Genomic DNA, 59,032 nt, shown 5'->3' with positions numbered 1-59,032 from the left:
ACCCCGGTGTCTCTTAACTCCCAGGATTTCCTCCTCCTCTGTTCCTCCTCTGTTCCTCCTGCACACCCCAGCCTTGGTGCTGAGCACCCTGGGGGAGTTCCCCCAGTCATGAGTCTTAGGAGTGACAGTGGAGACTCAGACATACTGTCCCCCTCCCAGGGCTCCGGAGCTCCCAGCCTGCACCAGCCAGCCAATATTCTCTTTATCACGCTCCTTTCTAGCATCGCTTTGCTTTCCAGATGCTCACAGCCCACTGGACACCATCCCATTTATAATCTACAGCTCACGCATGGATGTCTTTCTTTTCTTGGCTTTGGATTTTTAAAGTGTTTGATTCCTTGAGTTTCACATCATGCACCCCAGTCAGTCCTGTTCATCTTCCTGTCCCCTCGTAGCCACCCTTCAGCCTTGCAGTCTCCCCCCACTAAATAAAACACACGCAGTATGTCCCACAGTATACCTCTGTGCACACATCCACTTTCCAGTGTTCAGTGCAATGAGTCGTCGGTCTGGTTCAAGGCCTCTGGCTTCTATGACATCATCAATATTAGATCCTTGTCCCAGTTGTTCTGTTGTTGCCCTGGGTCATGGAGATCCTACAGCTCTGGATCAGCAGGACTGGCCCCATCATACATCTGCATGTATGTGTATCAGACATTTGCAGATGATACAGATACACACACACACACCACATGCACGCACGCACACACACACGCGCACGCACACGCACACACACACGCACGCACCCACACACGCACACACACACGCACACGCACGCACGCACACACCCATGCACACACATATGCACACACACATGCACCCACACACACACACACACACGCACGCACATATGCACACACACATGCACCCACACATGCATGCTCATGAACACATGCACACACACAATTTCCTCCTTCCTTTACTCCTCTACTTCATCAAACTGGTCCTGGACCTTGAGCCTCTGTTACCCAGCAGTCACTTCTCCCAGGCTGCTTCTCTGGTCTCTTCTTTGAGGTTTTCCATTGTGTGTGGGTCACATGTGGGTCTTGGAGCTACCTTCTGGTCTCTTTGTCTTTCTGCTGCCCGTCTTGTCACCAGACAATCCTGTCTCCTGAGAAGGGCTAGGAGATGCTTCTTCCGCAGTTAACTGTTCTTTGCTCTTTTTCTCTCAGATCTTGGAGTCAGAGGCTCCTGCGGGGACAGACATGGGGAGGAGAGCACAGGAGAGGAGAGCCTTGGCAGTGTTAGTAGAGGCCCCAGGTTGGGTGAGTATATCAATCAGCAGGTGCTACAGTGAGTGAGGAGTTGATGTTTAGGAAGCTCCAGGCCTCACAGGCCAGATCCTCAGCTGGAGGCCTGGAGATGGCCAATCCTGGAACCGACTCTGTCTCACCTAGGAGTGAACCACTGAGCCCCATGCAATAAAGACTCAAATTACCAAACATGGGGTTTGCAAAAATGTCCATCAGGAGTGCTTTGGGGAGCAGGAGGTTGAAGCCATGGTTTTGAAAAGCAGGAGTCAGTCTTGCATCACCTCTTTTTATGCATCAATGTGGCCTGATTAGAGACATGCTCATCTGCAGTGCAGTGCCTTTGTGCATTCGGAAGCTCTTCTTCCATGGCTGATACTGCTGCCTGCAGGGAAGCATGGCTGTCAGATGCAGTGGTCAAGAGGCTCTTGTTTTACTCTTGTGGTGGCCTTGCCCTGGGGTCCCTGAGGCCTTCCAGATTCATCTGAGTCATCATTGATACCTCTGGTTCTTTAAAAAATGTTTTATGGGTTCGGTCCCCAGCTCCGAAAAAAAAAAAAGAACCAAAAAAAAATGTTTTAAATTTATTCTTTGATAATTATGTATGCAATATATTTATATGTTATAAAAATATAAGCAATTTATCTTGACCATAAGTTTATCCTATGCCCCTGCCCCACTACTGGCCCTTGTGCCTGAGGTTGCTACTTGACTGGGTGTGGAGGCAGCAGGCAGCCTCCTACATGAGCCGACATCAGCTGATGGTCCTGGTACTCCTGTCACCAAACAGAAGCTGAGTACAGCTGGAGGTGTTCCAGTGTGGACATACTTTTCATATTCACGCCAACGTATCCCCAGGGACCCCACTGCAGGGAATCCTGATGTATGGCTGCTTTTCTCTCCTCTGTTATGTTCTGTTCCCATGAACCTTGCTCGGCCTTTGCATCATGAACAAACCCACGGCTGTTCTTCACACCATGCCATCTTTGTAGAAAAAGGGGGGCTCTCTGGGAAGAGAGTTCTGGGTCCAATAGCTCAGAGAACTGGTGGCATCTTTGGTTAAAGAAAAATATCTTCCCTTTTAGGTAGTCATGCCTGTATGGCTGGGTGGTGTTTGCTGATTGAAGACAAGTTCTTCCATATAATGGGCTAAAGGAACCTTAAGACCACTTCCTTGTAGTTGCACATTTTGGACACCAAGGGGCACTGTAGGAGTTGTTGATGCCGGAAACCTCGTGGGGATTTAAGTCTCTGCAGCGCACTAGTTACCTCATGCTGCTGGGTTGACTGGTGATCAGGAGGTCTAGTAACTTTGGGATGTCGGGATTTTCCTGTTTTACTTGTTGACCTAGTAGGTCTGGGGTTTATCTAGTCCCTGTGGCAGCTTTCTGAAGAGAGTCTCGGGCTGTAAACATCTAGGAGGAGGAAGTTGTAGCCCATGCTCTCTGTACACACTATCAGCATTTACAAATAGACAGGAAGTTTTGCCAGCTCCCATACATGAGGAGCTGGGCCCCTGTCAATAAGAGACATTCACTCAGGACTTCACCTGTCCCTCCCCCACTGTAAACACTAATACCAATCTTGTGGGCGTAACTATTGTGAGCAGATCAAGTGTGTTCATAAAATAAAACTGAGAAGCAAAAATGCATGAATACATATCGCTGTGGCTGGGACTTGCATGCATCCAGCTTTTTAGCTGTAGTCCTCTAAATATCTTAATGAAGTCTTTTTTAAAAAATGAATTTTTATTATATTGTATATAGCTGGGCATGTACATGTGGAAGTCAGAAGACAACTTTGTGGAAGCCAGTTTTCTCTTTTTACTTTTACGTGGGTTCTTGGGATCAAATTCGGGTCAACAGACTTGTGTGGTGTTAAAAATCAGAGTGATGGAGCTGGAGAGAGGGCTCAGCGGCTAAGGGCATTTGCCATTCTTCTAGAGGACCTGATTCAGTTCCCAGCACCCACATTATGGCTCCAGCTCCAGGGGATCTAAGAACTCCCCTCTGACCTCTGGCGGCACCAGCATGTATGTACACATGCACATACACACACTTGTACACATGCGTGTACACAGCTACACATACCTGTACATAAATAATAACTTGTAAAAGTCGGAGTAGCAGTGTTAGGAAAGAAGCTGATGTGAAATTGCTCTTCAGGAGTGATCTTAGTTAGATGAGAGAGCCTCGTGACCATGGAGAGGGGCTGTAACTGGACCTTGAGGTAAGAGATCAATTTGGAGCTCTAGCAGACATCCTATCAGAGAGAGCATGGTAGAGCATTCAAGGAAAAGAGAGGAGGTGTGGTGGTTCCATTGAAAATGGTCCCCGTAGGCTCACATATTTGAGCACTTGTCTGCTCCCCCACATGGTGGCACTATCTGGGAAGGTTACACTCTGGGTAGGAGGAGGAGCCTCGCTGGAAGGAACCAGGCAGTCACTAGGAGCAGGCTCTGTGTTTAGAGCCTTGTTCCACTTTGAGTTTGCTTTTCTCTGCCCCGAGCTTGCACTCAAAGATGCCCTCTCTCCATTTCCCACTGCTAGCCGTCGTGGCTCCTCTGCCGCTATGATGTGCCTTCTGGAACTCAATACCAAAATAAACTCTTTCATCCACAAGTTGCTTTCTGGTCATGGTACTTGATCATAGCAACGAAAAGTAATGAATGCAAAAAGTTCCCCTTTAAAACTCGGAGAGGAGCTTCACTGAGAAAGAGAAAGTGGGGCTGGAGAGATGGCTCAGCGGTTAAGAGCACTGAGCTCTTCTAGAGGTCCTGAGTTCAAATCCCAGCAACCTCATGGTGGGCGGCTCACAATCATCTGTAATGGACATCTGATGCCCTCTTCTGGCATGTGCAGACAGGGCACTCACATATATTAAATAAATAAATAAATAAATAAATCTTTTAAAAAAGAAGAAGAAAGAAAGGAAGGAAGGAAGGAAGGAAGACAGACAACAAGAGATCATATGCAACATGATGGGGCCTAGAGAGGAGAGACAGAGAGATAGACAAGAGTAAAAACGTCTTAATGGGGAGGGCATCAATGGGCGAAGACCATTCTTTCCTTTCATTGCTGTGATAAAACACCGAACCAGAGCAGCTTTAGGAAGAAAGAACTTATTTATACCAGAGGGGTAGAGCCAATCTTTGCTCTGACAGGCAGTCTGAAATTAGGGTGGTGGGAGACAACTGGGGAGGGGGGCTACAACACAGGAGGTAGGGCTGGGATATAAAACCTCAGAGCTGCTGGGCAGTGGTGGTGCATGACTTTAGTCCCAGCACTCTGGAGGCAGAGGCACGTGAGTCTCTTGTGAAGTCGAGGACAGCTTGGTCTATAGAGTGAGTTCCAGGACAGCCAGGGCTACACAGAGAGACCCTGTCTCAAAAAATCAAAACAAACAAATAAACAAAAACAAAAGTCTTTAAAAATCCCAAACAAAACAAAACAAACAACCAAAACCCAAGCTACAAAGCTTACTCGTAGTGACGACTTTCACTTTCCCAAACTGGGACCAAGAGCTTAAGCGCATCACCTTTGGGAGACATTTCTCATTCAAACTATAGCAGACAGGTTTTACTACGACTGGCCTGTCCTTAGAGTTAATTTCATCAAGTGGTTTTGGAGTATTATGCCGCACACAGAGGGAAGCAGCAGACTGGGTGCTAATAAGGCTAGAGTAACTCAAGGTAATTTGGGCTTTGGAGTTGGACCAACCTTTCTGTTTACATAAAAAGAACCATTCTCCACACTCACGGATGCTATAGGCTTTACCAGGTGTGTTGTCTTCATCAAAAACAGCGATGGCGTTGCATGCCTGACGACCCAGCACCAGGGCGGCAGAGGCAGGGAGATATGGAGTTTGAGGCCAGCCTGTGCCTGCATAGTAAGACTTTGCCTCAAAACACACAGGAGGAAACCACCCTTGTGGGCCTCCCTACCTTTGTGTATCATTGGCTGTTTGGGGCTACAAGGAAAAGCGGAGTAGAAAAGTCGAACAGAGGGTTTGGAAGCCCTGCGAGCACATACAGTGAATGGCCGCACCCTTGTCGGTAGGCAGATCAACTTTACTTAGGGTGATTTAAGGCTTATAAAGTTTTGGGGGACTGAGGGTAGGAATATCCAGGATGGCAAAGGTCATTGGTGGCTTAGGGTAACTGGAATGCCTCATTAGTGTGGGGAAGCATTTAGGAATCTCAGGTAATGGCTGAACAGGTTTTGTCAGGAGAAGGGTGATTGATTCTATAAACTAATTGAGGCTACGTGTTCCAGGACAGCCAGGACTAAAGGTAAGAAAACCACAAAACAAACAAACAAAACATCAACTAAAAATGAACAAACAAACTAAGAACATGGAGTGCTGGACCATGGCTGAGTGGCACAGCTTCTTCAAATGTGAGCAGCTCTGCGTTCTTCCCCGCCGCTGACAAACTGTAACGAGACAAAGGCCTCAGCATAGGCACTTCAACAAAGAGGTGGAATCCTGGAAAACTTCATCTTCCACAAATGCAGATGTGTGAAAAAGAACGTGGCCTCACTTACTGGGACGTTTCAACACTTTTACATGTACGGGCAGCTCACACACACGCAGAGTTAGGTGAGCCCAAGGATTTTGGAAATGCTGGCACAGGTTCTGGAATCCAAAGGCCAGGGAGTCTGGAGTGTCCAAGGCGGTAGCAGGAAGCTTGGTCTGCACTTGCAGAGACAAATAAGCTCTCTGTTTGTTCTCTGTAGCTGGGCAGACAGGATAGTGCTGAACGGGCCCTGGTGGGAGAGGCTATTCAAAAAAGTACATTTATCTGTACTGCCACACTATGGGCTCCAAGAAGTTAATAATTTCCCATTAATCCCACGATGGTGGAAGGGAAAGTCTTCATGCCAGCCCAAGAAGGAACTTGCTTCCCATGAAGAGATTTCACACAGTCTGACCCTTGTCTGACCTCCAGGCAGGACAGACCACAGCCAAGAAATTATGTGAGCGCTGGGCGGGACCAACCTCCCACATTGGTACCCAAAGACCAGCTTGAGTGTCACCCGATCTTATTATTTGCTCTTTCCAATGGGACTGTGTTGAATAGCTCTTCTTTCTACGCACTTCAATATCACTTGTCTCTTTAATTGGTGTGCTGGGGACAGATGGCTCAGCCTACCTTGCTGGGATTGCCAGATCCCAGGCTCTGACCCTAAGATCCTGTAACAGTACCACACTGAGGCATTATCTTCCCTGACTCGTCCACTCAAACTCCCACACTGATCTCTGGAAACACCTTCTGGGCAAGCCCTGAAAATGCTTCACCACATTCTTAGGCTTTCCTTCCACCCAACGAGATAACAATAATACACAGATCACAGAACTGCTAATTCCCCGCACAGGCTGGCTGGCTGCCCGTCTTAAGCATTCAGGATTTCAACATTTGGGATTTTAATCTTTTGAGGTTGTGATTTTTCATAGTTAGAAATTTTAATCTTTTGGAATTTCAACAGGTAGGATTACGGCACTTAGGAGTCTGTCTTTTAGGGTTACAAACTGTTAGGTAGATACTAAAATTCGCTATCACTGGGAGAAACATGAAGGAAGCAGGTGTCAGGCCAGAAGGGGCAACTTCAGATAGGAAGAGCTAGAAGGGTAACTTCAATGAATGGCTGTGTGCGACTTGCCAGTGTGGGAGTCAGTAAAGGGCAGAGTCATCACCATTCAGGACAGGGCCTCCTGATTCTGGACCAATGAAACTAGGAATTAGGGAGATGGGGAGAGCCAAAAACATTGGTTATTTTTTTTTATTTTAATTAATTTTACTCTGCCCTAATTTCTTTTTTTTTTTTTTTTTTTTTTTTTGGTTCTTTTTTTTCGGAGCTGGGGATCGAACCCAGGGCCTTGCGCTTCCTAGGTAAGCGCTCTACCACTGAGCTAAATCCCCAGCCCCACTCTGCCCTAATTTCTTAAAATTCAATTACTTTTAGAGATGCTAACACATGTGTGTTTTAGCTTTACAGAAGGTTTGAGCAACGTGAGACACGTACTTATAGAAAGATTGCTAAAGAACTAGTTATGGTAAAAATAAACGCTTGGTGTGTTATAGGACAGGAAGAACTATAAATAACAACAATCCATGTGCTCTTCAGAAAGCTGGAAGGAAAGAGTCTGGATTTTTTTTAACTATAAAGAAAGAATTAAGTGTGATATATATTTAACATGATTTAAACATTACATGGCATATAAAATCAACAAAAATAATGTGATACCTACTCATATGTGTAATTTTTTTCTTTTTCTTTTTCTTTCTTTTCTTTTCTTTTTTTTTTTTTTTGGAGCTGGGGACCGAACCCAGGGCCTTGCACTTGCTAGGCAAGCACTCTACCACTGAGCTAAATCCCCAACCCCAATATGTGTCATTTTTATGTAACAGTTAAATATAAATTTAAAGGGGCTGGAGATGTAGTTCAGTTGGTAGAGCGTTTTCCCAACATGCCCTGGGTTCGATTCCCACTACCACATAAACCAAGTGTTGTGGCCCAGGATGGTAATCCAGCACTCAGGAGGTGAAGGCAGAAGGGTCGGCAGTTCAAGGTCATCCAGGTTCATAGGGAGCCTGAGGCCAGCTTAGAATAACTAAGACCCTGTTCCAAAATACATTAATAAATTTAAAAATAGCTCAAAAGTTTAAAAACTTTTCTCCTCTTGGGTTATTTTGTGTCTAGAGAAAAACGAAAAGAGAGTGGTTACTCTAATTAAAGAAAATAATTAGGCTAGACAGTTAATTGCATTAACTGCAGTAATTACAGAGAGACCCAGTTATGTGCACAGAATAGGGAATGGTTTTCTGCTTGTTTAGAAAACTTATCGCTCACTGATAAATTTAAAAACTTGCTTTATTTAGCATGGCCAACAAATCAATTGCGTTTTAAATGTATGTAGATGACGGCTTTAAAGCATGTTTTCCTGCTGAGCCGTGGGCGTTCTTTGTTTATTTTAGATATCCACCCCTCATTGGGCATGGGATTCACAGATGGTTTCCCTACTCTGCTGGCTGCTTGCTGTACCTTGTAGAAGCTTTGTAGCTCGCTGGCTCCCTCTTATCTTCTACCTTTACCTTTGCTGTCTGCGTCTGGCGTCATCCCCCAGAGGACTTGCTTAGATCATTGCCCCAAAGTGTTTTCTTCTAAGGGTTTTATAAAACCAGGTCTCAAATTTCAACCTCGAGTCCAGTGCGACTTGGCTTGAGTGGATGGCAGGAGGCTCCAGTTTAGTTTTGTGACTGTAAAGCGGGGAATGATGAAGGGCAGTTCTTCCACAAATGGTGCTTACAGCTAATTATGTGTCTCCATGTGGCTATGTGTGGGTGTCTGCACTTGAGTGGAGGTATCTAAGAGGCCAGAGGTGTTGGATCCCTCTGGGGCCAGACTTTAAAGGCAGCCACGTTGAAAAGAAAGAAGAAAATGGCTGTGAGCCACTTGATGTGGGGGCTGGGAATTGAACTCAGGTCCTCGGGAAGAGTAGTATGTGCTTTTAACTGGTTCAGAATTTTAACTAATTTAACAATGATGTGCACTTGTGTGTGGTTATGAGGATGTGAGTGCAGGAAGCTCAGAGATGGCATTGGATCTTTTGGGGCTGCGATTGTAAGCACTTGTGAGCCATCTGACATAGGTGCCGGGAACCAAACTTGAGTTATCGGCAAGAGTGGTATGTGCTCTTGACTGCTGAATAATTCTCCAGCCCTTACTTACTTGTTTTTATTGGCACTAGGGATTGAACTCTAGTCTTTGCACACGCTAGGAGGGTGTTCTCCCACTGAAGCACACAACAAGGTTTTCTATGAGTGAGGTTATGAGCTTTGTAAATCACGGTAAATTTCCTTTCCTTTGCACTGTAGGTGCCTTTATGCCTTTGGCTGGTCTGGCTGCTGGACCATGGCTTCCAGGGCTTTGTTGAACAGGAAGAATGAGAACTAATGATTGTTGAGTGAGGGGCTGGAGGGAGGGCTCAGTGGTGGACAGCACTGGCTGCTCTTGCAGGGGATCCAGCCTCAATTTCTGGCACCCACGTGGCAGCTCAGAACTGTCTGGAACTCCAGTTCCGTGGCATCCAGTGCCCTTTCTTGACTTTTTGGGCATCAAGCACATGGCGCACAGATATGCATGCTCTCTGAGGAAAAAATATTCCCCATTTTTTTACAGCCATTGTGATGTAGGCTTTTTATTATGTTGACATCTGAGTATAAGAATACTCAAAAACTCCTGTATTGATGTTTTGAGTAATGTATTTATGTATTACATTTTATGTATTATGTATTATGTTTGAGTATGTATTTTATGTTTTGAGTAATGAGAGTGGTTGAATTCTATAAGACGCTATCTAAATGATACCTGATTTCTCTATCTAAATGATACCTGATTTTTGTCTTTCGGTCTGATAACATGACAAGGCCAATTGATTGATTGGCATTTGTTGAGTCATCTTTGCAAAGAACTAGAATAGACATCTCTCCAAAGAAGACATTTAAAAGATACGTTAAAAGACTCTCAACATCAAGCCCGCAATTAACTATCACTTCACACCTAACCAGAGAAGCTACCTGCCCCGTCCCTGAATATCAATTACAGAAACTGGAATGCTCTTATGCAGTTGGCAGGAATTAAAAATGGTGAAAACTCTATGAAAAACAATATGGAGGTAGTTAAAAAAGGAGAAAGTACCACATGATTCCAATGTTCCCGTGTCTCGTGATATAAGCTGCTCCCCACTGAAATCAATATGTCAGAGCAATATCGCCATTATTCTGTTGATTGCTGCACCAAATCACAGCCAAGGCATGCGAACGACTTAAATGCTCACCAGTGGGTAGTGGAAAATGTGGTCTATTACTTAGCCTTAGTGAAGAAAGAAATTCTGCAACATGCAACAACATGGATAAACCGGGGAAGTGAAATGAACTATTTGTAGGGAAACATATGTTGCAAAATTGCACTTAAAGGAGATGTCTAACAAAAGGAAACTTGTACCAACAGAGTAGTACAGGGAGGGAGTCTGCCTGGGGCTACTGGAGCAGAAAGTGCCAACTGCCATTGAATGGGTACATTGCCTCAGTGACTCAAGGGAAATATGTTCTATGTGTCCGCGATAGGACATTGGGCTTACAGTTAACAGAACTACACTGTGTGCTTTAAAACTTATCCAAAGCTTTAAGTAGGGCGTGGCGGTACACTGTGTAATCCTAGCACTTGAGAGGCAGAAGCAGAAAGAGGGAGACTGTGAGGCCAGCCTGGGCTACCTACAGAGACCCTATCCCAAATACAAAGAAAGTAAGGTTTAGTATATCACTTATTTTTTTTTTTTAGTTTATGTGTAAAAATCAACTATAATCTGTCACAAAAACAGTATCTTTTTTTTTTGCTACATAATGCACTTTAATGGTAAATTCTTGACAGCACAATGTCTATCTGGCAAATCTTCTATTTGAGCATCCATCCAGGCACCTCTGGAAAAGGTGCACCCACTGCATTGTCCACTTGTCAGAGGAGCCCTAAGAAAACAAAAACTTACTCATCTGGCTTAGAATGGTTAAAGGTAATATGTTACCAGAGTAACCTCAGAAATAAAATGGACTGGTTTCAAAGGTGATATCACTTGTATCATTTGGCAGAATCATTGGATTGTTGGTTGCAAAAACAGTATCTTAGCCAGGGTGTCTGTTCCTGCACAAACATCATGACCAAGAAGCAAGTTGGGGAGAAAAGGGTTTATTCAGCTTACACTTCCACATTGCTGTTCATCACCAAAGAAAGTCAGGACTGGAACTCAAGCAGGTCAGGAAGCAGGAGCTGATGCAGAGACCATGGAGGGATGTTTCTTACTGCTTTGCTCTCGTGGCTTGCTCAGCTTGTTTTCTTATAGAACCCAGACTACCAGCCCAGGGTAGTACCACCCACAATGGATTGACCCTCCCACTCTTGAGATCACTAATTGAGAAAATGCCTTACAGCTGGATCTCATGGAGGCATTTCCTCAAGGGTGGCTTCTTTCTTTGTGATAACTCCAGCTTGTGACAAGTTGATACACAAACCAGCCAGTACACATAGCAGGCTAAGGGAGTGGATTTAGCATGCTAAGTAACTTAGTTATTGTGCACCAGGGTTCTTAGAGCTCTTTTCTCATGAAATCATTCTGTTGACTCTCCGTGCTTTTCCTTTACTCTTAAATGTTTTTGTTGGAAAGTTGCTTGGAGAGTCCTGATCTGATTTTATTTTCTCATGTTTTGAAATGTGATAATGGAGGCTGGAGAGAAGGCTCAGTGGTTAAGAGCACTGACTGTTCTTCTAGAGGCCCTGAGTTCAAATCCTAGCAACCACATGGTGGCTCACAATCACCTGTAATGGGATCCGATGCCCTCTTCTGGTGTGTCTGAAGACAGCTACAGTGTACTCATAGAAATAAATACATCTTTTAAAAAAAATGTGATGACGGAGGCTGGAGTTTAACAGCATGTACTGCTCTGGCAGAAGACCTGAATTTGGATCCCAGCACCCACACTGGGTGGTTCACAACCTCCTGTAACTCCAGCTACAGAAGACACAGTGCTTCTGGCCTCCGTGGCCATCTACAGTTGTGATCACATACACACAATTTTAAAAATCTTCATATATGTTAGTATAGACCTAAATTCACCCTTAAAATATAGACCACTCTGGAATGAAATCACTTCTGGTGTCCAAAAAATTTATGTGTGTGTGTGGGGGGGGGCAGTTTCTGTCTACTTTGAATGCATTGGAAATGTAGAGTTTTTTGACTTTGGTAAGAATTATAAAACCGCAGTAACAGATTAAAGCAAAAGTTTTTTTTTTTTTTTTGGTTCTTTTTTTTTTTTTTCGGAGCTGGGAACCAAACCCAGGGCCTTGCGCTTCCTAGGCAAGCGCTCTACCACTGAGCTAAATCCCCAACCCCTAAAGCAAAACTTTTAAGCCACCTGTGGCCTGTTCACACCTCGCACCTCTCAGGAGGATGAGGAGATATCGCCAGGAGGTTGACGTCAGCTTGAACTTAATAGTGAATTCCAGCATGTGTGAGATTCTCTTTCTACAAAACAAACCCTAAGACTAAAACAAAACAAAATTCACAGCCACAGCAACAATACAAACAATCCCTCCAAGAAAACCCCCAAACAACAGTAGACTTTTAGCTTTAATACAATTGAAGGAAATATTGTTGAGCATGGGACCTAGGCCCGCAGAGAAGTGCTTTAGGCCCGCAGAGAAGTGCTTTAGGCAAGCAGTGTGCTCAATGAAGCAACAGTAACATAGACAGTGATCACCTGGAAAAGACAGGCTGCGGTGGAATCTGGAGAGATCGCTTCTAATTCTACAAATGAGTGACTCGAAAGAGCAGAAAACCCAGAAAGCTTTGGGTGCTCATCACGGGGTCAGGATGGGTGTTCGTGTTTTCAGGTAAACTTCAAAGGTAGCTGAGCTCATGGGACATAAGTCAGCAGCAATAACAAACCAAAGAGGGCTGTGACTTCACAGATATGACCAAAGAGGTTTTGAAAAATATGCCCTCCTGCCAGCGGTGTGCTGCTAATCAGTGTAATGTGGGATGTGGAAGAAAGCCAGGATCTTAAAGCCCCTGCCAACCTCTAAGTGGATATTTATGTGACTGACTGCCTCCCACAGTGGATTGGGAATGTGCTCTGATGACTTCCTTTCTCCCTCCCTGCAGGGCAAATGGAAGTGTTTCCTTTCTTGTAGTGCTTTAACTGTGGCCATATATACACATATACATACATACATACATACATACATACATACATACATACATGTATATATTCATATATTCTCAGGGGAAAAATAGAAAGAGATAGTAAAATTGTCAAACTAAATGAACAAAGCACTCTTAGCCCACATAGCTTAACATATCGCTAGTAGTTTTAATGAATGGTAGATCAATCCCTTCTAGGCCTAGGAATGACCTCCTGATGAGTTAATAAGATGCTGGCCCACGTGTTTGAAAGTTTCACCCCCAGGCTTAGATGCTATGTGAGTACAGTGAACTACAATGAGGAGTGTGAGGGCTTCATTCAGCACCTGCAATGTTATCAGAGGTACCAGCCGCAGTGTCAAGCTGTCGTCTACGACATGAGACTACTTTTAAAAGGCCTGAGAAGAGTTTTCCTTGAGTCAACAGAAGGATTTTATGAAACTCTAAAGTATTTATCCATAGGTTAGTATCGATCATCTCAAAGAGAACATATTCCCTCCAAAGCACTGAGCACTCGTTCTATTGGAAATGGTTTTGTTTGTTTTTGTTTCTTTCAAGACAGCCCTGGCTGTCCTGGAACTCATTCTGTAGACCAGGCTGTCCTCGAACTCATACTGGGATTAAAGATGTGTACCTCCACCACTTGGTGGCTATTTTCTATGTATGTATGTATGTATGCATGCATGTATGTATGTATGTATGTATGCAGGTATGTATGCAGGTATGTATGCATACATGTATGTATGTATGTACGTATGTATTGCATGTGTGCAAGTGCCCATAGAATCCAGAAGGGGCGTAGGTCAGGAAGTAGTGAACTACCTGATCTCGGTGATGAAAACAAAAACCACGATTACAGCTCTGTGTTAGCTTAGGTCATAGACGTTTATTACATGGGAAATCCAAGACAAGTAAATTTGTTCTTACACCATTCTCTTAAAGGCAGGTTAAACAAACAGAGTACACAGTAGGATAGCAGGCTTAAGTGACTTCAAGGTGTATTATTAACTCTTGTTGTGAGGTCCAGCAAAAGTCCCAGTCTCTTAGAACGTAAGAGATATTTTTGTCATAATGTGTTGTCACAGTCCATTCTTAACATTAATAAGAATTTTAAGTATAGTCACCTGCCACTTTAGGACATTTTAATTAATGGACCCTGTAGACTCAGGAAGAATGATAAATGGAGCTTAAAATCCTTATCATTTGATAATCTTGTAGGAGTCTTAAAGTAATAACAAAATGCAGTGGATGTGTGATGTCTGTTGTACAAAATGAGGGCTCACTTCCCTAACCGCCCTACTCCCGCAGACTACAGTCTTTGAATACATACAACAATCAATGTTATGTGAAACACTGTGCCCTTCGGTGAACAGCAGCCATAGACAACTCAGACGTCTCTTTCTTGATTGCATTTGCTATAAGCTAATCCTGAGTTGTCACATACTGGCCCTGTGTGCCCTCGGACATTTCAGATGAAGTCTTAGGTCTGTGTAAGTACACCAGGACGGTCACACAATAGAGAAAGCTACCTCTGTTAAGAGACATGTATTTGTTTTAGTCCTTGGATAATACAGACATCCTGACCATGTATGAACATTCAAATTTTCCATTTTCCCACTTTTTTTTTTTTTTTGAGTCAGGTTTATCTGTGATAGAAATAATCTCTTTAAATTCAGATGAGGAACCTCTGAACAGAGACTGCTTTCTGCCAGGTGGAAAAACATCACCTGGGGACCACTGTCATCAGCAGAGCCCTGCGGAAGTCTGTCTTGTTTGACAGCAGGGATGAAGTACTTAATCAACACTCCTGGTTGGGGACTCCTCTTGTGGCCTGACTGAATTTCCGAGAGCAAACCGGGCAAGAGGGCAGAGCAGCCTAGCACAGACAAGGAGTCAGCTAGAGCTCTGCATCTGCGCACTCAGCAGGAAGAGTGGGCGGAACGGTAAGCGGAATCGCATATTACGTTTGTCCGGTCTGTTGGGGGCGGAGCTCAGTAATTTGACGTCTGTCACGGGAAAAGCTGTAGGGCGTGGTGTGTGTTGCGGGGCAGAGTCTGGAGGGGCAGGATCACGCCCGGGCACCAGCCCCGCCCAGCTACCCGAGGGCTCTAGGATAAAGTCAAAGCTACTCACACCGGAGGCTAGTGGACTCAGTCTCAGGCACCAGCATCATGCCTATGACACTGGGTTACTGGGACATCCGTGGGGTAAGCGACCACCTGATGAGTGGGAAGGATTGCAGGGCGAAGATAAGGCGAGGGGGGTAGGGGTGGGGCGCTAGAGGAATCCCTTGCTTGTCTAGCTGAGGATCTTGCACACATTTCCTTCAGTGCACCCGTGTGTACGCCCTTGGAGGAAGTGACGTCACATAGAAATCCCCCGGCCCCATTCCTGATTTATCCCTGCAGCTGGCTCATGCTATTCGATTACTCCTGGAATACACAGACTCAAGCTATGAGGAGAAGAGATACACCATGGGCGACGGTAATGCCATTCGTCGACTTCTCCTGTTCATTGGTGCTAAGCAATTGGTGCCTTCATTACATTACACGCCCACCCTCCCCAACACACACACACACACACACACACACACACACACACACACACACACACACTACAGAGCTCCCCCCGGGTGGACTTAGAATCTGCCTTTCTGTAAGCCCCTGAGCGTTGGGCTTGACCTTTGAATATAGAACTCTGGAAGTGGAGGGCTGGGTCCCCTTCCTGTTGAAATTAGGTCACATTCCCCATGAAGACTTGCCTCAACCTTTTCTAAGGTTAAGAGCTGTAGGGCTCTCAGTCCTAAGCACTCTTTATCCCTGAAGGGTCACTGTTCGAAGTTGCAGACACCTGCTTAGAGGGTTGGGTCCCTGGAATTGGTGTGTTAGACACTGGGCTGATTTCTTTATGTAATCTTACCAATCACAGCTCCTGACTATGACAGAAGCCAGTGGCTGAGTGAGAAGTTCAAACTGGGCCTGGACTTCCCCAATGTAGGTGCGGGGAAGGGGAGGTTTGGGGAAGGTCTGGTGCTCTTCCATGGCTGAGGGGGCTTGGAATCAACACTTCCTTCTGTTCACCTGCTCTCATTCCTGGTGGCTGCTGGTGTTTCTTAGATGGGAAAGGCTGTGTCCCAGCTTTTCCATTCAGTGTGCAGTGTGTTCATGAAGGCCTTCACATGCTAGCCATGATGACATGCTAGCCACGATGAATGCCAGGATACAAGTCTGTCCTAATCCAGAGATGGTTGGGACCTACTATCCCATCTGGCCATCCTTTCTTGTCCAAACAGCTGCCCTACTTAATCGATGGGTCACACAAGATCACCCAGAGCAATGCCATCCTGCGCTATATTGCCCGAAAGCACAACCTGTGTGAGTGGGGCTGGCTGCAGGGTGGTGCACGGGGGACAGCCTCCTTGGCTCAGCTGGTATGACGTGTCTGTGCTGTGTGTCCTTCAGGTGGGGAGACAGAAGAAGAGAAGATTCGTGTGGACATTTTGGAGAACCAGGCTATGGATGTCTCCAATCAGCTGGCTAGAGTCTGTTACAGCCCAGACTTTGTGAGTCTCGTCCATCTCCCACCCTATGCTGGACCAGGTAGTGTTTGGATCAGGAGTCAGCTCTCTCAGATTCCCAATCTGCACAGATCTTATATACCTTATGAATTTCTTAGCCACTTACCCTCCAGGATGTTTCGTCTGTTGTCCCCATGACACTGAACTATCAAATGAATACTCACATTTAGATGCCACCTATTTTAGGGTGCAGTCCAGACATCCCGGAGTAAACGTTAAGTTCCTACATAGTGAGCTCATGTTTTTCTTTTTTTTTTTTTTCCGGAGCTGGGGATCGAACCCAGGGCTTTGCGCCTGCTAGGCAAGCGCTCTACCGCTGAGCTAAATCCCCAATCCTGAAGTCATGTTTTTCAAGTGTTTTCCACCTGTGCTCTCTACCTCTACCAGCTAGTTCATATCTTTGCTGTTCACAAAACACACACATACCCCATGCATTACAAAAAGAAGTCCAGGGACTGTCACAGAACCCTTTCCAGCCTGTCAAAGTGCTTCTCTCCACACCCACAGGACTCAGCATGTTATTCCATACGTAGCACAGGGTCAGCCTGAAGGACGTTCTCTCCTCTTCTGCTTCAATTTCTCCTCAGTTTATGAGAAGTCTAGTATTTTTCACTCTTCTGAGAGACATTGTGTGGACCTCTTATCGCCTCCGAGTATTTTAGTTCTCAATTCTTTGATGCTACCTGGCATCAGTACCTGCCAGGTGCTTAGGGCACTCCTAGGTGTGGGCATCAGGAATGATGCTGCCCGCTGTGGGCAGTGTCTTACTCCTCCCCGGCTTGCCACTGCATTTGAAGGGTAGGGTGGGCTACTGAGGAGTCCAGTAAGTGCTCATAGGTTAGATCAGAGCCTGGATGTTGACTGAGTCTCCATCTCAGTGGAGATGGCTGCCCACCCCTGGTATTTAGGGCCATGCATGGAGTCCTTCTCCCAGGGAACTTCCACAGTGACAGCTCTCTCTGCCTCAGGAGAACCTGAAGGCGGAATATTTGGAGCAGCTCCCTGGGATGATGGAGCTCTTCTCACAGTTCCTGGGGAAGCAGACGTGGTTCGTTGGTGAAAAGGTAAAAGAGAAGAAGTTGGGAGTTGTCATTCTTTCAGGGGACAGAATTCCATGCCCTCTCATTCCTGGCCTTTTGCAGATTACTTTTGTAGATTTCCTTGCTTATGATATCCTGGACCTGCACCTTATATTCGAACCCAAGTGCCTGGATGCCTTCCCAAACCTGAAGGACTTTGTGGCCCGCTTCGAGGTGATGTCCTGACCCTGCTTCCCCTCAGCTGTCAACTTCTCCTTGATGTTTTCGTGGGTTTGGAGATGAAGTGTTGATAAGTATCAGGAACGGAGCACTTGCTCTCTGCCAGAACCAGTGCTGAGCGTCTTACCTCTGTCAGTCAGGCTTATAATGATCAGTATCCCTCTGTGGCGGGCAGAGACGATGACCAGTCTCATTGCTCAGCTAAGGAAATGTGAACGTGTAGTTACACTTGCCCTCAGGGTTCCGGCACTAGCAGAGCTGTGCCCGAGGTCCCCATTGACTTCCTCCTCCTCAGAGCAGCAGGTAGGGACTGCAATCCAGGTTAGCAGAGCAAACTAGAGAAAGCTGGCATGAAGTACCAGGATGTAGAGAATATTTGTACCTGGCCTGTTGACTGCTTTGCTGAGACTTGTGTTGGGGCTGAATTTCATCCTGAAATGTGTGACATGGGCTTTCCTCCCTCCCTCCTGTCCTTTTTTATTTTGAGTGTCCAAGTGTTCTGTGGGATGGCATTATAAACTTATTTTTACTTGTTTTCCTGATCTTTATATGAGGCAATGCAATGCCCAGTAGGAAAGGACAAGGTGGTCCTTATACCCACCTCCCACCTCGGAGCCAAGTGTGTCGGATAACACTAGGCATACCAGACTGGGAGGTGTGTGGGGTCCCACTTGGGTGCTGGGAAGCCCAGATTTACCAGAGAATTGTCATCTGATTACCTATGCCAGTTACTTTATTAGAAATTTGGGGATTGGAGATCTTAGTCTGATGGACTTTTCAGTCTGGAATTATCTTTTCTCTCCATTCCTTATCAAGTGATGCACATTCTCAGCTAGTTCTCATTCGGTCCAAGCTGAGTGGCTTTCAGAGGGAAGAGACTATGGAGAGCTGAAGGCTGCAGCTTTAGGTTAAACGGGAGCTTGGTTCCCTTGGATACAGGCAACTCTGGACCTCAGTGATCTCTTTAGAGCTATTCTAGGGGCTCACTCTCCTGCTAGAAGGCCAACAGCACATGTAACTGTCATTGCACCTGGTCCATGTCTGTATCAAGGCTGGAGACAGGACTGGTTGGAGCTCAGTATCATGTACAGAAGCTTTCTCCTTAGGGAGCCAGCAGAGTGAGCCTGGCTTTTCTTTTCTTTTTTTTTTTTTCTTTTTTTTTTCCGGAGCTGGGAACTGAACCCAGGGCCTTGCACTTGCTAGGCAAGCACTCTACCACTGAGCTAAATCCCCAACCCCTGGCTTTTCTTTTCTGCTCTATCTGTATCTATAAACTTTGACCCTGGTTTTGCTGAATCACTGCCTCTTTGTCCTGCTAGATCGATTCCTCCTCAGTGTGTAAACCCAGGGAACATGGAGTTTCTGTATGCAAGAGGAGCATGTAGACAGAAGGGTGACAGGGTCCCTTGGGGAGGTCAGGAAGGGAGTGTGCCGAGAGAGTACAAAATTTGAGAGACAGAGGCCAGGCTAATCCCAGGTGGGTGCCACATACTAGTAGTGAAGCTGATTAACCTTTTTGACTCTGAGCAAACCTTAGTTTTTGGTTTTCTGTTTTTCTCTAACTCTCAGGGACTGAAGAAGATCTCTGTTTACATGAAGACCAGCCGCTTCCTCCGGACACCCCTATATACAAGGGTGGCTACTTGGGGCAATAAGTAGGGCTTTGACTCGGGCAGGAAGTGGGAACCTGGGGTTCTGGGAACAGTTGAGATTCCCGTATCCCTGGCGCTACCTTCTACCTATCCCCTTCCTGACTGCAGAATGTCAAGGGTCTCCTTTCACCCAGTCCTTGCCCCTTCAAGCCCTCTACAGCCTAGGCCCCTGGTTTTCTTTAGCAAAGTGCCCTTCTAGCATGACTGTGTCCTGTGCCCACTTGATGGCTTTCCTGTCAGTTGCTGTGCTGCTGTGAAGAGTTGAGACTTCATCAGCGCTCAGCCTGGGACTCCCCATGCTTGTCTGGAGACTGGAGATGCCTGATGTATGGAGGTCCCTGCACAGCTCTTTTGGATCTCTCCTGTAAAGCTCGAATCACACTGGCTCTGGCTTCTGCACTGCCAGCTTTTACTGCGATCTCCAGTGCCTGCCTAGTGACCCTGGCAGACACTGTGTTCACAGGGATTTCAGTTGGATAGGCAGGGGTTTGGGACTTCCTGGCCTCACCTGAGTTTCACAGGAGGCAGCTGCAGAAGGCTCTGTGGAGCTCAAAGGGAGCTTGGATCTCTTTTATGCTAGCAGCACTGAGGTTTGTCACCCAGGTCTCAGGGTTGGGGATCCAGGCTGGTGGGAGTCCCCAACAGTAAGCCAGGATCCTCTCTGCCAGCTGTGCTAGGGCTGCCTTATATCTGTGTCTCCAGGATCCTGTCTCTGATGCCTTCAGGGTATCCTGTCTTGGTTACAAGGGATGGGGAACATCTTGGTTAATCCCTTCTCTCTGTGAGTTCCCGTGAAATAAATTTCTTCATGTTCATAATTTCAGATGTTTTTTCCTACCATTTATATCGGCAATATTTTGGATAGGTATGGAATCGTAGAGGGAACTTTCTGTTTCAGGTGGCCTCTCCCCTTTTGGAATTGCAGTGTTTCTGGTGAGCAGAATCCAGTCACTCTGACTAGGATTCTTTTGTACATGTTCTACTTTGATACTTCAGAAGGCCACCTTTGTCTTGAGATCTCCAAGTCAAAGCCTTGTTGGGATCTGTACCGGGCCTGGTGCTTCTTCACACCCTCTCGTATCCTCTCCCACTCAGATTTAAAATACAGTTGCTTTGGGTTAACAGTGCTGCCCCTAAGGGTCAAAGGCCACTGAGCAAAAGCCACAGCAATCATGAACAATCCTTTTTTGAATTGTTGGTCAGGTTGTCCAAGAGACTCCCAGAACACCCCAGGCTATCTGTCACTATTAGCATTGGTTAAGTCCCTATTGCTGAAGACACTATACACCTCAGACCCGGAGGCTCCTAAGCTGGATTCCCTTGAAACCCTCTCGGCAGTCTCTCTCTGTCTCTGTCTCTGTCTCTGTCTCTCTCTCTTTTCTTTTTTTCCGGAGCTGGGGACCGAACCCAGGGCCTTGCGCTTGCTAGGCAAGCGCTCTACCACTGAGCTAAATCCCCAACCCCTCAGCAGACTCTCTTAACTGGAGCTCTGAAATCTCTCCACCTGGCTCGCTAAGTTCCCATGCCATGCCAGCCCCACACTTCCAAATTCCCATGGCTAGTTGGGGTGTATGTCTCATAAATGCACACTTTGCCGCCATACCTTTCTCTCTGGAACCCAGTTGAGTCGCAGTGTGAAGAACACCACACAAACCTAGTTTAGAATCAGTTGGTAACACGATCGCTGGACGTAGCAACTAGCGTCCTAATCTGTAAGCTATCCTACGTTATAGATCCTCTGGTAGCGGATCCCAACGGGTCCTCCACCTGAACTGGTGGTCTCTGCTACCTACATTTTGGCCTCCATGCTCATCTCTCTGGTCCAAAAGGCTGCATCCCTCTCCTCCCTCTCCTGCTTCCCCTCTTTCTCTCTCCGACCCAGAAGTCCTGCCTACCAGCCCAGTGACTGGCTCCTTGAAATCTTTATTCATTAGGGGAAGGTTCTGCCACACTGTGGTACCTAGTCCCAACTGATAGCATCTGCAGCTCAACTCCTACATCTAAGGCTCAGGGATCACTTCAGAAGGGTGGGTGGGAAGACTGTTTAGAGCCAGAGGAACAAAGAGCTTGCTGTGAGACTGTATCTCCTAGGAATGTTAGACGTCTCCTGAAGTCTCACCAACATGGCTGCCTAAACCTGAGCTGAACAAGGACAACACCAGGAGACATGCCAAAGTGGGCAGCAGGAAAACCCATGAGGCCTCAAACTAGACAAAGAACTGCAGGCAACAAAGGAATGCTGGGGGCGGGGAGCGGGGGGGGGGGGGGCGGCGGCGGCGACACTCTGGTTAGTTACCCAATACCAATGGTCAGTCCTGAAAAAAATACAAGAAACATAGACTAAACAGAATGTATTTGGAATTTATAGTATGAGTGTATAATATATATACACATATATACATATTGTGTATATATGCAACATAGAATATATATGTGCAACAATTAATGAAAATAGAAGTATATGGAAGCGTCAGGAGGGAGGAAAGGGAAGGGGAAATGATGTAATTATATTATAATCTGAAAAATAAAAGAACTAAAAATTTAAAATAAAGCTCATTTCAATATTTTTTATAAGTCTTACTTGTTGGGTTACGTTGTATGAAGGTGTGTCTCCGTATATTCAGTTACTAATTCAGTAAGGATTTGTTAAAAAACTATAGTCAGAAATACATCTCTAAAAATGACTTAAGATTTACATAGATATTTCTCCAAAGTGAACAACCACTCACTTAGCCCATGGAATCAGGACGAATACCATTAGTTAGCAGAACAGAACACTGTCTAAACCCTGCATAACCCTAGATTACTCCCTGTAGAATGTCTCACATCCAATGGGGGACAGGAGTTGGTGAACTTGTGTCAGATCTGGTCCTTCATGTGCCTGATGTTCTCCTGAAGTGACTGAAAATCACACCTAGAGTGAACATTAGGACATTCTAAGGTTTCTAAGAGCATCGTGAGCCTTCTTGACACAGCAGAGCGAGCAGTTAGTTTGTAGGCAGGGATTTTACTCACTCCACGCTCACCTGGGTTTCGTGGGTGACTACTTGGTGCAGATGAGTGTAGTCTCATGGACTGTCATCTCAGTGTCACTAGGTGTGTGGGTTTCACTAACTCAGAAGCTTCTCACCAGTGTCGTGATCATCTCTCAACTCTTTCCCCTGGATTTAGTCCTTTTATTTGGATAAATCACCGAGTAGCTAATTCAAGGTACAAGGCAAAACTACTTTATTACTTTATAAGAGATTATCTTGTGCTCTTCACATAGAGTAGTTTAAATTTTGGTGACAACAGTAAGTCTTATTACACAAGCACCTGGTGGCCAACAATTTCAATTCTTTTCCTCCCTCCCTCCCTCCCTCCCTCCCTTTGTTATTTCAAGCCCTGGCTGTCTTGTAACTCACCTGTTAGGCCAGGCTGGTCTCAGACTCACAGACAACCCCCGCCCCCACCCTCCGGCAGACACACACACACACACAGATACACACACAGACACACACAGACATACACAGACACACAGACACAGACACACAGAGACACAGACACACAGACACACACACACACACACACACACACACACACACACACACACACACACACACACACGTGCACTTCTGCCTCCTGACTGCGTTCTGGGACAAAGATGTATGCCACCACACGTAGCTTGAATGCTTTGCAACGCTTGCCTAGCACTTTGTAGATTGTTGCCCATACATGTTTTCACCCGAGTAATTAAAGTCCTGGGAATCTCCCTGATCAAAGCTCCGAGTCACTTCCTACCCATTGCCTAGTCATTTCCTGGGGTAAGATGGAAAGGCCCTGAGGCAGCCCACTCCTTGTTTCCTTAGAGGTGTTGTAACTGTGAGTCTGTTAATCTTATGTAAATGTCACATACATTCCAAGACATCATCCCTCATTATCTCCAGAAAAGCTTAGTTAGCGTTTGATTGAGTAGAGGAGGTAACGCTCAGCTCACCGCTCACCGCTCACCGCTCAGCTCACCGCTCACCGCTCACTTGGAGGAGCCTCAGATACTCACTTGGAGCCTGGATAATTCTAACACAGAAGGGTGAATTAGAACATTTCACCTTCTCCTGTCTCGGACTATAGGTCTTCTGCTCTAAGACTTGACAGAACTTTACAGCCTTGCCCTCCACTCATCTGCCCTTCAACTTGAAAGAGTTACGCCTCCGATTGAGTCCTATGCTTTGAATTGCAGAGACCATGAAACTTCCTTACGCCACGACCTTTCACCCACGTCCAGTCATAAGTTACTCATATCTAATCTATTGCTATCTCTTTGTCTGTTTGTATGGAGGACCTTGAGTATATAAAGCAAACAAACATAAAAATTAATTACAATAATGAAAGAATAAGTCTACAAAGAAATAACACATAGCACTTCCATGGGGGGTGGGAGGCATTTTTCTGTTTGGAACAGATTGGATGAAGGTTTAGAGGTAGGATATCTTTTTCTGTTTCTAGATAGTCTCTCAGCTAATTATTGGTGATTTTGAGGGAGTCCAAAGGGAAAATCAGCCTGCTCATTTTGCCCAATTCTTCGGTACGGAACTATCTGGGAGGTTTGCAAGGCTGGGCAGGCACTAGAAGGAAGTTACTGTTATGGCGACCCCATCATAGCAATGATGTCCTTGGTCCGTGGTAGCCATTATGTGCTTTTATATTTAATTCTTGCCTTGTGAGGCATATGTTTGTTTTCTTGCTTTTTATTTTCAAGGTTTATTTATTTTTATTTTATGTATATGAACATTTTGGCTGCATGTACTATGTGTTCAACGTGACTGCAGAAGCCCACAGAGGCCAGAAATGGGCACCAGGTCTTCTGGAACTGGAATTATGGCTGGCTACAAACTGCCATCTTGGGTACCTGGAACTAAACCCAGGTCTTCTGCAGCAAGTGCTCTTAACTGCTGAGTCATCTCTCCAGCCTAGGATTTCTTAGGAGTTGTAAAAGAAATGTTTATTATGGAGCTGGAGAGATGGCTTGAAAGTCATAAGCACTGGCTGAGTTTCTAGAAGATCTAGGTTCAATTTCCAGCACCTACATGGCAGTTTACAACTGTCTGTAACTCCAGTTCCAAGGGATCTAACACCCTCACACAGACACACCTGGAGGTAAAAAAAAAACACCAATGTATATAAAATTAAAAAAAGAGAGAAATAAATGTTTATTCCTTAAGAATAGGGAAAATCTCCCACTCCTTTCGTGAACATGCAGCCAGATGCCTCAGGGTTTCCCCAGGGCAAGACTGTGGCTGCTAGCTCCTCCCCTCCCCCAGCAGTTTCTCGCCCAGCCGCTGCTCTGCTCTACCTGTCACTGGCCAGCATTTCTAAGGCTATGTTTCTCCAGCTGTGGTTTTTCAGTCATTCATGGCTCACAGACTAGGTAGGGTCCCCTCATCTAGTCGTGACTACATTTGGGCTGAGTGGTTCTTTGATGTGGGGCCCTGCTATGCATTGTGGGACAAGGCTTCCCCATCCTCCACCCACTAGATGCTACAGCACTCCCCAGTGCTGACCACTCAGAAAGTCTCTGAGCTTTGTTAAATGTATCAAGAGCTGCAAATTGCTTCCTGTACACACCAGTAGTATGCTGGACAGAGATTCCCACTTTTAAAAAGATAATAATAATAATAATAATAATAATAATAATAATAATAATAATAATAATAATAATAAAGGAATACAACTCATGAAACTATTATGGGTCTTGTTTGGTAAAACTTTAGTTTAGCAATATGAGTGTGGTCCTTATCATGTGGAGAACATATTCCCTTGCTTATTTTTCATTTAAAAATGACTTAATTTGTAAATTATGGTTATGTGTTTGTGTGTATGGCTATATGACTGCAGGTATTAACAGAGGCCAGAAGGGGGCGTGAGATGCTTAGAAACTGCACTCCGGCAGTTGTAAGCTACCAGCTGTGGATGCTGGGATGGAGGACCATTCCAGTCATGTGTTCTTAAACAGTAAGCCATTTCTCTCTTTGAAAAGCAGATTCATACGTTTATATTTTAGCATACACAAAATCATAAAAAGTCATATGTAGGCACAGGATACCATGTGATGTTTCTGATACACTGAAATATTATGTAATGTTGAAACCAGGCCAAACGTATCTATCCCTTAAACATATATCAGTTCTTTGCAGTGGAAACATTGGAAGTCCTTCCTTCTGGTTATTTGGATAGATACAAACATTGTCATTATCAACTACTGTAAAACAGCACATCAGAATGACGGCAACCTAGGATGACACTCTGAACAGCTTGTCTCCTCAGCTTCTGTGACCCCCATTCCCATGGAACCACCTCCCCCCTTCTCTTCCTCTTCCTCCCCCGCCCCACCCTCTGTCTTCCTCCTTTGAGGCATAATCTTGTATGTGGTCACTCTACCTTCACAGTCTGATGATCCTCCTCCCTCTGCGTTCTGCATGCGGGGATTATAGGCATGCAGTACACTGGCTGCCTGGAGCCTCATCTATTGTGAGATGAACTGCTTTAGCTCTGACTGAAATCAGGTAGAATTTATCTCTCTGTGCCTAGAATGTACCATTTAGCTTAACGATCTCTAACTGCATCCATGCATGTTGCATGATTTCAAGATTTTATTCTTTAGAAAATTTTTTATTATAATGATTAATTAATATTAATTATATGAATTAGTAGATTTAATTGGCATTTTAACATATGCATATTTTGTACTTTGATCATGTATACTTTCTTTATAGCTTATTGTTTCCCTTCCACAGCCCTCCGTTCCTCCCTCAGTACCCTTCCCAATCCCTAATTGTCCCACTCATCTGTAAGGTTTATTGCACAGTTGTTGGGAAGGTAGCAGAAAAGCTAGCAACAAATTCAATAGAAAAGCGCGACACAGGGACAGAACATAACCTTCTGAGGTGACTGACGGTATATGCTCCCTCCTATGCCTGAGCCAGTTTCTAAGCAGTGTCAAAGTGTTTTGTGATGTTCTGAGTGGGCAGTGTCTCCACTTCTACTTTGTGTGGTGGCCCTGCCATCTACTCCCTGCCCTCCTGGTGTCCACAAACACCTGGAAGGCAAGGCACAGGGAAGAGGGAGCCATTAGCACACGGCTTCTGGAGGCCTTTCTTCTCAGCATCTAGGAAAGGCTGACCTGCAGGAGGATGCATCCGGAGCTCATCAGACATTTGCAAAACTAGGCAAAGACTGCTTCTCCTTCCTGTCCTTACCCCTTTGAGGACACTGCCCCATGTGGGAGACAACACTCAGTGAGCGGAACCTGGTGTTAGCAGTCAGGAGACCAAGAGTCTGTGAGAAAGAAGATGTGTTTAAAAGCACCAGGATCTGGTAAGGACAGAAGTGGACCTTGCAATCATAGGGAACGGCTTTCGGCATCCTCTTCCAGCAGTATCCACGTCTAGGGTATGGGAAGCCCACAATCACTTTCCAACACAGGGACCTCTGTTTCTTTACATGAGAGAAAGCATGCAACATTTGTCATCTGCGTCTGGCTTATTTCACTTAATGAGATGCTCTCCAATTCCACGTACCTTTACGCAATGACAGCTTCATCCTTTATGGGTAATACTCCAAGGTAATTTTATTTAGCCACATATCTGTTACAGTGCACGTAGGTCACTCCCATAATTCAGCTACTCTAGCTAGTAAACACGGGTGTGCCACCATGAAACGGGATTGTATGGCTGACTTTTTTTGTTGTTTGTTTTGTTTTATTTTCTGAAGAACTTCCATACAGTTTTTATAGAGCTGTGCTAATTTGTGCACTTAGTAACCGTGTATAGCTATTGTTCCCTCCACACCCTTGATGGCATTTGTTATTTTGTTTTTAAATGGAGTTCTGACAAAGCTGAAGTGAAATCTTAAGGTAGCTTTCTTTTGCTTTCCCTTGGTGACTAAAACTGTCAAACATCTGCTGCTGATCTGTGGCAGTCCTTTCAGAACATTTTCTCATTATTTGTTTGTTATTTGCTGTTATGGTTTTTATCTTTTTTCCTTTTCACAAAATCCCACTATATAGCCCAGGCTGGGGTCAAATTTGGGATCCTCATGGCTTTGCCTCCTGGTATTTGGATTGTAGTTATGTACTGTCATACTTGGCTCAGCTTTTATATTCCTTTCATATTTTGAATATTAATCCCTGGTCAGGTGAGCGGCAGGCTGAGACTTCCTCCCACTCTGCATGTCTTCTCCCTCTCCTGAGAGTTTCCCTCGCTGTGCAGCAATTTTCTTCTTGATGCTCTCTCACTTGCCCATCCATGCTCTTATATCTGGGAGCTATGGAACTCTTACATTAAGGTCTTCTGTTCCTTTGTAATCTATTTCTGTATAGAATGAGAGTCAGGGATCTTATTTCTATCTCTTGCATGTGACTATCCAGTTTCCCTAGCATTCCTGGTTAGAGACTTTCCTTCTTTATGGCTAAATAGTATCCCATGCTGCACATGGACCACATTTTCATTATACATTTGTCAGAGAATGGGTTCTTAGATGGCATCCATTTCTTGGCTATGGTAAAGTGCGTTCTCCTATCATTCTAATTTCATTTCCTGTGGCTATATATCCAGTATTGCTGGATCACATGGTAGCTCTAGTTTTGACTTTTTAAGGATCACCAGGTTGTTTTCCTTAATGGCTGTGATAGTTTGCACTCTTACCAGCATTGTCCAGTGTTCTCTCCTGCCCAGATTCTAACCAGCAGCTCCCCTCCCCCATCTCTTTTTTTCTATGTGAGAATGGCGGTTCTTTCTGGGGAAGGTGCATCTCACTGTGGTTTGCTTTACATCTTCCCAGTGCCTGGTGACCATGAATATCTTTAATGCACCCACTGGTCTTATGTGAATGTGGCCCTGAGCTGCCCAGCTGAACAGAGTCCTGCAAGCTCTCTGCTGTCTATGAAAGGCTACAGACCACGGGGACACTACTCTCTCAGACTTGAGGCATCCTGTTTTGTCCTGGCTCAGCCACCAGGAGCCACCCAGAGCCAAGGCAGGGAGTTGATGGTGAAGAAGGAACAATGCCAGGAAGATAATGAACAGGGTTGCACTGTGGACCCTCCTGGGTTATTGGTTTTATTGCTTGTATTATAGGACCTTGATATTTTAAAAGGCTTACAAGTATTGGAAGAAGTGAGTCAGGCTTTAAACAGAAGCTATAGGATAGTGGGTTTGATTATTGCTGGTATAGTGGGATAGCTATTTAATTAATAACACTCTTGCTTTGACTTTTGTTAATCATTTAGCAAAAATGTTTATGTTTTGAGTATTCAAGAAGATTTATGCATTTGGAACAGTGGATCGATGGATCGATGATCTTTGTGTTACCTGAATGGTGCTAATGCTGGAGATAACACTGACTATCCTTCACAGGAACGCCACCTGTGTGAAGCTGCTAAGGACCAGGGAACCCTGCCCTGGTTGTGCGGACCTCAGACATGGTTCCATTGCCTGCCGGTCATTCAGGAGAGGGTCGGCTGATCCTGAACTGTCAAGAGAGAGACTTTGGCATCTTCGCTGCTATTGTAGCAGCCATTGCTGCTGCGGCCACTGTGGCTGCAGTGTCTGGGATTACCCTCCCCCAGTCTGATGTTAAGGCAAGCACAGTGGATAAACTTTCAGGAGAAGTTTGCTGACAGTTGGGAATTGTAAATTTAAATCAACAGTCAGTGCTTTTTTGCAGGAACACCTTGATCTCTTTTGCCCCTCGGTGTTAATGGCCCTTGGACCTGCCCGTAGTTAGCCTTTTGTTTCCTTTCACATGTGCAAACAGCACTCCCAGGCCTGGGCAGCAACTAAGCAGGCATTGCTCTCCTTGGCAGGAGACAATCCCTCTGCCCACAATTGGCTCAGCCTTTATGAGAAGCAGTTAGCGAAAGATGGGCAACTCTTTGGGACCAATTCCCGACAAAGGCAGGGGCTTTGAGACTGGCAAAGATTCCCAAAGACGGACATGGCTTTGCCCCTCCAAAGTGACCTAAGACAGGCGCTACTTAAAAAATTAATAAAGGAGGACTGGATTCGACAGTGTTTACCCCCTGCTGAGCCTTGCTGATGTATGTGAAAGCCTGTTTTGAAGGACCATCTTGGCCTTTCTGTTGGGCCATAGGGGGTAGGTAACACCTGTGCACTATATCTTTGATCTCAACTTTTAGTTCTGTTTTCCTGCTGAGAATGTAAACTTGTTTCTCCATTGTGCTTCTACTCCATGGGCTTGCGGTATATATTCTGTGAACCTCAGTAAAAGCTTTGGCATTTTTTGTAACACAAATGACCTGAGTATGTGTTTTCTCTTAAACCTCATAGGTCTACACCTGCTTCTCAGTACAGTGGCAGTGCGGGCATCGACATTCCGCTTTGCCCATCAAGAGTGTTTACAACTTAACTGCCATTTCCCTGAGGACATAGCCAACTAGGAAGTCACTGGCAGCCCAGTATGGGCTGAAGAAATAAAGTTTCATAGATATGAGAAAGAAAGTTGTAAAAACAAGGTTTTGAGAAATAAATCTGATGTCAGGTTGCTTAATGTTATGACAAAGTTTTGGTGATCAAGATATTGAGTCAAGAATGACCAGACTATTCTGACCATAAGTTAGGACAAAACAAAGATAACTGTTCTCAGAAAGACCCCCCTACCCCTCCCAGTGGTAAATCCTGAGAACAACCACAAGATGTCATCCTGACCCTGCCCGACCACCCAGTTCCTCCCCATACTTCTAAGGGATGTGTCAACTTAGCCCTTTCCCAGTGATTCTCCAAGACCAGGTGTAGGGCTGGATGAGGAAAGTAACCAACTGAGCCAAGAACAGCCCCTTGAGCAGGCCAGCCAATACCTGACCAGATCCTTTGTCCTGTGTTCCACCAATGAGAATAAGGCAGCTAACCCTGTTGCTGAAGTCTGCCCTCTGTAGAGAATAAAGGATGTGTGCTTTTGGGTTTGGGGTTGTCTCTCCCTGCATGGATGAGCAACCCCATGTACGTGGATTATTAAACCTCTTGCTATTGCATCGTTCCCTTGGTCAATTTGTGATCTGTGGGTTGTGCTCCTGAGGTAAGGCCACTTTGGGGAGGGAGTCTTACAAGAGGCAGCTGACCAGTCTAGCCCTTCCTTTAGCTTCTGAGTACCTCAATCTGTTCCTGGGACAAACCACAATGATACTGGACAGAACTTTTCCTCTTCTTGCTAGTGTAATGTCTGGAGTTGGCGAAAGGTAGGATAGTGGTTCAATTGGAGACTACAGCCAGGTCCTGCCTCCCTTCTGACCACAGTCTATAAGAAGGCTGGAACAAACATATCAAGCTCATGACACTGGGATGCTGGGACATATGTGGGATGAGTGAGGGGCTTCACAGGAGTGGGGAATAACTAGGAATATATTTGAAGGTATGGGTTTAGTTCAGAAGTTGCTGGAAAGCTTTTCCTATCAGGAGGTTAAACACAAGAGTGTTTGTGTTTGTGCATGTGTGATGTGTGTACAATGTGTGCATGTGTAGAGGGCTGGTTGTTAGTAGTAAGGTGGAGACTTGTCAGGCAGTGAGGCAGTCACTCTGCCAGGGTTTCATCGTCTCTGACTTGTCATCAATCATCATGGGTGGTTCACACCGTCCTCCAGCTTCGTCCACAGATCCAAGCCACTTGGAGAAGAGCAAACACTCTGTGTGCAATGGTGATTACCCCATATTTGTCAGACTTTTGTTTAATTTCTAACCATCAATGTTCAAGAGACCATGCCTGTCTCCTGTTGTTGGACTGCTCAGGCTTCCTCCTGCTGGAACTATAATGTGCCCTTCCAAAAACCTCCTTGAGGTTGATCTTCCAGGACAGGGCAATGGAAATGAAGGGCTTGGTTTCCCTCTATTGTAATTAGGCCACATTCCACATTGGAGGGTACGGAAACCTGTATAAGCCTTAGTGAGATAGGGCCCACAGTCCTACCACAGGGATGATGTGAGCTTCATTCCTGCAGCCTTGGGATGGGAAACAGTGCGTGCATGAGGCTGCAGGTTTATTGATTCAGGGATTCTTGTCCTTGATTTCTCAGAAGAGTTGTCAATAAGGGAGAGTGAACACAGGGTGATCTCTATATCATTTTGTCCACCACAGCTCCTGGCTATCACCGAAGCCATGGCTGAGTTGAAAATTCAAGCTGGGCCTGGGATTCTCCACATAGGTGCAGGGAAGGGGAGGTTTGGGGAAGGCCTGGTGCTCTCACCTCATCTCCTGGCCTGGCTGAGGGGTTGGGATCAGTGTTTCTTCTCTCCTGTTCCATCCCTGCTGGCTGCACAGTGTTTCTGTGATGGGCTGTGTCCCGGCTCTCCCACTCAGTGCACACCGTGCTCATGGAGGGTTTCCTGGGGCAGGCACACTGAGTGCCAGGTACCCCATAACCTATCTGACCATCCCTGCTTGCCTATCCAGCTGCCCTACTTAATTGATGGGTCACACAAGGTCACCCAGAGCAATGCCATCCTGCGCTACCTTGGCCGGAAGCACAACCTTTGTGAGTGGGGCTGACTGCAGGGTGGGGACAGAAGCTATGGCTTCTTGGCTTGGCTGGAGCAAGATGCTGAGAGTGGGTCTGTGTTGTGTGTGCTGCAGGTGGGGAGACAGAGGAGGAGAGGATTCGTGTGGACGTTTTGGAGAACCAGGCTATGGACACCCGCCTACAGTTGGCCATGGTCTGCTACAGCCCTAACTTTGTGAGTTCCACCAACCCTGAGTTGAAGCTGGCCCTGCACTCTTGCTCTTGCATCAGCTCTAGCCCCGTTTGCCACCACAGCCTCTCAGTGCTACTCATGGTACAGTGTTTGAAATTGCCGACAGAGTAACCCCCAAGCTCAGTTTGCCAAATGAAAACTTCTAGTCATCGCCCTAAGATCGTATCTAGATTCTCCACAGTGACACTTTAGTCCCTGCTAGGACAGACAGAGTCTGATCCCTCCAGTTCTAGCTGCTGGTTCTGTCCTGAGCTGTGTCTTTCTGTTGTCCTGGGGTCTTGCCATGTCTGCAGCCCTCATACTCACACTATGAGAAGACACTGGGGCTAGGGAACACTTCCTCCCAAATGGCTTCCCAGAGCTGTGTCCTTGACACCCACAGAGAGAAGCAGATGCTCCCAATAGGCAACTCAGTCAGTCAAAGGCCTTGGATCCTCCTTCCATTTCATTTTGTCCTCTCAAATTCCCCTCATTTCTTTGGAACCTGTACTGAAGTCCTCACCGCCCCAGTAGGCAGAACACTACCTGTTTCCTGGGCCATTTCAGCTGTTTGCTTCTGCCTCATGTGAGGTCAGAGTTCACAGTCACATCTGTCTCATGCAAGGTGCTTCTGACAACGGTGGTAGAGACCAGGGGACAGAGCTGTATCCTGTTGAGCTATTTTCTAAGAACAGAATAATCATTGTGGTACTCTAACTTAATGCCTGGACACCACTTTGAGATGCACCATGTCTGAGGATATGGGCATTGTGCTTCAGGAGAAATGGAAGCCAGAGGACTTAGAGGGCATCCCGAGCATCCCTGGGTAGATAAAGCTCTACTGTGAGTTCTTTGGGCTCAGCTATGGTTTGCAGGAGGTAAGGTAAAGGGATAAGGCTGAAAGGTCACTCTTCTTCCAGGTTTGCCAGTTCTCAATGCCCTCACCTTTTTGCAGAGCACCCATCTGTGTGCATTTCCTCACCTTTCACCAGCCCTGTGCCCAAACACATTCCCAGACTGGAAGGCTTTCATAGCTCAATTTTAGGTGATCTTTCCTGGGTCCCCTCTTGTAGAGAGCGGCGTGGCAAAACAAAGATGGCGCTGACATCCAGCCTTGTCTGGATATAAACGACTTACTGCGCATGTGCAGGCTTGTCCCCTTGCTAGGGTTCCCTCTAGTGGTGAACAGCGGTACTGCACATGTGCGGTTTATGCACCAGGTGTTAGTTGACCGTTAATATGCTAATGAGGTGATTCATTCTCCGCCAATCCCTGGAGGACAAGTAGTGGGGTGATCCAAGCCCCACCAATCCCTGAGAGATAATTAGCATACTGTTGTCTATATAAGCCGAGCGATTTTGCTGCTCGGGGTCCCTGTTCAAGAGAGCTGTAACACTGAGAAGAGCTGTAACACTAAGAAGAGCTGTAACACTGAGAAGAGCTGTAACACAGTAAAGGCTTGCTCGCAGAAGAATCCTGTTGCCGCGCGTCGTTCTTGCTGGCGGGACATTGGGCGCGCGACACCCTCTCCTTTTGGATGGCCTTCTTCCTTTCCCCCTTTCCATAATGCCTTCCTCAGAATGAAAATGAAGAATAACTGGTATTGATCGATGACTGGACCTGTGTTCAATAAAGTCTTACATCTACTGAATGACATTTGTCATTACAGCAACCTACGAAGTGGATAGAATTATCCAGAGTTACTGAATAGGTAGTGAGGATGGATGCATACATCCTCCCGTGGTGTGGGTTCCTGTGGCAGATGACAGTCACTACTGTCCTCTCCTTCTCTGTCCCTGATTTAAAACAAAGAGGAAAACTGTGGTCAGGAGTGTGTAAGTGACAGGCATCTGCAGAGAGAAAGTACTTTCTCCCACCCTGGCTGACAGTGCGGTGGAAGAGTGTGGGAGGCCACAGTCCAAGGCCAGCCAAGCCTGGCCTCTTGGGTACAGGCAGCCTTGGAGCTTTGAGTTATTCACCGCTTGTCTGGGTGCTCAACTGGAAAGATGGTACAGCATAATGCCTTTCACTAGCAGGGCTGGGAAAAATGGGGTGGATACATTCAGCTTCTAGATTTCTGAGTTTAGATTTTCTGCATCAGGAGAATGGCCAAGGCCACTCCATTATCTCTTTGCCAGGTCACCTATCCCTCTGCTCATTCAGTCAGGATTTACTGAGGTACTGGGTGAGATCTTTGCTCTCTTCTTAAGTACACTGGCACGTTACTGGTCCCTTTAACCTGCCCGGTCCCTCCCCCAGCAAGGAGGAGCCTGCTGGTGAAAGAACAAGAGTGACAAGGATTTCTTGCTTTGAGAGAGGACTAAGAGGGCAAAATGGAAGCTGCACAGTCTTCCCCTGTGTGGACAAGGGACAGACTGCTGCCTTTCTAGCTGTGTGAGCAGGAGGGAAGCACTTAGCCTCTGTGTTTGTTGCTCCCACGCCAAAAGAGCATCTGCTTCCTTCTCAGACCAATCTTACAAAGATGGCCTTTGGAACCCAATACAAGGCTGCAAAGCCTAGACCTAGGGGCATTTTCATGACCACCCCTGCAGGCTCTGGCCCTTGGGCACAACTGGTCCTTTCCCCCAACCCAGTTTCCTCTTCTTTCCATTTACCTTTCTCCATTTCTTCTTCCCAGCCCTTCTCTCAGCCTAGGTTCTCATTTCCCTGGTTACTTGGGCTTCCCATTTCTTCATCAGTCTCCTTTATTCCTTGCCTATATCCTACATCCAGACAGTCTTCTGCCTAGAGGGAAATTATTCTGACCCCAGAATCTGCAGTATGGACTGAAAAACTAGACCCACACATGTGCTGCCCTGGTCTTCAGGGTGAGCAGCCAAGTCCCGTCTGATCCCCAGTAAGGTCTGAACCACGTTTGCTCTGTGTCTTGTCTAACGATCGGTGACTCCCGGGACTGTGTGGATTTTGTTAGGTGGTCTCTGTTTTGTTTTCCACAGCAGGACCTGGGTAATGGGGATGCAGGGACTGTTAGTCATTTAAGATCCTTGGTGTCTCTAGTCTTTGGCCTTTGGTCCTCAACCAGAAGAGGCCCCTTTCTTTGGACCGTTCCATTTTTGATATGAATGGCAGGGTTTGGCACATGGTTGGTGTCTAGGAAATTTGGAATCTGAATGAAATTACCTCCAGAGAAATTTTGGCCTACCCATATGTGATGGTTTGTGTATGCTCGGCCCAGGGATGGCCCTATTAGAAGGTGTGCCCCTGTTAGAGTAGGTGTGTCACTTTGGTGTAGACTTTAAGATCCTCATCCTAGCTGCCTGGAAGCCAGTATTCTGCTAGCAGCCTTCAGATGAAGATGTAGAACTCTCAGCTCTGCCTGCACCATGCCTGTCTGGACACTGTCATGCTCCCACCTTGATGATACTGGACTGAATCTCTGAACCTGTAAACCAGCCCCAATTAAATGTTGTCCTTATAAGGTTGACCTTGGTCATGGTGTCTGTTCACAGCAGTAAAATCCTAACTAAGACACCATACAACCTGCTGTAGGGCTTAGAGCTCTGGAAAGAAAAATCTTATCCAGAGACGTTAGAGCAATGCGTCCATGCAGAGGTACTGGGGTTCAAGTCAGAGGGTCTCTCAGCTAAGCAGGCTCATTTAGAAGCTGCCGCTGTCTGTGGAAGAGCATGATCGGGATGGGTAGGCCTGGCGTGCTGGGCCCCAGTGCCACAGTGTATGGTCAAAGATACTGTGGACATTTTGCATCGAGCTGCCCGTGAAGAACGTGGACACATTGCAGAAGTACCTAGCGAGCATGTTCCTATGGCACGGGTTGGATCACAGTGTCTGACCTTCGTCAGGCAGTGCCTGCAACCTGTCTGTGCCAGGCAGCACATCTGGATGAGAGCCCTGATGGGTGTTGTCTTCAGACCCCCTGCCTGCTGCTGCCTACTGCAGCTGAGGAACAGGCAGGGTTGCTGAAATGAGCCGGGAACTAAGAGATAGAGATCATAAGGTAAAGATTAATAGAAGTGAAATGTCCACCAAACTGGTAAGTTCACGTTATTTTAGTCAGCGCTTGTTAAATTTTAACTAAAAGACAAAGAAGATAAGCTGGGAAGGATGTGGTGAAGGCAGGAGTGGCAGGCACTCTAATAATGTTGAGTAAAGAGAATACAATTACCAAGGACACCAAAGTAGACATGGACCTAGAACAAAGGTTGGCAAATGTTCCCCCATGAAAAGCCAGTATTTAGGCTTCGTGGGTCATACACCCTCCTCTGTAGTTTCTCAACTCTGCAGTTAGAAGGGAGAAGCAACAATACAGCTCTGGCCGTGGTAGTGCTGGTGGTGCACATCGTTAGTACTAGCACTCCAGAGGCAGTTAGGAGGGTCTCTGTGAGTTCGAGACCAACCTGGTCTACTTAGTGAATTCCAGACTAGCCTTGCGATGTCGACCAATCCTGTCTCAAACAAAACCAACCAACCAAACAACACCCTCACAACAGAAACAATCAAGTACAGGAAAATTAATGTGTTCCAAGAGACACAACATTAGCAAATCACTGGATTCAAATGTGGACAATAGACTTGAGTAGACATTTCCCCAGTTCAACATCACCAATTGCTAGAGAATTGTGACCTCTCAGCTCATTCACTGTCTTACTCAGCTTCTATGGTTATGATAAACCACCGTGATCAAAGCAACTTGGCTGGGGTGGGCCTCACTTGGTGTACATTTCCACAGTACAATGAAGGTGGGCCTCATTTCCACATTACAGCCTATCAGATAAGGACATCAGGGCAGGAACCTGGAAACAGGGAGTGCAGCAGAAGTGTGGAGGAGATCTGTTCACTGGCTTGCTCACCTCGCTTTTTTGTACCATCTAGGACCACCTGCCCACCCCCACTCACATCAATCAGTCAGAAAACGGCATTGCAGACTTGCCTACAGGCAACCCTTGTGAGGGCATTTTCGGAATTGAGAGTCCCTATCTCAAATGACTCTACTTTGTGTCAAGTTGACAAAATATTAACTAAGAACACTGAGCTCATCTTAACATACACACACACACACACACACACACACACACACACACACACACACACGTGTATAAGGGCCAGTGACCTCAAAGTTGGGGTCCTCCTCAGTGCCTGTCCATCTTTCTTTGAGACCTTTCTGAATCATTCAGTGCTTTGGACTGGGATGAACCAGGGTCAGGACTCTTGGGTTCCTATGAACCCAGGTCCTGTTTCCTATTTGAACTCCTTGTAGCCACTTACAATATAGGTCACTCCCTATGTTGGTGCCACTGACTCTGCAAACCCCTGTACCAAGCGAGCACTGCTATTAGGACCCACCTATCCCAAGACAGTGTCTGTCCTTTCCAGAGTGGACCTCCAGCTCCGAGAGAGTAAAGTCCTGTCATGAACTCTCTCTACCTCTGGCCCCGGTCCCAGCCAAGGATGGGTTAAAGCTGATTCATGCTGCCTGTGCATTTCTGGGTTAGACAGGCTTAGTTAATGAGAACAAGAACCCAGAACTCCAGGTTGCTATTGTCATGGAACCCTGATTTATGAACTCTGCAAGCCTCTCCTGGTGCAGTCCCTCTCACATCCGCATGAATCAGGTAGCTCAGAAAACCACTGTCTGCCTTCCAGTCTGCTGCACTGGTATACAGTGATGTTTTCAGGGTCAAAAGAACCTCTGTTCCTCTCCTTCCCTCCTTTCGACCCCAGTTACTCCTTGGCTTCATAGAAATCTTCCCAAATGCTTCTCTCATTCTTCTGACGTCTTGCTGGGTAAAGCTCTTGACCTTTGAGGGGCAGTTTCAGTGCCTTGCTTTCTCAGCCTGTCCACTGTGGGATGCGGTCAGGTATTCACAGCCTCCTGGACTTAGCCAGCAGAAGAGAGATTACATCAGTGGCAACACATGCAGGGGCAGAGGCTTGTTTTTTTGTCTTTTTTGTTTTGTTTTATTTTTGTTGTGCTGTTTTTTTCTTTTTCAGATTAAAATATTGTTTCTAAAGGGGTGTGTGTGTGTGTGTGTGTGTGTGTGTGTGTGTGTACATATTTATGGGTACCCTAAGAGGCAAGAAAAGGTGGTCAGTCAGATCTTCTGGATTGGTGTTACAGGTGGTTGTGAGCCATCCAATGTGAGTGTTGGGAACCTTCCAGAGCAACAAGGGTCTTAATGTCTGAGCCATTTATTAAGTCCATGTTGTTGATGAACACACTGCATCCCATGCTGGTCTTGAGACCACTATATAGGCTTCAACTCACTGCAATCTTCCTAGCTCACCCGCCTGAGTAGTGTTACAGATATACACCACCATGGCAGGCTGGCAGTACCATATTCCTACTTGGTTTCCCATCCCTTCTGTAGACATCAGTTTCACCTGATGTCCAGCCAGTGCTGATGTGTTGAAGCTTCTACCATAAGCCAAGCCCCGGTTCAGGAAGATGGCTGCTCATCCTGCCCAACTGGGGCCTGCATAGCCTTACCAGGACACCGTCTCTGCCAGGGAACTTGTGCGTGAGAATGATGACAGCTGGTTTTGGCCTCAGAAGAAACAGAACCCAGAGTATCTGGAGACCCTCCCTGGGAAATTAAAGATATTACAGATTCTGGGGAGTGGTCAGTGCTTCCCAGGCACAAGGTGAAAGGAAGGGAGATGCTCCTGCTGTCATGATGGACTGGAAATCTCTCCGAATCTGTGAACCAAATACATCTCTTGGGATCGGTGAGATGGCTCAGTGGATTAAGGCACTTGCTGCCAAACCTAAGTTTGATTCTCAGGACTCACATACTGGAAAGAGAGGACTGACTCTAGTAAGTTGCTCACGTGGTACAGTGCTTCCTCCTCCCAATAAACAAGCATTAATTAATTAATTAATTAAGTCATAAGACACGTTAAAGAAATGTGTTGTCTATGTTAGCTGTTTTTGTCACAAGGATAAGGAAATTGATTAATATATGTTCATGAAGAGCACAGATGCCCTTCAGAGAACCATATCCAGTTAGAGCCCCACTGGGAAGCTCTGACTTACTAGGCTGTGGTTGGTGCTGGGTCTGAGTAAGTACCTGGTGTCCTTTCTCAAGGACTATGTCTTGAACATCTTGTGGTGTGGTAGTTTCTTTTTATCTCCTTCTCCATGTTAAAGTATGGGTCTGAATTGTCCCTGTCTGGCTAGTTTTATGTCAGTTTAACACAGGCTAGTCATCAAAGAGGAGGAAGCCACAGTTGAGAAAATGCCTCTTTAAGATTGTGTCCTAGAGGGGTTGGGGATTTAGCTCAGCGGTAGAGCGCTTGCCTAGCGAGCGCAAGGCCCTGGGTTTGGTCCCCAGCTCCAGAAAAAAAGAAAAGAAAAAACAAAAAGATTGTGTCGTAGGCAAACATGTAGGACATTTTCTTAATTAGTCAGGGAGGGTCTAGGCCATTTTTGGCCTGGGGGATGCTATCCCTGGAATCGTGGTGCTGGGTTCTATAGGAAAGCAGACTGAGCAAGCCATGGGAAGAAAGTCAGTAGTAAGTAGCTCCCTTCCACAGGTTTCTGCCCTGTTTGAGTTCCTGTCCTGACTTTCCTCAGAGATGAAGTCGTATAAGAAAAAAAAAAAAAAAAAAAAAACCAACAACAAAACAACCAAAAACCAAAAAACAAAAACCTTTCCTCCCCATGTTGTTTGGGTCAGAACATTTTATCACAGCAACAGGAACCCTGACTAGTGGTGGGGGCTGGAGAGATGACTTTGCTCTTCCAGAGGGCCTGAGGTTCAATTCCCAGCACCCACATGACAGTTTCACAATGGCCAGTAACTCCAAGATCTGGCATGCTCACACAGTCCTGCATTGCTGTGTGAGGTAAATCACCAGTGCACATAAAATAAAGTTAAAGAGAAAAGAAAGAAAAGAAATCCTGACTAAGACATCCCTCAAAGATTTATGTATTGAATGAAGGCATCGTTCTCAGTGTAATGGTATTCAAAGGTGGGCCTTTAAGAGGTGACTAGATCATGAGACCATGACCCATCAATGCCGTGGAGTAGGTGTGGATTAATAAAAGGCTATTGAGAGGTGGTGGACACCCCCCGGCGGGGTACTAATAGGAGGAAGTAGGTTTTATGGGTGGGCATGGCTGAGGGGTATATTTCCCTTTTACTTCTTGGTTTCATCACACCATGTGGTGAGCAGCTTTTCTCCAGCACCCACTCCCACTCTTCCCCATCATGGAGCCAAGAGATCATGGACTGAAGGCTCTGAGACCATAAGGCAGAATAAGTATTTCCTCATTTGGACTGATTTCCTGTCTTACTTTAAGCAACACCTGACTGTCGTGCATTTTCTTGTAGCTCACGCTTCTCTGTGAAATGAGGCAGATTCTCATTTTCACACCACTGTCCTCTGGTGTCAGAGAGAGACAGAGAGAGAGAGACAGACAGACAGACACAGAGAGAGAGAGAGAGACAGAGAGACAGAGAGACAGAGAGACAGAGAGACAGAGAGACAGAGAGACAGAGACAGTGTGGGGAGGGAGAAGAAGGGAGAGGGAGGGAGAGGAAGACCCCAGACTCTGAGGTGCACATGGTACCTACTGGGTGCCGGGGAGCCCAGTCTGGTCCTTGTCTCTCGGATAACCATGGACCACTAACTTATTTTCAATAACCACACAACCTACTTTGTTATTGACTTTGGAATTGGAAATGGTAGGTGAATGGTATTTCAGCCTGGAGCCTGTTCTTCTGAACCACATCCATCAAGTTGCACACTTTCTCAGCTAGTTCTCATTGTGCAGAGCTGCCATGGCTGTGGGGAGAGAGGAAGGATGGAAGAACAAAGGGAGAGGTCTGTGCTTGAGGCTGGCTGCATCTGCCTTGCTGGGTACAGGGAGCCCTGGCCGACTTTGAACTCTTAAGAAACTATTTGCCACTCGCTGTCCTGACATGAATGGCCTGGAATAGACGAAGCTGTTATTCAGACCAATCCACTGGGGAGCAGGTCGGTTTTGGCTCAGAGAGGCTAACCTCAGGCTCCCCAAGTGGGCAGCGTGGACTTTCTGCTCTTGGACTTGAGGGCAGCCCTAATGAGTCTTTCTTCCTGGACCTGCTGGTCACAGGAGAAGATCGCTTCTATTCTGCAGGGATCTGTCACACCCCTTTGTCCTGTTGGAGGTTCAACTTGTGTGCAGACACGGGCTAGAAAGAGCTTAGCTGTGAACCAGGAACATGGCTATGCATGTGAAGAGAGAGGGATGGGGTCCTCTGCAGGAGGATGGGAGACAGGAGCCCAGGGACCTCACCAAATGGCATCCACAGAGCCCGTCTGACTGGGGCTCTGTCCCACTGACTAGCTGTGTAAAGAGAAAGAAGTTGCTTAAGCCTTCTGCACCTCAGGTTCCCTCCTGACCAGGAGCATGGTCGGACAGATTTTGAAGGATTCTTGAGTGGGTGTCCATGTCTGCACTGATATCTACTGTGTTCAAAGCACCCTGTAGAGGGTCTAGATACCCTCTCCGTCCTTCCGACTCCACCTTCCTCACGGGTGACTCTATCCAGCTCTGGATGAACGATTTCTTACGAAGTAACAGTATACTTTCTCTGCTATGCATAGGTGGGGACTTAGGCTCAGAATAGACAGTAAGTTACAGCAGTCCTCTCTGTGCTGCCTCCCAGGTGACCATTCATGCCTGATCCATGTGTAATCCTGACAACTGGTGCAACATGTAAGTTTTAGGCAGGTTTTGTAATTTTATACAGCCAGTTTCTGGAAACCAGTGCCTGGAAAAACGTCACTAGTACTCATTTTCACCTCATTCATGTCTTAATTTTTATCCATATTTTGTGGTATTTATTAGATGCAGTCGACAAAGCATTAATATGCATCTGTGGAAAAATGTATCCTCAACTTTGAAATCGTCTGTTCAGATTTATAATAGTTTTATTCTGCCTCCTGATATTCACTAACTTGGAATCTTCCCGTGTTGAGATAAGGTTTTCCGTCCCTTCCATCAAAGTTACTGTGTAGATGCTGAAGATGACCTCGATCTTCCTTCTGTCCAGCCCCAGCCTCCCGAGAGCTGAGTTTGCGGGTGAGCGCCACCATGTTTGGTTTGTGGAGTTCTTGGGGTTGACTCCAAGGCTTCTGCACGCGAGGCAGGCTTCACCACTCAGCCATTTCTCCGGCCCCTGTGATTTCCTTCTGGTTTGTCATTGTTGGAGTCATGCTCTGTCAATTCTGCTAGTGTTTTTACGGTATGCGCTTACTGGGTTCTCGCATTTTCAGTATTTTTCTTCTTTGTGTAGTTTTTTGTTTTCTGTGATTTTATTTTACAATGAACTTGGCTGCTTCACTGCCACGTTGAAACCTTAATACAATTAGAGTTTTGTCTCTTTCTCTTTTAACTCCATCTGTCCTCTTCTTCCTTCTCCTTCCCCTTTATCCCATTTCCTCCCTCCCTTTCTTTCTTATTTCTTTGTCTCAGTTGTGAGCTGGCCACGTCTTAGGACATGGTCATATCCATTTCATTATTTCTTACAGAAATGAGAAAATATTACCTACCTTCTACTATTACCACTTCTACCTATTTCCTAGGTTTAACTTTGAGGTGCGACCCCTTTGGGGTTAAATAGCACAGATCCTGCATATCAGATAATTGTATTACCATTCACAACAGTAGCTCAATTATAGTTATGAAGTAGCAATGAAATAATTTTATGGTGGGGGGGGGGTTCAGCACAACACAACACGAGGGCCACAGCATTAGGAAGGTTGGAAACCACTGATCAACAGTCAGCATGTGAGAAACTTTCAGAGAGCCTCAATGGGGCAGAGAATGCTTTGTTTGTTAGCACTTACTTTTCTTATAGGGCTTTAAAATTTTCGAATCCATTATTTATAGAACTCTGTGTTTTTGCATAGACCATGTTGAATGTCACCCATTAGCCTGGAAGGAATTATGGAATCCATCTCAGATGTCACCCTATAGGTGACATTTTCCTTCAATACGTTTAGATTATTCCTGCACAGTGTCCCTTTAAGACACTGGGGCTGGCTGCACTGTGAACTTGTGACAGTGCACAGAGACATCCAGATGATCAGTGATCAACACTGGGATTGAATTCTCCAGGACAGCACCGGCTGTGACTCCTAGCTTCAGGTCTCTCCATGTCCCCAATCCCCACTGCTCCCTGTTGCCTTTTAGAGACCTCTCTCATTCAAAGGGGTGATGCTCTTGGAGTCTGGGGACCCTGCGTTGAGCACTTGCTGTCCTAGCCCTTATCCCTGTCTGCAGAGCGACTCTGTCCTCTGAAGGGTTCCAGGGCTCTGGCTCCCTTCCAGGCCCTCTGAGCCCTTTGTTCTGGAGAGTATGGATTCCTTGTCTTTCCTTCCACTCCCCTTCTCTAGTTCCCATAGTGCATGAAAATGTGCTGATGCGCCTCATTCATACTTGCAAATTATCTCCCTGTAGTTCCCAGAAAACTGCTGCTAAAGCCCCAGTGACATGGTCTGTTTGCATGCATCCTCACAGGGACCTGCAGAGCGTGTGGCTTCTCTAATGTCCTAGGATGAGATGGCCTCTGCTTGTCCCTGCACCCACACTGCACACCTCCTCTGTGTGTGAGGTGACACACTGGCTTCATACCCCATAGTCTTAATAAAAGATGACTTAATCCCAAAATGTACTCTCTGCAGAGCAGCAGCATTGCCCTTTGACCTGTAAACTGTTTTTAGTCTCCTCGTCAGTCATTTGTTTTTCATCTGATAAGTTTCTGTAAACAAGGTGATGTCATCCTCAGGCCAATTAACCACAAGCTTCTTGGTTATGGAAGAGTCTCTTGCCTTCAAGGAAGAAAGTAGGCAGGCAGGACAGTGTTCTTGGTAGGGGATTGTCCTTGTGAAGGTTATACCACAGGACATATATCCCAGGATAACCTGAATTTGAGCCACCCTGTCATATACAAACACATGTCAGGAGCCTGGGCCAGGTCCAGCATCTAGGGATGTGGACAGCTGCAGGTCTAGCTTTGGGCTCCTTGTGTCCTGTGCAGAGTGTTACAGGCTCCCATGTGTACAGCATCCTGTTGTCCTTTGAAAACGAGCCTCTTGGCTCCCTTGCACTCTACTGGGTTCTGTCAGCTGACTGTTGTCCGCAGCTGTGGCTTCCCTCAGACTGCCAGTCCCTCTCTGGTTGGTTCTTGAGTTTAGATTCATAAACATGGCCAAAGTACTGATTAGGTTTTAATAACTGATAACAGAAGGACTGAGTTCCCAAATCTCAAGGAAAATATGGAGACTTGTTTGTCTCTGCCCCGAGGCTGTTTCCATGTCGCCAACTGTTCCTGTAGCTTGAAGCTGTGTGCACAAAAATCTTGTAGCTGTCAGACTGGGACAGTCCTTTCTCTGAGGATAGGTGCTACATTGAACTCTCAGATCGGGGGCTGGCCTTTTTGTCTTTAAGCTGAGAGTCGAGAGCCTCCCCACCCCCCGCTGACAGATTCCCACAGTCTGGATGTGAAAACTGAGCTCTGCAAAGGAAAGGAAGGCGGGAGAACACCCACCCGTGTTCTTTCGCTGTCTGGCCAGTCTCCAGGGAAAGTGCTAGCTAGTCTCGGGAGCATCCAGCAGGCGGCGATGGCGGCGGTCGCTAAGAGTGTTTTGGGGAGCAGGCGAGCAAATTCTGCTTTCAGGGTGTGTAGAACAGAATCCTGGGGCAGAGGCTGCTAAGGATCTTAACCCCGCCTCTCCCGGAGAGGGTGTGGCCCTCTACTTTCTGCTCTAGGGTCTGTAGCTCTGGTTACAGACCCGGAAGGGGAATGACTAATTGGGATTGGTGCAGGGCTGGGAGGGACCTCATTATTTTGTCCGGCCCACGTTTCTCTGGTAATCTGTATAAAGTCGCAACACACAGGTCAATTCTGCTGAAGCCAAATTGAGAAGACCACAGCGCCAGAACCATGCCTATGATACTGGGATACTGGAACGTCCGCGGGGTGAGAAAGGGGTCCGCTTGGAGTGTGGGACTGGGATGTGAAGCAGAAAATTCTTAACAACAGGGGCCCTTCAAATAACGGGCACTCCTCGGGCCTTACTAGATCTTCTGCCTGTAGCTCTCAGCGTTCAGGAACACCCCTGGATGACTATGTGTGTGCGTATGTGTGTGGTATGCACATGCACGTGCGGGGTGGCTGCGTTTGTGGAGTGTGGAAGGTCTCAACGGGTGAAGATGAAGTCACACAATAAAGTCTCCACAATTTCTAACCTCTGTCCTTGGTCCTCTCTCCCAGCTGACACACCCGATCCGCCTGCTCCTGGAATACACAGACTCAAGCTATGAGGAGAAGAGATACGCCATGGGCGACGGTAATGATACCTTCTTGGGCAGACATCTGCTTCCCTCTTGCCTATCAACCTGCCTAGACTTCCTGTTATTTAACCCTGCTGGTCTCCCTCTAGCTGAAGCTAGCGGTTGCTGCTTCCAGAAACTTCTTTGAGGGTGCAGTTTGAATTTTCTGTATAGAACACTGAGAAGGGAATTCCTCGTCCATTTGTATTTATAATTAGACGGAATTCGTTATTGGGGTCTTATTGGGTCCACCCCCCTTTATCACCAGTTGTTATTCAGACCCCTCCCCACCTTGGAAAGTGACTCGCTGTAATAGGTTGCAGATCCCCTGACTTAGGTTCTTGCTACTGGTCGAATGGGACAGTGGGGTGATTTCTTTTCACATCCTCTTGTCCACCACAGCTCCCGACTATGACAGAAGCCAGTGGCTGAATGAGAAGTTCAAACTGGGCCTGGACTTCCCCAATGTAGGTGCAGGGAAGGGGAGGTTTGGGGAAGGCCTGGTGCTCTCACCTCATCTCCTGGCCTGGCTGAGGGGTTGGCATCAGTGTTTCTGCTTTCCTGCTCCATCCCTGCTGGCTGCACAGTGTTTCTGTGATGGGCTGTGTCCTAGCTCTCCCACTTAGTGCACACTGAGTGTCAAGGCCACGTCTGTCCTCACCCAGGGAAGGGCAGCCCATAACCCATCTGACCATCCCTGCTTGTCTATCCAGCTGCCCTACTTAATTGATGGATCGCGCAAGATTACCCAGAGCAATGCCATAATGCGCTACCTTGCCCGCAAGCACCACCTGTGTGAGTGGGGCTGGCTGCAGGGCGGGGAGTGGTGGAGAGTCTCCTTGGCTTGGCTGGGTTGGGATCTGAGGGTGCTGCGTGTGCTACAGGTGGAGAGACAGAGGAGGAGCGGATTCGTGCAGACATTGTGGAGAACCAGGTCATGGACAACCGCATGCAGCTCATCATGCTTTGTTACAACCCCGACTTTGTGAGTGGCCAGTGGGTGGAGGAGGCAGGGTTCGCAGCAGGAGTTCAAGTCTGCATTCAGATCGTAGCACCCTCCTTCAGTAATGAGCTGTGTTACTCATTCTCCGAGATTTCCAATCTTCTAGCAGAACGATCCTCATCACCCGGGCGACCTATCACATCAACACTGTGAAACCATCCCTACTAGTCTTAGGTTATTCAGTACAGTTGTAAATCTCTGCTAAGTCGTCCTTTACCTATTCCAAAGTGTTGTTTATGCCAAAAGCCTCCAGAATGAAATGAGAGGATGTGGATGGAATTGTTTCATCGTTTAAAGTGCTTGCTACATAGCATGAAGGCTTCAGTATGAATCCTTAGCACCCTATAAAAACACCCTGGTGTGGCAGCCTGCTCTTATAAACATAGTGTTCCGGGGGGAGGAACAGGAGGGTTTCTTGGGTTTTGCTGACCAATGAGGCCAGTTGGTCTTTGAGCTCTAGATTTAGTGAGAGGCCCTGTCTCAAAAATAAGGTGGGCAGTGATTGAGAAAGACATCTGGCACCAACCTTGGACCCCCATGCACCAACAGGCACTAGTATATTCCCTAAATGATGAAAATAAGTTCTGTTTACACACTGGTCTTACACATCTATCCAGCTCTTTCCCCATAGGTCTGTCTTGGGTATCAATAGAAAACCAGGACATCTTTCTGGTAGGCAGCTCAGGGTCAGCCAGAGGAACTTTGACCCCTGATCAAATCAATCACTGATCAAAACCCCTTTTCCTTTCAATATTAATCAACTGATGCACACCCTTAAAACAGCTGATCATACCCCTCAAATAGCTGATCTCTTCTCATTGCAAATATCTGATCCAATCTGGATCCAGTATAACTGTCTTCTCCCAGGGTCTCTGTGCCCTTTGTTTCTGTGTTTCCATTGGATCTCTGAAGCCAACGCATGCAAGATACTCAGGAGGTCCTGGGTGTGACTCAGCGCCTGGTTTGGACTTCAGTGGTGACAGATTTCAGGGACAGCGTAAAATTTCTTTCATCACTTCTCACACGAATCCTGTCACCAGTAAAATAGTGATGTGTTAAATGGAATCCTGGACACAGGCCTGGCCATTCCATTGCAAAGCCCTGTCCTGGGGAGCCTGAGTCTAAAGGTGACAGCTGTTCTCTGCCTTAGGAGAAGCAGAAGCCAGAGTTCTTGAAGACCATCCCTGAGAAGATGAAGCTCTACTCTGAGTTCCTGGGCAAGCGACCATGGTTTGCAGGGGACAAGGTAAAGGCACAGGGTGGGGAGGAGGAGCTGCCATTCTCCCCTGGTGTCAAATTCCAGAGCGCTCACCCTTGGCTTCCTGCAGGTCACCTATGTGGATTTCCTTGCTTATGACATTCTTGACCAGTACCACATTTTTGAGCCCAAGTGCCTGGACGCCTTCCCAAACCTGAAGGACTTCCTGGCCCGCTTCGAGGTGATGCCCTTGATCCTGCTTCCTCTTGGGTTGTCTTCTTCCTCAGATCCATGATGCTTTCTAGGCCCAAGACTAGGAAAATAACCAGGATTTTCTGAGCTTTCTGTAAAGAACTGTATTAGACAATAGTTATTCAAAATTCCAGGAGATTGATGTGATTCTGAGTCCCATTGGACAGATAAGAAGCCTGATACTATGGAAGGTACTCATGTGTCCAAGGTCTCCGCATCTGCGGCTGCACCCGGTTTGGGGCGGCATTCAGTGACTGCCCCTTCTTTGGGTCAAAAGGGCCAAGCACAACCTCATGTTCCAGTTTAGGATCCCTGGCAAGGCAGAGCATGTTGATAGTGTGTGGGTCTTGGCCTTAGGAGACTGAGACAGCAGGACTAATGTGACATACTCAGATAGAAGAAAGTCCAGACCTGATCTGCAGAGTGCTGAGAGCCCAGGGTGTAAACATGTGAGTGCCTTCCCTGTTGGGGGACATTTAGCATGAGTGTGTGCTGGTGTGAGTGTGGCTGGTGTGAGTGTGTGCTGGGGCGTTGCTTCCTCCTTACACTCTTCTCTTTAATGTTACAGGGCCTGTCTGTGATATAGAGCTAAAATTTTTTTCTTTATTATTATTCTCTGGCATTCTCCTCTATACGAGGTTCATGTTGGGCCCAGGGGCCATACAAAATACTGCCATCTTGGGACTGAGCCATCAGAGAGCTGCGGACAGCCAGACTGTAAGATGTTTATGATATTCTCCTGGACCTCACCTCCGTCAGACTTGGGTCCTTCAGACATGTAGGAATTAGACGCATTGATCCAAGGGTTTTCTACCTGCAGTCTGTTGACCTTGCCCGTTCTCCATCAAGGGATACAATTTCTCTGCTAATTCTCAGTCTGTCTCTGTCCCCAGCCCTCCACCCCCACCCAGGGTCTTGTGCTTACTAGGCGAGCGCTCACCCACTGAAACCCCAGCCTTTCTCTGTTTGTTCTAATCAGCTCTGGCTCTGGCTCAGGCTGGGTATCCTGGGAAACTGTGCAAGAGTTGGCACCACTCCGGGGTGGGTGGATGGGGAAACAGAGCAGCGTGTTAGCTTAGCTTGTGTGTCGTCTGTGGTAGCTCAGCGCGCACCCTCTGGAGCTCTCTGTGTTCTCCTGGCTTGGTGTATGGACGCAGTGACATGGAGTGGCCCCTGCTTTAGGGGTGGAGATGAAGAAAGCCAGGGTGCAGCGAGATTGTACTGAGCAGCAGGTAGAGAATGAACTCCTCTCTCAGGAAATTGATTAGAATCCCGTTTAGCTTATCTTCCTGGCCTGTTCTCTTGTTCCCTTTCTTGAATGATTTGCTGAGTCACTGGGTGCCTGGCTGCCTTCCTGAGCACACACAGTCAAGTTTTGACTCCACTGTCCTGTTAGATCCCTTCTTTGTGTGTAAATACAGGCTAGAGCGAGCTTCCCCAGGTACAGATCATGTCCATGCAGAGAGGCAGTTGCAGTGTCTCCTTGGGAGTGTTGAAGAGGTGTAGGGAAACTGTGTGTGTGTGTGTGTGTGTGTGTGTGTGTGTGTGTGTGTGTGTGTGTATGGGTGTGTGTGGGGTATGGGTGTGTGTCGGGAGTTGGGGTGTGTGGGGTGTGTGTGGAGTGTATGTGTGTATGTAGGGGGGTGGGTATGTGTATGGGGATCAAGAGAGCGAGAGAGTGAGAGCACACAGAAGGCTGCTCCTGAGCAGGATGAATCCAGCCCTGTTTCAGTAGCTGTGTGAGTCCGGACGGACATTCCCAGCCTCTCTGGGCTTCAGGTTCCCCCCTGAGAACTGATCTTGCAAGACTCATGGGTAGGTTTTCTGAATCTATATTGTAATTTTTAGTGAGTATAAAACAACTTATGCAGGATCCAGTCTCCCCTTTGCTATGGGAAATGGAAGAGTTCTGTTGCTTGGGCTGGGAGCTAAGCAGGCTGCTCTGCGCTCCAGCATGATTCCAGGACAAAAGCTGTTCCCAACCTGGGGCTGCTCCTCTGAGTGGGCTCCAGACCTGAGCTCTGGCTGTGTCCTTCCCAATTTGCAGGGCCTGAAGAAGATCTCTGCCTACATGAAGAGCAGCCACTACCTCTCAACACCTATATTTTCGAAGTTGGCCCAATGGAGTAACAAGTAGGCCCTTGCTACACTGGCACTCACAGGGAGGACCTATCCACATTGGATCCTGCAGGCACCCTGGCCTTCTGCACTGTGGTTCTCTCTCCTTCCTGCTCCCTTCTCCAGCTTTGTCAGCCCCATCTCCTCAACCTCACCCCAGTCATGCCCACATAGTCTTCATTCTCCCCACTTTCTTTCATAGTGGTCCCCTTCTTTATTGACACCTTAACACAACCTCACAGTCCTTTTCTGTGATTTGAGGTCTGCCCTGAACTCAGTCTCCCTAGACTTACCCCAAATGTAACACTGTCTCAGTGCCAGCCTGTTCCTGGTGGGGGAGCTGCCCCAGGCCTGTCTCATCTTTAATAAAGCCTGAAACACATTTGCTGTGTGTTGTGTCTTTTCTTTTGCTCTTTAGACTCTCCAAGCATCATGGCTACTTCCGAAGAATCTGAGCTCTGAGCCTATAGTGCCAGGCTCTGAAATGTCTAATGGAATCAGAAGAACTTTGACATATCTTGGTTCTAACCTGAGACTCTCAAAGCTCTTTAAAGCAGTGTTTCTCCACCTGTGGGTCGTCATCCCTTGGGGATGGGTTACATATCAGATATCATGCATATTATGATTGACAACAGTAGCAAAATTACAGTTGTGAAGTAGCAACGAAAATAATTTTATGATTGAGGTCACTACAACATGAGGAACTGTATTAAAGGGTGGCAGCATTAGGAAGGTGGAGAGACACTGGGTTAGAGGATAAAGTGTGCTTGCCAGGAATCTCATTCACTGTGGCATGCTGGGAATCTCATTCACTGTGGCATGCTGGGAATCTCATTCACTGAGGCATGCTGGGACTTCCGAACTGTGAAGAGCTGTGGGTCTCAGTGAGTGGAGTACCCAGGTGGGGCCCTAGATGGTCTCTCCAACTCGTATATGCCAGGGCTGTGCCAGTTTAGGTCTCTAGGCTATTGTCTTTACTGTCTCTTTTGGCTTGGAGCTCTATTGGCATGGAGACCTTCATTCTTGGTTAATCCTTTCCTATCTGGGGAAACTGAATTGAAAATACCGTCACTCTCAGTTATTGTTGGTGTCTCCTCTAATGTCCATGCATCGCCCTTTCAGGAAAGCTGTTTAATATAGTGAGCTTCATTCAGTTCCTGGAGAACTGATTATAGGTGAGTCTTCTTTAATTAACTCCAGTTTGAGAGCTGAAGAGATGGCCCAGAGGTTCAGAGCACTGGCTGTTCTTCTAGAAGACTGGTGTTTAGTTCTAGTACCCACATGGCTGCTAACAGTGCTTTCTGCCTGACTCCTCTCTGGCCTCTGTGTACTGTATGCATGTGGTACAAAATCACCCATACACATAAAATAAAATACAAAATGAGGCTGAGGATGAGTAAATTCTTTCTGTAATGTCCAGATGCCTATCATCTCCAGGTCTGGTCACTGCTATCCTTCTCTCTGTCATGATCTGGGACTGTACCAGTGTCTCTGATATAGTCAGGTCTGGACTGAAAATGTCAGTGGCTTTCTGGCTTTTTCTCTTGCAGTGGACAGGTCATGGGGCAACGAATCACATGACAAATAGCTCACGCACACCCACAATAACCCCCAAATAAACTGTCTCTATAATATAGACTCCATTTTCTATTGATTCTGTCTCTTGGAGAATCAAGTACCCTCACCGGTACACATAGCAAAAACTGATCAATGGGTAAGTTCATTCAGACACTCAAGGCATAATTTTAGAGGAAGTGCATTAATTTAAGGCCTTTTTTCCTACTTGGACTAGCTGGAAGAATTGTCTTCAAATACAGCTCCAAGGAGATGTGCAGGAAAGAAGTCTTTGACAGGTTAAGACACCTTTCTTTGTCCTAAAAATCTCAGTGTGTTATGGGTCTCTGTCTGCTTGCACATTTTATCCAGCTTATGGTCCTGATGAAGATTGAATGAGCAGTTGCTTGGAACTGCTGCTATGGTTACATCTGTCACTGATGCCTTGGCCCCGTGACAATCAACAGGCACTTATGCAGCTCAGTGGATCCTACATGGCCCTACTCTGCAGCTCTGGAGGAATTACTATGTGTGAGTGGATCTAGCTGCCTGTTCCTGAGTTCTGTATCACTCAGAGAATGATCTATGAAGTTGTACTTTAGGTTTTGAATTTAAGAGTTTTCTTAAGTATACAGCAAAGTAAAAGAATTAATGGTAAGAGATGATTGATAGATGAGTGGATAGGCTTGGACTTAGGTTTCACTCCATGGCTTGGCTTCCTACCAATGAATTTCTCCTCTCTCTCTCTCTCTCTCTCTCTCTCTCTCTCTCTCTCTCTCTCTCTCTCTCTCTCTCTCCAGAGTTTCTCGGTGTAGCCCCGGCTGTCCTGGAACTTGCTTTGTAGACCAGGCTGGCTTCAAACTCACAGAGATCTGCCTGCTCTGCCTCTCGAGTACTTGGATTAAAGGCTTGCCCCACCATCACCCAGCCACTGTAGGTACTTTTATAACACGGTAAAATAGCATCTGGTAATAGCATGTGGTAATAGTAGAATCTGTTCACTTTTCAATTGTTCTCAAGGTGGATGATTTTTACTCTCAGGCTGTTTTGTTTCCTCTGCCACAGAGCTGGAGAGGGTGCTATAACATCCCCAGACAGAGAGCCTGGGAGGAAACTTTAAGACAAGCTTGGGTTTGAAATGGGTGTGTGCGTGGGGGTGGGCGGTATGTAGCCCTTGTCTAGGTTCAGCTACTCAGAGAGCACAAACAACATTTAACACTTTATCAACACAATGTGCATTAAATTCAGCCTGTAAATTTGCCATGTGTTATAGGATATTTTTATGTATTGAATCACAACAGTTTGGGCCAAACGTAATAAAACAAAAGGTTAACTCTAAAGATTCTGTCATGTGTGGGTTTTTTGTTTGTTTGTTTTTTGAGTATTAAAAAAAAACCTGGTTAATTTTGGCTATCTTAGACCCAGCTATAAGACGATTTATTTCCTTTCAATGTTAACATTTTAACATATTTAATTTATACATTTGTTTTTCTCATTAGGATTTTGGGACTCAGTTCCGAGGAGTATCAGGTGATGGCTGCTCCTGGATGCTTTAGATCCAAGTAGGAGCATTGGTAAACGGGTTTGGACTGACCCCCTTCTGGGTTTCTTACCAGCAAAGGGTGCTGCTTTAGGTGATCTGGTGGCCCTAGGTGCAAGGATGTGGTTATGGTGGTGAAGCTTTGTTTGAACTTTTAGGGCCTAGACTCTGGAAGACATCAGTTGTAAATGAACAAGGACTCAAGACACACACAAAATTAAAACAGTAAGAAAAGGGCCGCAGAGGGCTGGAGAGATGGCTCAGTGGTTAAGAGCACTGACTGTTCTTCCAGAGGTCCTGGGTTCAAATCCCAGAGACCACATGGTGACTCACAACCTTCTGTAATGGGATCCAATGTCCTCTTCTGGTGTGTCTGAAGACAGTGACAGTGTACTCATATATATAGCATGATATATGATACATATATATATGATAAATAAATTTTAAAAAGAAGAAAAGAAAAGGGCCTCAGAGCCTGTCGATGAGAACGACTGGGAAGTCTCACAGACGTGTTGGCTGTGTAGAGTATGGCATCCCAGGAATGATTTGTTGAGTTTTTTAAGGGACAGATCTGGTTAGTCGTTCAGGGTGTTGTCAAAAAAGGCTTTACCAGATTGGCACAGGTGAAAATGGTCACAGCATTGGCAAACATCTTTCATGAGAATGCCGTTGATAATAGTAAGAGCTCTGTTATGGTTCACAGATTTATCTAACTGTAGTTGACCTTTGGGCTCCCTTCAGAAGAGCAAGTGTTAAGTCCTCAATTTGCTTACTATCTCAAGAGGGCTCTCTCTTTTTCTCTGCATGCTTTTGGAAAATAAGGTTTAATCTTGGACAAGCCAAGCCCAGTTTTTGTAATTTTAAAAAGTTTAATGTAAACAGATTCTTTTCTCATAAAATATATCCTTATTAGTTTCCTCTCTTTCTTCTCCCTCTACTCTTCCCAGTTCTTTCCCCTTTTCCCTCCCCTCTGGATCCACCCTCTTTCTGTCTCTTATTAGAAAAGAACAGGCTTGCAAGAGGTAACAACCAAAAAATAAAATAAAATACAAGATGAAGCAAAAGCCATCATGTTGAGGCCGGGCAAGGCAACCCAACAGAAAGAAAAGAGCACAAGAGCAGGCACAAGAATCAGAGAGCCACTCGTTCACACACTCTGAAGTCCCATACAAATACTAAACTGAAAGCTATAACATGTGTGGAGAGGACACAGTGCACACCCACGTAGGCCCTGTGCGTGCTGCTTCTGTCTCTAAGAGTTCCTGTGAGCCTTGCTTGGTCGATTCAGAAGGTCTTGTTCTTCTGGTGTCCCACGTCTTTTCTGACTCTTAGACTCTTTCTGCCTCATTTTCCTCGTGGTTCCCTGAGCTCTGAGGAGAGAGATTTGATGGAGACAGCCCATATAGAGCTGTTTGCTCCAAGGAGTCTCTCTCTGTGTAATGTCTACCTGTAGGTCTCTGCGTCTTTCCCCCTCTGCTGCAAGAGGAAGCTTCTCTGATAATGACCGAGTAAAGAACCGATCTAGGTTATAGCAAAATATCAGTGTGTGTGTGTGTGTGTGTGTGTGTGTGTCTATGGGTACATAAACACACATACATATGACCAGTAGTGTTCGGTTTTACCCTAGGTCTCCGGGCTACCTGGTCTTTGGTTCTTGGTTACCCAAGCAGTGTTGAGTATTGGTTCAGGGTCATGGAATGTGCCTGAAGCCAATCAAACATTGTTGGCTACTCCCACCAGTTCTGTGCCACCGTTACTCTAGCATATCTTGCAGAAAGGACAGATTGTTAGCCAAAGGCTTTGTGGAGAGATTAGTGTTTACATTTCTCCTTTGATAGCCTGCAGAGTATCTTCCCATTCCAAAGACACTAGAATTTGGAGAGAAGGCTCCATGTAGGCACCAGCTCAACCTTTCTGTGTTCAATGAGTTGTGTGGTGTTTTTCCTTGGCAGTGAGGCCCCATTGTTAGTTTTCAGAGAGCAACCCATTTTCTTAGCAACAGCCTGGGTTGCTTGGGGATTTCCATGGGACTCACTTGGCCAACAACTCAACTGAATGCAACCCAGTCCTGGAAGCCTCTTTTAGTGGCAAGAGATGGGCAGTTGGGACTCTCTATCTCTGTTATTAGGAGACCTCATTAGGATTGTCTTTATATGTTCTTAGGAAGTTTCTGCTGCATCAGGTTTCCATATCAACTCTCAAATCCCCCTTAATTCCAGCTGTCTTTTTCCCCATTCCTTCCCTCAACTCTATCTCCCATTCCCCTCCTCACTCTTGTTTCTGTCCCCCCTTCCCTCAGTCCACCCATAAAATCTATTCTATTTCCCCATCCAAGGGAGATCCATGTATCTCCCTTAGTTCTTTCCCTTATACCTAACTTCTCTGGGTCTACAGATTGTAGGTTCATTCTCATTTATTTAATGGTTACTATCCATTCATAAGCAAATACATCTTTCTGGGACTGTGTTACCTCACTCAGAATGTTTTTTCTTTCTAGTTCTACCCATTTGCTTGTAAATTTCATGATGTTATTTTTTAACCACTGAGTAATATTCTTTTGAATAAACATACCACATTATCTTTACCCATTCTCGTATTGAGGAACATCTAGGTTGTTTCTAGTTTCTGGCTATCATAAATAAAGCTGCAATGAACATTGTTGAGCAAGTGCCCTTGTGGTAGGATGAAGTGGTCTCTGGGCATATGCCCAGTATCAGTATATTTGGATCTTGAGGCAGACCGATTTCCAGCTTTCTAAGGAACCACCCTATAGAGTCCCATAGTGGCTGTACAAGTCTGCACTCCTACCAGCAATGGTCAAGTGTTACTGCACATCTTTGCTAGCATGAGCTGTCACTTGTGGTATTGATCTTAGCCATTCTGAAAGGTTCATGTGAGATAGAATCTCAAGTAGCTGTGATTTGGAGTTCCCTGGTGACTAAGGATGTTGAGCGTTTCTTTAAGAGTTTCTCAGCCATTTGAGTTTCCACTACTGAGAATTTTTTGTTTAGATCTATGCCCTATTTTAAAATGATATTATTTGGGTTTTTGATATCTAGTTTTTTTTGTGTGTTCTTTATGTATTTTGGATATTAGCTCTCTATTGGATGTGGAGTTGGTAAAAATCTTTTTCTATTCTATAGACTGATGCTCTTTGTCTAAATGATGGTATCCTTTGCCTTACAGAAGCTTTTCAGTTTCATGAGGTCCCATTTTTATATATTTTTTTTATAATTTTAAAAACTTTTATTGTTTCTTCGTGAATTTCATATCATATACCCCAATTCCACTCATCTTCACACCCTCCCTCTGCTCTTGCAGCCTCCCTCCGCAAACATTAAGAAAAAAGAAAAATAAACAAAACAAAACATCTTTTCATGGAAGCTGTAGTGTGTGACAGTGTGTCCCACATTATACCCTTTTGTCAACACATCTTTCCTTGCAAATGTATTGAGTCATTGGTTTGGTTTGAGGCTTCTGGCTTCTGTGACAGTATCAAAATTGGATCCTCACCAGGACATCTTGCAGATATCCTATTGTTACCCTGTGTCATGGAGACTTAAGGGACAGGGCCATCTCTCTCACTGTCACACGTTTGAGGACTAACTGATACTCTGCCATTAGAGCCAGCCTGTGTTACTTAGGTGAGGTGCAGGGCTAACTCTCCTAAGTGCTAGAGTCAGTCAGCAAGGGGTGTGGCCAGCTCTCCAGAATGTCCCAACCAATGAGGGATGGGTCCATTCTGCACAGCCCTTGGACATCAACATGGTCCCAGGTAGCAGCCCAGACCAGGCACATCCACATGGTCTTTAGTGATAATATGAGCCCTAGACATCGACATAGACCCCTACTGCTGCATGGGAATGGGCACAGACATGACCATCAGTGGTGGTACCAGCTGAAACTTCCCCATGGCCTCAGGTGGCAGGGCAAGGCACTCACATCAGACTCCTTCTTTCTAACCTCGAGTCTCCAGTCTGCATGTCTCCACAGTGCACAAACTGTTCCACTTCTCTCTCTCCCATTTCTCCACCACATACTTGTACACTGGAGTGGCTTCCACTGTGGAAGGGCCATGTGGCCAGTGGACCTCTAGGTGTCTTCCCCTGCCTGAACACATGGCATGGGGGGTGGCAAGGTCCTCTTTATTAATTGTTGATCTCAGTGCCCATGCGATTAGTGTTCTGTTCAGAAAGTCAGCTCCTGTGTCAATGAGTTCAAGGCTATTCCCCACTTTCTCTTCTGTCAGGCTCATTGTATTTGGTTTTATGTTGAGGTCGTTGACCATTTGGACTTGAGTCTTATGCAGGGTGATAAGTATGAATCTATAGGCATTGAGTTTGAACAGCACCATTTATTGAAGATCTTGTCTCCCCCCCAGTGTATATTTCAGGCTTCTTTATAAAAAATCAGGTGTCCATATGTTTGAGGATTTATGTCTGGGTCTTTACTTTGATTCCATTTATCCATTTTTATGCCAATGCCGCATGACTTTTATAGCTTTGTCATATAATATGAAACCTGTAGTAGTTAGGTTCTGGTTCTTCCTCTTAGCCCCATGTCTCCAGAAATAAGACTCAGAATCAAAATATATTCACAAATACCTTGGCCATACAGCTAGATTCTTCTCTTATTAAATCATAACTTAAATTATACCATTCTGTCATGTGGCTGGTTACCTGTTCTCAGGTACCCTGTGTCCATCTTGTCACATCTTCCCAGGCAGATCTCCCTCCTGGCTCTACTCCAGAATTCTCTCCCTCTTGAAGGTTCCATCTCCTATATCCTGCCTCAGCAGTAGGTCATCAGATTTATTAGTGACAGATGTTACCTCCTTACAGACCTAAGATATTCTCTCCACAGAAGTCAGGAATGGTGAGACCCCCAGCAGTTCTTCTGTTTGATTGTTTGTTTTTCAAGACAGGATTTCTCTGTGTGGTCCTCCCTGTCCTGGATCTCAACTCTGCAGAACAGCCTGGCCTCAAACACACAGAGATCTTCCTGGTCTGCCTCGTGAGTACTGGACTTAATGGTCTGTGCTACATCACACAGCTCCAGCAATTCTTTTATCGTTTATTGGTAATGATAGTTTTAGTTATCCTGGGGTTTTGTCTTTCCACAGGAAGCTGAGACTTGTCCTCTCAAGATCTGTAAGGAATCGTGTTGGAATTTTGATGGGGGTTGCATTGAATCTGCACATTGCTCTTGGTAGGATAGCCATTCTTCTATGTTATTCCTATTGACTCGTGAGCATGGGAGGTTGTGGTGAGATTTTTGGTTTCTTTAAAAACACAGAAATATTATAAGAATGTATATTCATTTTAATCCCAGGTGTGGAATATGGGTTACTTCAGATTGTCCCCAGCAGCTGACTATGATTTGCCTCGTTCTCTGCAAGGCCATGATTTTGCCAGCTGCAGATAGTTTTTGCAGCTATGTGACATTTGGAATTCTGGGGACACTTCTGAACATATATAAATGCTAGAGCCCTAGTAGAAGGGTTTGATGGGTCTATTGACAGTTGGATGAGGTTTGCTGTGGTTTGTCAAGTTGTCATGCACAGAGATGAGATATCCTGACAAAGAAATTAGATATCTTTTTTTTTTTAGCATTTAAAAGTGCCATTAAAGATTAATTCATAGCTGGGAGTTCCTATGTAAATTCTATGTCCAGGCTTCTCATACTGTGAAGACTTAGGCCCACCTTGCTGTAAAAAGAAGCAGAAATACTCCTAGTGATGGAATGGTAACTGAACACTTAATCCCAGACAGGGCCCCGGTGGGATTCCCTGTCCCTGGAGCTGCTGGATGTGAGAAAGGCAATGAGGAACTCAGCTGGAAGGACTGGGACCTCAGC

At 46.1% G+C, this 59,032-nt stretch overlaps 2 protein-coding genes and 2 non-coding genes across 13 annotated transcripts; 2 read left to right on the top strand and 2 right to left on the bottom strand.

The window, feature by feature from the left end:
- Positions 1-10,838: 10,838 nt before the first annotated feature.
- LOC120101236 (small nucleolar RNA SNORD47) lies at positions 10,839-10,915 on the bottom strand. The gene has a single exon (XR_005501617.1). It is a non-coding gene; the product is annotated as a small nucleolar RNA SNORD47 (small nucleolar RNA).
- Positions 10,916-14,981: 4,066 nt separating this feature from the next.
- On the top strand, positions 14,982-32,355 carry Gstm4 (glutathione S-transferase mu 4). 8 transcript variants are annotated; one of them, NM_001024304.1, is made up of 8 exons: positions 15,086-15,211; positions 15,413-15,488; positions 15,933-15,997; positions 16,297-16,378; positions 16,466-16,566; positions 17,550-17,645; positions 17,724-17,834; positions 19,410-20,310. In NM_001024304.1, the coding sequence occupies exons 1-8, from the start codon at positions 15,176-15,178 to the stop codon at positions 19,497-19,499; spliced, it is 657 nt and encodes a 218-aa protein (NP_001019475.1). In that variant the 5' UTR covers positions 15,086-15,175; the 3' UTR covers positions 19,500-20,310. The 8 variants fall into 8 exon arrangements, with proteins under 8 accessions (XP_038958863.1, XP_038958864.1, XP_063138472.1 ...); XM_063282402.1 differs by lacking the exon at positions 19,410-20,310 and having other exon boundaries at positions 15,025-15,211; positions 16,466-16,603; positions 17,724-17,840; XM_039102935.2 differs by lacking the exons at positions 15,413-15,488; positions 15,933-15,997 and having other exon boundaries at positions 14,982-15,211.
- LOC120101212 (small nucleolar RNA SNORA71) lies at positions 26,824-26,955 on the bottom strand. The gene has a single exon (XR_005501599.1). It is a non-coding gene; the product is annotated as a small nucleolar RNA SNORA71 (small nucleolar RNA).
- A 10,106-nt stretch (positions 32,356-42,461) lies between the features above and the next one.
- Positions 42,462-50,464, top strand: Gstm1 (glutathione S-transferase mu 1). Of its 3 annotated transcripts, NM_017014.2 has the most exons (8): positions 45,086-45,158; positions 45,453-45,528; positions 45,914-45,978; positions 46,225-46,306; positions 46,396-46,496; positions 47,665-47,760; positions 47,843-47,953; positions 50,012-50,463. In NM_017014.2, the coding sequence occupies exons 1-8, from the start codon at positions 45,123-45,125 to the stop codon at positions 50,099-50,101; spliced, it is 657 nt and encodes a 218-aa protein (NP_058710.2). In that variant the 5' UTR covers positions 45,086-45,122; the 3' UTR covers positions 50,102-50,463. The 3 variants fall into 3 exon arrangements, with proteins under 3 accessions (XP_038957642.1, NP_058710.2, XP_063137360.1); XM_039101714.2 differs by lacking the exons at positions 45,914-45,978; positions 46,225-46,306 and having other exon boundaries at positions 42,462-45,158; positions 50,012-50,464; XM_063281290.1 differs by lacking the exons at positions 45,086-45,158; positions 46,225-46,306 and having other exon boundaries at positions 45,477-45,528; positions 50,012-50,464.
- Positions 50,465-59,032: the final 8,568 nt, after the last annotated feature.

Source organism: Rattus norvegicus, chromosome 2, assembly GCF_036323735.1.
Source record: "Rattus norvegicus strain BN/NHsdMcwi chromosome 2, GRCr8, whole genome shotgun sequence".
Classification (NCBI taxonomy): Eukaryota; Metazoa; Chordata; class Mammalia; order Rodentia; family Muridae; genus Rattus; species Rattus norvegicus.
Note: the sequence above shows the minus strand (reverse complement) of the source record. Positions and strands in the feature narration are given on the sequence as shown.

Excerpts from the sequence above, each read along its gene's own strand:
- Gstm4 (NM_001024304.1), top strand. The coding sequence starts at position 15,176 with ATGCCTATGACACTGGGTTACTGGGACATCCGTGGG. Across the intron at positions 15,489-15,932 it reads GAGATACACCATGGGCGACG|CTCCTGACTATGACAGAAGC; the intron begins GTAATGCCATTC and ends TACCAATCACAG. Across the intron at positions 16,567-17,549 it reads TCTGTTACAGCCCAGACTTT|GAGAACCTGAAGGCGGAATA; the intron begins GTGAGTCTCGTC and ends TCTCTGCCTCAG.
- Gstm1 (NM_017014.2), top strand. The coding sequence starts at position 45,123 with ATGCCTATGATACTGGGATACTGGAACGTCCGCGGG. Across the intron at positions 46,307-46,395 it reads TGCCCGCAAGCACCACCTGT|GTGGAGAGACAGAGGAGGAG; the intron begins GTGAGTGGGGCT and ends CGTGTGCTACAG. Across the intron at positions 47,954-50,011 it reads ACTTCCTGGCCCGCTTCGAG|GGCCTGAAGAAGATCTCTGC; the intron begins GTGATGCCCTTG and ends CCCAATTTGCAG.